Source organism: Peromyscus maniculatus, chromosome 19 (assembly GCF_049852395.1).
Source record: "Peromyscus maniculatus bairdii isolate BWxNUB_F1_BW_parent chromosome 19, HU_Pman_BW_mat_3.1, whole genome shotgun sequence".
Taxonomy (NCBI): domain Eukaryota; kingdom Metazoa; phylum Chordata; class Mammalia; order Rodentia; family Cricetidae; genus Peromyscus; species Peromyscus maniculatus.
The window spans coordinates 75220883-75292971 of NC_134870.1; the positions used below are offsets into that span (position 1 = coordinate 75220883).

At 44.4% G+C, this 72089-nt stretch overlaps 1 long non-coding RNA gene across 1 annotated transcript; it reads left to right on the plus strand.

Annotated features, from left to right (window-relative positions):
- Positions 1–6380: 6380 nt before the first annotated feature.
- Positions 6381–26883, plus strand: LOC143269508 (uncharacterized). The gene is made up of 4 exons (XR_013045936.1): positions 6381–6534; positions 16257–16370; positions 25386–25447; positions 26657–26883. It is a non-coding gene; the product is annotated as an uncharacterized LOC143269508 (long non-coding RNA).
- Positions 26884–72089: the final 45206 nt, after the last annotated feature.

The window sequence follows — 72089 nt, forward strand, 5'->3', positions numbered from 1 at the left end:
TTTCTTATTAGTTTTTTAATATTAGTAAGAGCCCATATATTATTTCTTCTTTTCGTGGCAACCCTTATTAATAAAATGTTTCTCATAATATGCCATGGAAAAATTTAAATTTATGGCATTTCTTTAAAAAAATGATTTATTCTTCTAATAACCAAGGATACCCTGTCAGCCTGTTTAAACAAAATAAAATAATCCATAATAAACTTGAAGCAAAATATCCTCCTTTGAAAACCATATGGAAGATGAGAATGACTGTCCTCAGAGATCTGTGGTAGGACCTGGCGTGGCCAGTCACTTCCGGGAGACACTTGGGTGGTACTTTCATTTCGCTGCCGTGAATGACTGCATCTTGTTTGTCTCAGATGCAATTTCTCTAAAAAGGGACTTTTTTTTCCTTTCGCACAAAAGTAGAATTCAGATGCTAAGCACAGTTCCAGCATTCAACACGCAGCTCACTTTCCCCTCCACTAATTCAAAATGTGATTTCAATGGCTACGTAAAGATGGAGAGAGAAAAAAGAAACAGCTGAAGTCTGTGAAGTGGGAACCAGCTTCAAATGCCTGTGTGTGGCTTGAGAGCTTCGCTGTGAGGCAGGAAGGACTTGAGGAGGGAGCAGGGATGGGGTGTGTGTGTGTGTGTGTGTGTGTGTGCTTGTACGCGCTCACACACTCAAGCCTGTGCACAAGCATGTGAAGGATGATGATGATGATGATGATGATGATGATGATGCTTGGGCATTTTCTTCAGCAGCACCCGTTCACACACTCTAACCAGCAGGACATCCATCTGTGGGACCAGCCTAAGATCTGCTAGTGAGTGTCTCTGTGACCCAAGGATGTACAAACAAGTACAGGACAGATGTGCTGGGTTTACCTGATACGTTGACAGTGTCTGTTTCATGTAGTGAAGAGAAAACTCTGTGAGTGATTTAGACATTCATTTCACATGTGCCTCTTTGGGCTTGGAGTTTTGTTTGGGGAGGGAGCTGATAAAGAGAAAAATAGATGTTATTAAAATCCTCTGCATACTTTGTTCTCTACTCCCCTGCATGGTCTTAAAGCTCAGGAAGGGCTTTGCAGATTCATTAAAAAGTCTTCACTGTTTTCTGGTCAGAGAGAAAAACAACAGCAGAGCAGGTGTTTATGTAGGCCCAGGAACTTCTGGTTCCAAGAGGCTTATTACGGCCCACGTACATAAATAGATGGAAAACGGAAGGAGGGAAGCCTCTTGGCAATTGACCTGTTAAGTGAATAGATACTAGAAAGCGGTAAATAAAAGGGCTGTGGGGTTTTGGTTAACGAGAACTGACTGATCCTTAAAAGCTGTGTTCTTCCTCCCATCCTCCTCTGCGCCGGCTTGTTATCCTTGCAAGCTGGACAATACACCAGCAGGTCTGTCTCCCCCTCCACTCCCCAAATCAGAGATCAAAGTCTGCATTTGTAAAGCAAATAGTTGGAGAGTTACTGCCGGGTCTGATGAAAACCCACTCCAGGCCTCGTGGGAGATATTACCTTCCTCATTATTGCACTGATTGGCCTTATTTCATCCAAGGATTACTGCACATTCTCCTGACGGCTGATGAGGGCCTTCATGAATATACAAAATAATCCGGCGGCACCGGGCCAGCACTGATTGTTATTGTACAACTCGGAGGAGCCGCGTGGAATGAGCTGCTGGAGATGCGACTCTGCCTCCCCGTTTTCCATCTGATTTTACCACAAGGATCCTTATTAGGCTATTTTTCACATGTCTGTAAGAGAAAGAGAAAGAGAGAGAGATTGCATCTAGTTAAAAATGATCGGGGAATTCTGGGTACCAGATGTTTTTTGCTTAATATTGCAAAATGCCTTTTATTAGATTACACTGCGCACTTACTAACTACAGTTAAACTGCTTTGCAGAGAAACCCACTGGGAATGGTGCCCTAAATAGCTTTCCTGGGTTTTGCTTTTATTTTTTCCCCTTCCTTTTTTTTGTGCAAAATCTCTTTGTATAGGCTTCTTCATGACATGTGTACAGATGTATGTGTGTGTGTGTGTGTCCATGTTGTGTATATGCGTGTGACTACATATGTGTGATGTGGTGTATTTGTGCCTGCATGTTTCTGCGAGTGTGTGTGTGTGTGTGTGTGTGTGTGTGTGTGTGTATCTATGTGTCTATGTAGCAGCATTCGTCAATTGGGAGAGAGAGACGGTGGATATGAAATTATCAAGGGCTGTTACACATACCGGCTTGGAATAATTTAGCATCACACTGAAATCCGGTCTCTTTGGCCAAAGAACTTGGCCGAGGTGTTAATGAAACAGTGGGACTGAGAGCAAAGGTGTTTATTTTCAGATTCAGTCAGGCAGAAACAGCTTTGACACAAAGTACTCACGATGGCTCCAGTCTCCTCGGATGCATTCAGACTTGGACAGAAGCTGCTTGATGGTACAGAATCTTTCTCTTATGCTCATGGCAAAAAGCCTGTAGAATGCAATGCAGGGAACCCCAGAGTACTGCTTCTCCAGGGGGGCCAGATTGGAACAGAGCCAGGGGACCCTTCTATCTCACTTCTGAAGATGTATTTCACCCCATTACACTCCATAGGAAGGTGTGCTTTGGTTGGCTTCTACTGCCCTTTAAACCAATCAGATCCCTTGATTTACAGGCCTGCTAATTTAATGTCTGATAAATAGAGCCCCGCATTGTCATTTATAGCTGGACACACTTGTTTTTACTGAACGTGAACTGCTGGACAATAAATGTCTTCTCCTGCACTGCACAATATGTCACAATGAAATAAATGACCCGGACGAGTGGCTCTTGGTCTCTTCCTACACATTAGCCAACAAATTGTTCAGCCAGATGTATTTGGTGAGCAAAAAGGACGAGTCTACCCCACCGTCTTAGATGGTGACGAGCCCTTCACCCTGTGCTCTCGACAAGGGAGCTGCCGTTCACACAGACACCACTTGTTAATGAGAGGAAAGAGAGCCGGCTCTGGTGAGTATGCAGTTGGCACAAACTTATTTCAGGAGGGCTACTTAATCTCTTCACATGGTTGCATCCTTCGTGATGCATCCAACACTGAAGATCCAGCTATTCAGAGGACTCATGTGAAGGCATGTTTAAACACACAGAGCTCCACACACATGCAAAGTTTGCCACTGTTTCATCACTGAGAATAAATACCCATTGTGCCTTTGCTTAAGGAACAAATTCCTGTGCATGCTAGAACAATCTTGTCTCCTCTTGAGTCTATAAGGTGTGCAGGTAACTTCAGAGTCCTGGACACTTCCCAGGCTAGTCATAAGCACATTTGTTCTGTACAGAAGTTCCTTTCAAGCTGGTATTGGGAGGCTCCTGTCAGGCGACGGCCTTGGAAGCATGCGGGTGACAGGGCTGAGCTACGCCTTCAATCACGCTGCTCTGGGAACCACCCAGCACAGTAATTTAATGAATCTACATTTCACGACTGAAGTGATAAGGATGAGACGTTTTTAAATAACCAAAAGGTAGATACACCCAAGAAGCCCGACGAAACATTAAATGAATGTAGTGTAACACATTATCTTTGCTTCCGCACATCCAAAAAGCGCAATGAACTAAGACATTGCATTAGGATGAGAATAAAGCTAAAAATTAAATTGGCTCAGAAAGATCGAGGGTAGTGGTTTATGCACTAAGAATGCAGTAAATTTGGTCATTTAATCTCATCCGCTCTACCTCCAGTCTGCACGTGTTAAAGGAACGAAGAGCACCCAGACGGAAGAGAAGGGGGAAAACCAGCCAGGATTCCGCCTTTTTCTCTTTACCTGATACCTGAAATTGAGGCCTGAGTCTTATTAATGTTGATTTTTTTCTTATCATCAAATTGCTTTCATTTCCCAACATTTAAGTGCAGCAAATGTCAATAAATATAAAATATGAGCAACTTTATAAAAGATGGAAAGCGGGACCGATAAAGAAGACACTCAAAAATGCAGTATTGCTCCTTCCGATCAATCAATAGGGACAAGCATTTCACACACTAATGCATTTATCTATGACCATTATAAATTAGCTGCTTGCCAGAAAATACACTTCTTAGCACAAGTGCCATTATTTAAAGTTGTCTATTTAATGCGCACTTAGTATATCCCTCACCCAGCGCTCCTCCGTATAATTAGACAACATCCATTCTTAAAAACTACAACAGATGCCAGACAAGCCGCAGACAAGGCAGGGTGCTCTACAGATTTATGTCTTCAAAAGTCATGTGTGACTTCAGGTAAAGAACATGCAAACAACAACAAAAACGGTTGTATGATGTCCGCCCTGGTTTCCACGCATGCCACTCCAGAGGGAGCTGTCAGAAATGCGAGCTGGGGTATGTGTTTTTGAGGATCACGTAACAGACCTCACAGAGTGCACCTTGGTAACAACACTGGGTTGTCCTAATCTAGCCGTCCCAGGTTTCAGGGGCACTGATGTCCCAAGGTGGCATGCTGTGCACTCAGGTGTCACCCAGGCCTCCATCACCATCACTACCTTTACCTCACTTGGATGAATCACTCACCCCAATCCTCCTATGTGCAGAGCCAGAGTTGTGCCTAAAGTCTGAGGACCAGTTCCTAAGTCTCCACATGGGGCCACCTCTGTCAGTTTCCTGCCCTATCATCCCCCCATCTTTTTTTCATGTTGTTATCCCTCCTCCTCCTCCAAAGATGATCCATGGCCCAAGCTGCTGTCTGGACCATTAACAAGAGGACTCAGTAATATGTCACTCATTCATAGGATTTTGGAACAGGACCAGAGAGCTATTTGGAGTGAGCTGGACTATTTTAACGTGTGGTCCCAAAACCAGGTCAAGTGGTAGATGTGTGCCTTACGTGGAAGCCAATGTACTTGGTCCTACAGTCATCAAAACTTCAGGCACTCAAGGTCACCTTTGAAGAACAACTCTTCTTGCTTTCACGTGTTCCCCTTGGCCACCTGCATCTCCAAGGGAGACCTTTGGCCTACCCAGAGAGGTAGGTGGGGAAAGCCAGAAGTAGAACTGACATGCATAAATGTGTATGGTTGTGGTTTTATAGTACCATGTACAATAATAACTTACTTAAAAGCTAAGAGATTTGACCAAAAGGATTTTCTTTTTCACTTTTGTTTTTCAATAGCCAAACAAAATGAATTCATAATTGTCCAAGAACTCCCTGATCTTTATTGTAGATGGCATTAGAAGGCTGGGAGCTAGGACAGCTTGTGATATCACTGAATCTTAGGAAGAAGGTGAAGACAGCCTCCTCTATACTCAACAGAATGGTCATGCCTATGTGAGATGGGGGCCCTGGCACATAGAACTAGCCATGCTCAGTTTCTAGCCATTCCTCCCGCTATGGTTTGAGTCTGAAATGCCCCCCACAGGTCATGCATTTGAACACTTGGTCTCCAGCTGCTGGGCATGGCTGGAACCTCTGGGATGTGAGGGCTGGCTGATGGAAACGCATTCTGAGAAAGGACTCTGGAGAGTACATCTGTTGTTGCTTGACTACCTTCTTGAACCCCTGGTCCTCACTGTGTGAGAGCGCTACCACCTTACCCTCCAACCACCACAGCTTCCCCTCCGTGGGGGACTGAAACTGTTCCGAAACAGTGATGCAAAATAAACTGTCCTTCATTATGTTATTCCTGTCATTTGCTTTGTCCCTTACCAATTCAACATAAGCTGATTTAATCAGTTACACGTGATTTATTATATCTATATATTTCATTTCCCTATTCTGTTTCTCTAGAGAACCCTTACTAAAACAGCATGCGAGCCAGCCTAACCACTGCAGGTGTGCTGGGGTGATGGGAAAGATGCATCCTACCGCTACACAAATACCCTCCCTTCTTACTCTTGGGGCAGCTTCTATGCATGTATATTGCCTTTTCTGCAAGAACAATCCTGGAGTCACATTTAGCGCCCAGGAAGCCAGAGCAGGTAAAGGTGAAAAGGCTTGCACACTGAATGAGGTCCTGAAACCATCTTTCCGTGACCTTCTTATGGTGTATATTAGCAGATATTGCTCAGAACAGTTTGTTTTGTAGCCAAAAGTATCCTAGAAGTTGCAGGTTTAGAATAGAAACAGGAAATGTGGGAGGCAGGGGTAGAAACAGAGGGGAGAGACACCAAGTTAGAGAGGACAGTTGACAGGTTTTCATTTACTGCAGCGCCAGAGAGCTACACACCCAGCTCTGACAGAAGGGAGCTCCACAGGGCTTACAGTAATTGATGGGAGGATGAAGATGGATACAGAGGACCCCAGGTCACTAGACCTCCATGTGGCGCACTGAGCATGTCCCCTGGATGTGCTGGAACTCCACGAAGTTCTGAACTCCTACCAGAACTTCCAGGTATTCTATGACTAGCCTCATGTGGGCAATACAAGGACATGCCAGAAGGCCTCTCCTCCTGAGTCTTCTTTTCTGCTTAGTGACCACAACTTGACCCAAACACCGCAGACTTTCTCACCGTGTTCTGCCGATGACCTGCTGCTCCACTACAGGCTGAACAATGAGCAGTAACTTCAGGGTGAGTGTCCAATAGCCTCTGCAGAGCTGTGTGCTGGGATGGGTTTCTTGCACTAAACTATCTTGCTCTAAAACTGGTAGTGTTTAGTGAGGAGGACACTGGGCTTCCCAGGAGGCACAGGCAAGAAGAACTCATCCGAGGCAGAGATGAGGTCCTTCCAGCTCATCTGGAAAGTGTGAAGCAAAAAAGAATTCACAAGTGAAGTTTCACCTGGTGGAAGAAGCCAGTGCAGAAGAAAAGAAGGCTTTAGCAGGCAGGGCATATGAAAGATGGTTTGAACGTCAGATCCACCACTACAGGGAAAGAAACTGCTGCCTTACAGGTCACCTTGAACATTGTCACACACTTTTCCTGTGTGTGTGTGTGTGTGTGTGTGTGTGTGTGTGTGTGTGTGTGTGTGTGTGTTCATATGTGAACTTGGAAGCCATAGGTCAACCTCTGGTATCATTTCTCAGGAGCCACCACCTCATGTTTTGAGACAGGGTCCTCACTGGACCTGGAGCTCACCAAAGAGTCTAGTTTGGCTGACTAGCAAGCCCGAGGTAGAGGCTGACATGATAAACACATGCCCCCATGTCCAGCCTTTTCTATTACATGTGTTGTATGGATCAAGCTCTGCTCCTTAAGTGTGCACAGCAAGCTCCTTATTGGCTGAGCCATCCTTCCAGTCCCAGGAAACCCTTTACTCATAGCTGGGTACCAATACTCTAGTTCATAATTGTGTGCACAGAAATGTAGTGGCGTAGCAGAGGTTTCCAGTCACTGATTTTCCTTTAAAACACAGGAAATTCAACAAAATAAAGGGCATTCTCCTCTTATCCTTGTGACAACCACGTGACAAATGTAAGAGGAACCTGGACAACTGTCCCTGGGACAGAGAGCAGCGACTTAGGGAGGCAGAACTGCAGTTGCATTGTGGAATTGGACAGTCCGAGCCAATACTAAAATTCTATTGCTTCCATATGCTGTTGGAGTTTCCAAAACCCTCTGTGACCCCTAAGATGGTACTGCAGAGACAAATGTGTTGTCCAGGACTGAGCAAATGTTGCTTGTCAAGAACACCTCTGACTTGTCCCAGATGTGTGACCCTTGAACAAGTCTTTAACCTCTCAGTGTCACATGAATTCCCAATCTCAACTCTGTCAGTCTCACAGTTACCGCATGTGAATATTTTATTGTTTTTGTTATTATTGTTTTAAATCAAATCATATTTAGTACAAAAGAAGATACAGGAAGGATGTCCATGCCTGAGCTTTTCCTGGCTACTGGTTGTTGGGAATCCATGAGAATCTGTTAAAGGATCTCAGGAATTTATTAAGACATAAAATGGGGATAATACACTCACAGACACTGAATGAAATAAACACAGCTGATTAACCAGTTGTTTTTAACCTTCATTCCACCCAACAGTGATGGGAACCCACCGTCTGGTCTCTGACCACCTAAGAGACAGAGTGTGCCCTCCTCCCCAATTTTAATTAGTCACATACCCAGGAAGGTCCACGCCCATTGGGCCAGATAGCCATTGGTTGAATGGAATAAGTTCCCACAACACTTTCTCTTTTAGTCTAAATAAAAGGGTTCTAAACCTAATACAAAACTACATACAATAAGAACAATTATTAAGCATTGTTAAGGAGAAAGAAACGGTAATAACATAAACAAAAGTGGAACTACAACCAACAAAAACAGCATCAAGCAAGAAACATACTAAATGTCCAGATCATAGGTAAATGGCAAATTACAGAGATTAATCCAATAGCTGTCCTATCCTGAAAGATCTAAATCTTGTACCTGATATGTTCTTAACTAAGATACAAGAGTATTGTAACTATAACTATCTAGTCTTCAACCTCATCAAAGACCTGAGCAGGAAAATGATATTACCTGAGTAAGCAGGAAGTGCAAGCAATCGATTTCTGAAGTATGCAAGAAATGACAGAAATAGATGGCTGCCTGAACAGTCACCCAATGTTTCTCTGCACTGCTGGGGCATCCATGTTTGGCTACAGGCCTAGAATATCTGACAGACCATTTTCAGAAGCAGAAGAAATTAAAAGACTGTCCCATTCTGTCTTGGCAAGGTTCAGCAGTCTCTTTTCTTTGTGTCCTGCTTGTGCGGATTGGACAGCATGCTTATTGTCAGCAGTCGAGGCAAGGCCAGTTCTTTGCCCAAAAGGCCATTTTTGCCAAAAAGAAGACAAATTCCATATTGAGTGTCTTCGATGCTCAGCATCCTCTCAGGAATAGATTAGTGCTTCCAGGAGCATTCATGACTCACATCAACAGATATTTAAGTTATTAAAACATTTAAATAGCATGTTCTCTAGGTCTATGAAATGTTTGAAGATTACCTATCCATCTGAAATATATCTCTGTTCATCTAGAAAACCTAACTAGCATGAATGTAAGTTTGACAAACAAGGCTAACTATTAACCTGTATCTCTTATCAACGTATATAACTTAAAGACTAAGGCTTCACATTATAAAAATAAACAATCTGGCCCGACGTTGGTGGCGCATGCCTTTAATCCCAGCACTTGGGAGGCAGAGCCAGGCGGATCTCTGTGAGTTCGAGGCCAGCCTGGGCTACCAAGTGAGCTCCAGGGAAGGCGCAAAGCTACACAGAGAAACCCTGTCTCGAAAAACCAAAAAATAAAAATAAATAAATAAATAAATAAATAAACAATCTGTAAACAGAGGTACAATATAAGGACAATGACCTCAAATTTGTGACAATATACAAAAATATCTAAATCAGAGGTAAAAAGGTATAGTGCAATATGACAAAAATATTAATTTGTATTTATACACAAAATATTCTAAACAGAAGTAGAACTTACATACAGTATGCCAAATGTCATTTTACATTTGTATCTGTATACAAAAATGTTTTAAACAGAAGTAGGAGCATATGTACAATATGACAAATATAGTTTTGAATTTATATCAATACACAAATTATCTTAAACAGGAATTGAAAAATAATTTTACATTAGTATCAATATGCAAGAATCCATACCAATGCAAAGTATCTAAAGCTGATAGTTGCTAAATTAGTTTACAAGTAGATACAATAATCTACCTTATAATCCTATCCTATCTATCCCCCTATTTTCTTTTCCAGAAGAGACTCCTGAGTCTAAACTTTATCATTCCACCCCCAACCCTATAACAACTTACAACCAACCCCTTACAGATGACAATTATCTATAACCCTGAAAGGGGGGGGGGAATCTATCAGGAGAGAGAGCATCATTTCCTTCTAACTGCTTCCTGTTGTCTAGGGGGTGACGGTATCTCTGTGGGATCCTCTAAAAAACTAGAACAATGGTTAAGTCTCATGGGGACTGGCTGGAACATTTGTAGCCAGTCTCAGATTAAGGGGTAAAGCTTATCTGAGGATCTTGCTAGAGGTGTAAGATGGTGGACCATCTCAGCTAACCACCTTGGAACTGTCCTGAGCAGTTTTCAGTCCAAGCTGATCTTTGTGTGGTGTTTATTGGCTCAACAGTATCATTGTGAACCAGGTAGAATCATTGTTTGGGGCTCCATCATTTTTCTGGAGACGTCAGAGATCATGGTTAGGAAAATGTATTGTTCATGAGTGTCTGCTGGAGTCAGGCTCCTGGTCTTCTTACGAGGAGAATGCTGATCACCTGACACATTCCTTTAGATACTTTTACTCCATTGCTTTTCAGCACAGCAGGAACACAAGCATGTAAGGAGTTGTGAGGAACCCCATGTCCAGAGTCATGAACCACAACCATCAGGGTTCTTATCAGCTGGCCCAGTGATACCAGAACCTCAAGAGGAGCCAAATCTGAGGATCTGGAGCCATGCCAGGACCTGCCTCCTTGCTGTCAAGACTCTGCTGTCCTCAGGCTTCAAGCAAAGGCTCCCTTGGGAAGGCCACTCTAGTGTTCTCACACACTCTAGCCTCCTATTCTCCTCAGCCTTCTCCACTAGAAAATACCACCAGTGCTGGGATGTTTTCCTCTGGCTAGAATAATGTCTGTCCTATCATAATTTTCAATCAATAGATGCTAAAAAAAAAGTATAACAAATGAACAAAACCTGGGTACCATGCCCAAAGGGGCCCAGGATGCTTATGAGGGAGCAAGGGACTATAGTGATCTTCTCCATGCAGCCCTGCACCAAATCGGATCTCTCGGCACATGCAAATTTACTAGACTTAAGTAACTGTCAAGCCATCTCCCTCTACTAGTATTTGGTCCTAACTAATTACGTGTGAGGCAGGTATCAAAATTCAGTGTTTCAGATGAACTTTGCAAAGTGTGAGGCATTCTTGAGCACATCGTCATGTACTCATAACAATAAAACCTGCAGAAGTCATCTTTATTTTGATGTGTTTTGTTTTCTTTTAAGATGGGGTCTCCAGCATCTTGCTATGTAGCAGAGGTTGGCCTTGAACTCATGCTGTCCTGCCCCAGCCTCCCTTCTCCAGTGTCAGGATTACAGACATGAGCCACTATGCCAGGCTCTGTGAAATGTTATAGATGTGCAAGCCGAGCTCAGCAATGCTTGCTCACTCACCAGTATGGGCTTACCGCACTTGATGTGGTCGGTGCAGAGAGCAAACTGACTCTGGGTTCCTTCTGCTGCTGCACAGCCTATTAGAAAACAAAGAAGCAGCCCGGGAGTCCTCCTTTTTAGAGGAGCTAGAGAATCGTGCCAGACTTTTCAGCTGATCAAGAAGCCAGGAAAGTACGTGAAATACAGTATGGAAAAATTCAAATTTTCTCCAAATCCTGCTCTGACAACAACTACATGGGTAAATATGATGTGCTTAATGGAATTTAAAATGTGTTTCTCCCATTTCAATACCAAGTCCAGGGGAGTTGAGATTATGTATGAACATAAATATTTGTAGCCTCTTTACTCCCCAGATTTCCAAGTATGATTTTCATTGTTTGTTATGTATTAAACTTTTGAATACCCAAGTGGCTTGTAAAAAGCTTTTATTAAAAATCCCAACTTTTGGATGGATAGTCAAATTGGATCTGAACCCTGAAACAGCTGAGCCACACGATGAGTTATCTCTCAAACAATCTCAGTGAATACATAGGAGTTCTGTTTTGTAGAAGGCGATTTTACTGAAATACTCAGGAACCAGCATCTTTTAATTATCATGACACTGCCCTACCAAAGGGAAGCGATTAGGGGAGTGGGGAGGAGAGTGGGAAGTCCAGTAAGAATCCGCCCCTGTTTCCTTTCGGGAATGGGCTATGCAGGAAAAGTCAATGAACGAATGGCCGAATGGCCGAGGAAGAGTGAAAGAGAAAAGAGGTAGAGGGAAAGCCAGGAAAGGAGGTTGGCTGGGGCTCATCAAGGGGGCTGAGAGAAAGGAGCCCGTGGTTGAAAAAGGAGAGCTTAGGCCAAAGCAAAGACAGGACAAATTCCCTTCTTTCCCCCCAGTCCAGGGGACATGTTCTAGGAAACGAAAACAAAGAGAGGATGGAAGAACAGGAGAGATGAGAAGGACAGAGATAAATAAATTAGAAAGATCGAGGGAGGGAGGGAGGGAGGAGGGAGGGAGGGAGGGAGGGAGGGAGGAAATAGGATAATGCTCCAGAGGGAGGGAGGACTATCTGGGGAGTGCCAGAGCCCCCTGTACTTTCCATGTAGATAAAAAGACAAGGCTCCTTGTTGCATTGAGTGTGAACGCATTGAATGAAGTTAGTCTCCAAACTCCAGCACGCTTGGTTTGGGCTAAAATCCAGAGAAGTTTCCCATCACAGACTCACTGCTTCCTGTGGAGAAATGAGTCAAGATGTTAAATGCTTGTGGTTCTCTGGACATGGCTCCAAGAGGTGGCCGTAATTAATTGCCTGGGAATTGAAACACTCTCCCTGCCCCCCTCCCCGCCCCACCCCCGAAGGGATGGGAGAGGCTCATGAGACTCAAGAAGCAAACAAATCTCACATGTTTGGGAGAGGTAAAACGAGCAAGATTCAGGAGCATCCATCTGGAAGGTGATGGGAGCGAAAACAACTCCTAAGCAGGGAGGTTCTGGCCAGCTGAGCTACAGAGAGGAGATGCTTAGGCCTGGTGAGCAGCCTGCAAGTCAAGCAGAGGGGTTCAGGGTTCAGGGGTGCAGCTTCCCTGAGTCATAACCCAGGTTCGGGGGCAGCTTTATGGTGATGCAGTTGCTTTTGAATTATCGCTGATCCTGTAAGTAAAACCTTACCCACACAGTCCTGAAAGTAACCCCTGTGGTGATATTTGTGCTGAAATGTGGTGATATTTTATTTGTATATTAATACATAAAGTCTGCCTGGAGATCAGAGGAAATAGCAAGCCATTAAGTAAACACGAAAGTCAGTCAGTGGTAGCACACACCCTTAATCTGATCACTAGGCAGGCAGGGTCTCTGTGTGTTCAAGCTCACACTAGGGAACAAAGCCAAGAGTGGTGACCTTTAATCCCAGTACCAACCATAGAGACCTGGAGGTCTGTACAGACAGGCAGTGACAAGGATGAGGTAGCTGGGCTAAGAGCCAATGAGAAGGCAGAACAGCAAGGCAATAAAGGCTCAGGTAGACAGGAAGTAGGCACCTTTTGGTAGCTGCAGAACTGTAGAGGTAAGGTTGGTTGGAGGCTATCACTATTTCCTTGATCTCTAAGGCTCTCACCCCTGTATTTGGCTCTGTGTTTTTTATTTAATAAGATGGTTTAGAAATTCGCTACAAATCCCAATAAAAACTCATTGGTCCACCAAGTTGGGCTTTGGGAAAGTCATCACTTCTGTCTGTCATGGGTTCCTGATCTGAGCTGAATAGACAGGTGTGTGATCTGTCTCCACAGAAAAAGGCTTAAAAAATAGAGGTTTCTAGCAGATATCCCTGATCCTCCTCAGACTGGAGCCTTGTTCATCTTCCAGGTATCCCCACTCTGCCTACACACCCACATCCCTAATTAATGGGCAGAACCTAATTCATTTCTTTCTATTCTGTCCTTGTTCTCCTCTTCAGTTGCATGAATACCATGTAACTGAAGCATGTATGTTACTCTTTCTCACATGAAGTTGAAAATTTACAAGATTAAAAATGTGTTTGTCTCATGTGTTACCTTGACAACATGACCAGCACAATGTCTGGCACTGATCAGCCCTCTCTCAAGTATCCGCAACAGTGACATTGAGATCTGTCCACTGATATAAGTGACACGTGTCTAGAAGAATTCTTTCTTCTTTCTGTGTTAATTACTGTCACCATTATTAGTGGGGCACATAATTGAAAGAAGGATGAAGCGTGTCTTCCTTTTTCCTTTCCTATGCCCTTCTCAGAAGGCACTCAATCTTTGTTAGGAAAAAGAAGAAAAAAGGGGAAAAAATTATGAGAATGTTTCAGAAGACAAAGAAGAAGAAAGGATACCAGAGAGGAAGGAAAGAAATATAAAGACAGATCAAGTTTATAGTCATTGGTTGATCATAAAAGCAAATCAAATATATAAAGTATGTTAAGTTGCAGAAGGCATTAGAAGAAGATGGAAAATTTTAAGTGCTAATAAAATACGTCCCCAAACTTGAAATTCTATACCCACCTAAAGTACCATATACACTTAAGGACATTTCACTCCAAAGGCTTCCAAGATACCAGCATTCATCAACTTGCTGAAAGAATAGTTGTGGGATAAGTAGCAAGCAGGATGAAGTTGAACAGAAGCAACAAAGAGCTGCACACACAGGAAGTGAGTTGGGCAGCCTCTAGGAAAATCTAAACAAGTATTGACCATGGGAAATAAGAATACCCAAACTAACCCCAAATCCATACAACTCAATGAGCGGGGTTGGCATTTGGAAAGAAAGTTGTGGAGTTTCATATTACATTTTTTTTTTTTTTTGGTTTTTCGAGACAGGGTTTCTCTGTGTAGCTTTGCGCCTTTCCTGGAGCTCACTTGGTAGCCCAGGCTGGCCTGGAACTCACAGAGATCCGCCTGGCTCTGCCTCCCGAGTGCTGGGATTAAAGGCGTGCACCACCAACGCCCGGCTTTCATATTACATTTTACACCTCAGTACTGAATATGTTTTATGTACACATCCACCACTAAAATCAAAATATCCATGATAGAATTAGAACTAGAAAAACAATTAGTTCTATATTCCCTTTAATAAAAGGGTCTAGCTAATTGTGATATCTGATATTTTTATTTGAATATTTTATGCAATAAAGTCTATAAAATTAAAAAATAAAAATACTAAAGCTGACAAAGTAGCACACAAGATTTGACTGAAACATTGAGATGTGGAAAACAGAAAGATTAGAGACTGAAGGAGGCAGTTAAGAGTTAAAGCTTCCTGAGAGTCCTGATCTGGTTCAGAGGTTGGATAGAGAAGTAATTAACATTAAATTCTGATAACTCAATTTCATTTCTAATGTTTTACTGCTTAAAATAGATCAGACAAACACGACAAAGTTTTAGCATTTGTTAATGCTTATTATATAGCAGGAGTGTTTATTAAAATGCTTGTATACTTTTCTCTATTTTCAATTTCATATAATTAAAAAAAAATCTTTTGCACATGAACTAAAAGGCAAATTAAGTCTTCCAGACACTTATTTCACACCTTCCTCATCCCACAAACTTTCAACACCTCCTCCCCCATTCTCCCCATATCGGAGCTGCTGACCTTGTTTCTCATTCCACTGAGAACACCAAAGCCATGGAAGAACTTTCACAGATGAGCACTCACCCACCAGCACGAGGCCAGACTGTGTGGACACAGACTCCACACCTCAGCCATGTCCTCTGCTGTTGAGCTGGATTCAGTCTCCCTCCCCAGCCCAGAACAAAACTCCAGCAACTGTCTGCTCTTCAAACATCATCCCCCAAACAGGCAAACACACCATTGTTTCACCCACCCAAAGCAAAGACGTGAATGATGTTCACTTATCCACGCACACAGCCTGCTATTGCTCTTCTGCCTTTTACAACAAAACTCATCAAAATAATTGTCCACTCTTGCCTGCCCTGACAACCTTCCCATTCTTAAAACCCGGGAGTCAGCTCTCTGTCTCCACTACCCACTGTCTTAGTCAGGGTTTTTATTGCTCTGAAGAGACACCATGACCACAGCAACTCTAATAAATGAAAACATTTAATTGGGGTGGCACATTTACCATTTCAGAGGTTCAGTCCATTATCATTATGATGGGGAGCATGGCAGCATGAAAGCCACACCTCCTGATAGTGCTATTCCCAGTGAAATTATGGGGTCAACTAGACACCCACCCTCTCAGGACTCAGAGTAGTGTCTTTTTTGTTGTTGTTTTTTGTTGTTGTTGTTTTCGAGACAGGGTTTCTCTGTGTAGTTTTGGTGCCTGTCCTGGATCTCACTCTGTAGACCAGGCTGGCCTCAGACTCACAGAGATCCGCCTGGCTCTGCCTCTCAAGTGCTGGGATCAATGGCGTGTGCCACCACCGCCCAGCCTGGAGCAGTGTCTTTAAACCAAGCATCCATTTGAATCTCTGTCCCTCAGTGCTCCTCTTGACCTTGAGACTAAGTGTGGATATATATCTTGATATTCACTCTTAAATGCTCTATGGGGCATCAAAGCTGCTTTAACAAGTGACCACAAACTGTCTGGCTAAACGGTAAAGCAAACATGACCTTTTAGTGAGGCCACAAAGCAGCTCACAGTGAAGGTATTGGTGGGGTTCTATTGAAAGTTTCTTTTATGCCTCTCTCTCTCTCCAGCTCCTAGAGTCACCAGCAACCCTTGTGTCTACAGACGCCCCATTCGGTCTCTTCATTGATGGTCACGTGGCCTCCCATCTCCACCTCTGTGTATAACAACATCGCTGAGATCAGGTTAGGAAGAACCCTCACTGAGCGTGATCTCAACCTAACTAATTACATCTTCAGGCATCTTCCTGAAGACAAAACATGGTACACATCTACTAGACATGTGGAACTTGTCATGTCCAAATTGAAGTCTGGATCTCCTGATTCAAGCACACTCCACTAGTAGAACCTCTGCTCAATGGATCTCAAGTCCACTTGCCATCTACTTGTGACAAAAGTCTAGGGGTTATTGTAGAGGTAGGTTTCTCCTTTCCCACAACCTGTATTCAACTCCAATCTCTCTCCCTCCCTGCCTCCCTCTCTCTCGTGTGTGTATGTGTGTGCGCACATGTACATTGTGTGTGTGTGTGTGTGTGTGTGTGTGTGTGTGTGTGCATTTGAGTATGTGAGCACATATGTAGAGATCAGAGGACAACATTCAGAACTGGGGTGTTAATAGTACTTTCTCTTTGGGACCTCCAGTCTGCAAATAATGACATGGAGACTCATTATTAATTATGAATACTTAGCCTTAGCTTAGGCTTTTTCCCAACTAGCTCTTATAACCTTACTAATCCATATTTTTTAATCTAGGTTCTGCCACATGGCTTAGTTACCTCTTCTTTGTGTGGCACATCTGACTTGCTCCATGTCTGCTGGTGAAATCTCATGCCTAGATTCCTCCTACCAGTCTCTCTCTGTGTGTCCAGAAGTCCCTCCTACACCTCTTGCCTAGCTATTGGCCATTCAGCTTTTTATTACACCAATCACCACAATACATATTCACACAGTGCACAAATACCCCACGACACTGGGGTCCTTCCTTCCACCTTGTTGAATCTTAGTCTTCCTCATTGTTTTTACCATGATCATACTTCAGACTCACTGGCCTGAGAGCTTCCAGATGGTTCTCCTGCCTCTGTCTCCCATCTTTGCTGGGATCACATATGGGCATCGCTGTACCCAGTGTTTTTAGATGAGTACTAGGAATTGAACTCAGATCACAAGGTTTGTGGGGCAGATACTTCTAACCACTGAACCATCTTGCAGGCCTTGTCAGCACATATTTTAACAGGACCTCTATATTACATATTAATTAAATTATGTAGGGTATAGATGCATGTATGCAGTTTTACTTTTTCCTGGGGACCACCAGCTTACAAATCACAACATGGAGACTTATTATTAATTATGAAAGCTCAGTCTTAGCTTAGGCTTGTCCCACTAGCTCTTATAACTTAAATTAGCCTCCTTCTATTAATCTACGTTTTGCTATGTGGCTTGTTACCTTTATTTCATTCTGTATGTCTGACTCCCTCAGTATCTTGTTGGTGTCTACGCCTTTCTTCTTCCCAGAGTCCTCTCTGTCCCTGGAAGTCCTGTCTAACCTCTTCCTGCCTAGCTATAGGCCATTCACTTTTTTATTAAGCCAATCAGAAGGCACCTTGGCAAAGACTCATCTTCACAGTGTAAACAAATAGTCTGCAACATTTTCCCCTTTTGTCTAAATAAAAAGAAAAGGGTTTAACTCTAATGTAGTAAAACTATATATAATAAGAACAATTATCAGGTAAGAATTGCATTTATAATGCAATTTTTACTTGGCAGTTTTGGAGAAAATACTCTATTATTCATCCTATCTTGAGGGATCCAAAGGTTTTTTTTAATCCAAAGTTTTATACCTAAACCATTTTCTATCATAACTCATATTACCATCCTAAAAATATCTTTTTAGACCTTTTTAAACAATTTAAGTTTTTATGTCTCTCAACCTTTATAAAATTTGCATCTCTTTTTAAAATTTACTTTTTGAATTTTGTAACAAAGAAAACAGTATAACTATGTAGTCTTCAACTTCCATCAGATACCTGAGGATATGCTATTACCTGATTAAACAGGAAGCACAGAGCAAGCAACTTCCAAAACTCAGAAACAACAGAGACATCTGGCTGCCTGGACAGTCACCCAAGGTTCCTCTGCAATGTTGGAACATCCATCTTTGGTCTACAGGCCTAGAATATTTGACAGGCTTTTCTGTGAAGCAGGAATTTTGAAGGACTGTCCTACCTTTTTTGGCAAAGTTTAGCATTCTCTTTCTTTTGTGTCCTGCTTGTCCAGTTTGAACAGCATACTTCAGCTCTCAATGCAAGGGCAGTTTCTTGCCCAAATGGCTAGCTTTGCCACAATGAAAAAAAAACTTCACATAGAGGTTCTTTGATGCCCATCATTCTTTTTTTGAAGTAAATTGGTGCTGCCAAGAGCAAATGTGTCTCACTGTCATGAAAAGCCTTATGTTACTAAAATATTTTAATGCTGTAATTTGTAAGCCTTTATAGTGATTAAAGACCATCTCTCTAAAATATATCTGTTTTTACCTTGAAAACATACCTAACATGACTATAAGTTTGATTATTATAGATGACTAACTACTAACCTGTCTGTCTTTGTTATCCTAAATAGCTTTCAAGGACTAAAACTTTACGTTATATTTTTAAATGAGCTATGTAAATATAATACCTTAAACAAGAGTAGAAACACATATACAGTATAACAAAAGTAACCTTAAATCTGTTTCAGTATACAAAAATCCATACCAATGTAAAATATTCGAGACCAGTGGTTGTTCAGAATTAGATGTAACAATCCACACTTTTATCCCATCATTTCTATTCTATATTCCCCCCTTTCCCCCTGAATCTAATCTCCTTTGTTCAGCTTTTTTCCTGACCTTGATCAATAACAGTAACAATTTGTAACCAACCCCTGTAAACAATGATAAACATGCATAATCCATTGAATGACCAAAAACAACCCACCCCAACTCTTGGGAAACTGGGCATCATGTTCTTTAGACTGCTTCCTTATGTCTGGGGGTGACAGCATCTTTATGGAACCCTGAGGAAAAAATGGGATAATGGTCAAGTCCTGGGAGAGTAAGCTCTATTATTTTTGCTTAGTTTCTGTGTGATGGGAAAATGTAGAACTTATCTGAAGTCCTAGACAGAGAAGTCTGTGAGGCTGAATCATCTCAGCTAGTAGCTTTGAAGTTGTTCTGTAAGCAGAATTTTGAGGAAACTACAACAGAGGCATTCTGAGAGACTGAATCATCCGGGCTTCTTGTCCTTATTGGTGTCTGGTCCTTTTTTCTGAAAACACTTTTAAAGATAATATGTATATCTGCATTAACACAAGTATGGAATGTGCAGTGTGCACAAGTCAGTTAAAGATGATCTTTTGTTTTAGTTTGAGCAGGTAAAGGGCATCTGTTAACTTTATAAGTTTGTGGACTTTTTGCACATTGGCATTTTAAAAATTTTAAGGCAAAAAAAAAAAACACACAATATCCAGATACCCTGTGTATTTCCCATTTTTATGTGGCTTTTTCTTTTTATATTACTTTATTCTTTCTTTAAAGACTGTATTATTTTCAAACTTCATTTTTTCTATGACTATATCTCTTTTCTTTATTTAGCATCTAAGCACATCTTTAAACATACTGTACTTTTTAGAGGTCCTTTTGAGTTCAGACCCTGCTTTACTGAGCATCTGCAGTGTTCTCTGATGGCACACAAATCTTTACCTTCCCTGTTAGCCACAGTGCGGCTCAGCTTAACACATGGCACTGGTGGCTGGCTCTAGCCCACAGGCAGCAGCCAGTGGCCATGCTTCTGTGGCTGCCCTTCTGTATACAGAGGAGCATCTGCCTGCCTGAGAAACTGCAGGACGAGGAAGCCACACCAGACTCCTTGTCCGGAACTTCCTAAAGCTTTCTCAGACCCTATGTTTGGATATTCCAGCCCCATGTTGTGTGCCATGCATAGTTTTACTTTTTCTTCAGGACCTCCAGCTCACAAATAATGACATGGAGACTTATGACTAATTTTGAAAGCTCAGCCTTAGCTTCGGCTTGTTCCACTAGCTCTTATAACTTAAATTAACCTGTTTCTATTAATCTACGTCCTGCCTCCTGGCTTTTTACTTTTCTTTCATTTTGTATGTCTGACTCCCTCAATGTCTCATTGGTGGCTCTGCTTTTCCTCTTCCTAGAGTCCTCTCTGTCCCTGGAAGATCTGCCTAACCTCTTCCTGTGTAGCTATTGGCCATTCAGTTCTTTATTAAACTAATCAGAAGGCACCTTGACAAAGACACATCTTCACAGTGTAAACAAATATTCTGCAACACATGTACTTTCATAGCATGACACATATGGACTGTGTGATGCCACACATTATATTGTAGGTATGACTATGCGAGCACGCCCACAATCTTCTTCTTAATACTTTAACTTGATTCAAGGCACTGTGCCTTTTAGTGAGTAGCTAACATTTCCTTGTGTCCCTAAACAGCAATTCAAACAGTCTCCCAATGGTCAAGCTCTCTCCAATGGTTTCATTGTCATAACCCATGGTGCAACGTTTTTGTCTCTTTGTGCAACTACTAACTCCAAGTTTAATCTTCTTAGTTAAAAACATTTTATATTTATTTTTTCCCTCAAATGTCTTTAGACAAGTTGCATGAACCTATGGCTTTAAATGATCATGGCTAAGATGAACATTCTCGTCTCAACATCTGAGAACCATCAACTCGTGACTAACTTCATTATTTCCTGTGTGCACACCAAGCTTGAGGCAGTCACCCACACGATTCTTGCCCTCGTGGAGCTTATATTTTAGTTAGAAAGATAAACCCTAAACAAATGGTCAGAATAAGCAGGTGATTCTCTCTATATGAATATATACATACACATACATGTAAACACACACACACACACACACACACACACACACACACACACACACACAAATAGAAAGTGGTTCTCCCTTCAGCAAACAGCAAGGCAAACTGGCAGTCCAAGAAGGTGGAGGCTGTGGCTAGGGATGGTGGCCAAGGAGATCTTACTGGGTCGTTGAGAACTGGGACGAGCCTGAAGCAGGAGTGGGATGTGCTCGGTTCCCTGGGAAATGGCACTTGGGCAGCGGAAGCACAGGGCAAGTCCCTGAGTAGAAGCATCTCCAACATTACCAACAAAGAACAGAGAAGCAGGAGGCTGGGGCAGTGGATTCTGGAAGAACATGGGGAGGGGAGTGATGAAGGTCTCAGGTTTCAGTGTTCAGTTCTTGTGAGCTTAGTAAGCCAGAAAAGGACCTTGTTTTCCCCCCTTGGGGACAGATATCAATACAGGGTATGGAGGAAAAGGCTGACATGACCTGTTCTACAATTTAGAACTGTGCAGAGGATAAGCGGGAAGGAAGGGGCAAGGAGAAAGCAATCCCATTGCACCATCCGTTCCTCAGCAAATACCAATCTAATTTCAGCTCCTGGACCTCATGGCACAGTTCCAGCAAGCATATGGCCCCAGCTACATCACTACTAAATACAAAGGAGTGTTCATCTCTGGCCTCCAGCAATGCTCAGAATATCTACCACACCTTCTTTTCAGTATCTCCTACTGGGACCCTCCTAGGATCTCCTCCATCTCAATCTATTCCCATGCACTTCTCCCCCCCCTTTTTTTCTAATTGGCACTAAACACCATCTCTGTGTAGAAGGGTTGCATCTCAACGTGCAGCCCAAGCCAGAACTTAAGATGTTTTTAATGATTTTCAAATGTCTGAGTTTAGCAACAACCAGTTCTTGGAGCTGAATACCTGTTCCCAGACTCCAGCTGTTTGTGGCATTTCCATAGAAAGAGACATTCCTTCTGGTGTTCGAGTCCACTCCACATATTCATTCCTTGCCAGTATCCAACCCAGGAGTTTGTGTTGCACACATACTATCTGTTTTATGTCTTCTCCAAGTCTCTACTAGCTCTGCCTCCTAAGTGGCTATAGTCTATTCCTGCCTTATACCGCCCGACTCCTATCCATTGGCTATCATTTTTTTCTCCCCCCTACCTAAATATTTCCACAGTTTCCTATTGCTCTAAGATTGAAGGTCACAATACTGTAAGTTTCTGCTTGCTCTAACATCAGTTGAATTTCCCAACATCATCAAATACTTATTTTCCTGTCAATCAGTGTCCACTGGCCTCGCAGACCTTTCTCCAGCCTCCCTTGGCAACCTCCCTGCTCTGTGCTCTGTGTGCATTTCTCTTTATCCTTAAAAGCTTGAGTCTCCCCCAGTCAGTTAACTTCCAGTCATCCTTCAGACTTTGAGTCTGGGTTAGATGTTTTCAGTTCTCACTGCCCTGGGGAAGTCTTTCCTTCCTTCATAGATCTTCATCTAGTGTGTAATGATTGCCGTGGTTTAGACTTGTATTGATTTACGCTCTTCTAGAACACAACAACCTTGCAAGCCACCTAGGCTGGCTGCATTTATTCAGCATTATAGTACCATGACCTTGCACTTAGCACTCAGTGGGTGACCACCAAATATTTGCTCACTGAATAAGTAAATCTCCATTTACAGACATACACATGATAGAGATTGATAATGATTCTTTTACTGTTTATTAATAAACAAATCCCATGTACAAATATTAAAGGAAAAGGAAAACCTGAGATAGATCCTGGCTACTGTGAAAACACTCTGCCTCCACCACTTACTTCCTGTCTCCTTCCTTGCTCCTTTCTGATCCACCTCTTCCCCCTTGTCCCATCCATCAATAATGTAATCCCAGCCTCTCAGATTAAAATAGTCTTTATAATTGGATGGTGGACCAGTGACAGAAATCCCATAACATTCCCCCCTTTTTTCTAATTAAGAAGGAAATGTTCTAACTCTAACATAGTAAAATTATAGATAGTAAGAACTATTATCAAGTACTGTCCAAATAGAGAGGCAAGGTAATAACCTTAACAAAAATGAAACTACAAACAAGAACAATTATCAAGGAAGAAATACATTCTCAATGTCCAGTCCATAAGTAATTGGCAAATTTATAGAGATTACTCCACTAACAGTCCTCTCCTGAAGAGTCCAAAGTTTTATACCTGATATACCTTCTGCCAAGATTCGGGAGCTCTGTAACTGTAACTGTCTTAATCTTGTACACTGTGAAAATGTGTTGCTCTCATTGTTAGTAAAAAAAACTGATTGACTGGTACCCAAGAAGGAAGTATAGGTGGGACAACCAAACTAAGGACTGAGAAGAAAGAGGGGTGGAGTCTGAGGAGATGCTAGCAGACCCAGAAGAAGCAGGATGTGTAGAAAATGAGGCAACAAGCCATGAGCCACGTGACAGAGGGTAGAGAAGAAATATGGGCTAATTTAAAATGTAAGATTTAGCTAGTAACATGCCTGAGCTATCAACCGAGCATTTATAATTAATAATAAAACACTCTTGTGGTTATTTGGGAAGCAGCTGCTGAGATGGGAGAACTCTGCCTACAAGAGATGCTTCTCACAAATTCTTCCAAAACGTTGAGTGAGAGTAGCTGGTTTCACTTAGGATACTTTAAAACTTATTTCACTTTTTACATTTCATCATTTGAAAGTTTTACAGTTCCAGATTATCATTTCATGAAAATAATAATGTGATTTTCAAAGAATATTAAATCAAGGAAATGCCACTTATTCAGGTATAATCAGTAGAAGTTGGTGGGAGAGTTAGAATATTGGGTGAAAGAGGAAGCATATGTACTTCAATCTAAATCAAGAAAAGCACCAAATTGATTTAGTGTATGTGGTCATTGAATGACGAATGTTCCCCCACAGGCTCATGAATTTGATTGGTCCCCAGCCAGTGGCTCTGTTTGAGGAGGGTCACGGAACATTCGTGATGTGGATCTTTGGTGGAGGCAGCACATCACTAGATGTGGTCACTGGAAGTTTGTAGCCTTGTCCTGCTTCCAGTGTGTTCTGTGCTTCCTGTATGTGGTTGAGATGTGATCCCTCGGTGTCTCACTCCAGCCACCTGCTTTCCCTGACAAGATGAACTTTCCCTCCAGAACTGTAAGCCAAAGTAAACTCTTCCTTATGTAACTTGGTTTTAGACATGATATTTATCACAGCCACGGGGGGGGGGGGGGGGCGCGGGGGCGGGGAAGTAACACTGTGGGTTATCAGAAAAGAAGATATGAAGTTGTGGGGGAATGGGGGAGGGTCACATATGGGGGTAGCCTGCTGGGAACAATGAGGGGTGTGTATATAGTATTTCATTCTGTGTATGTACGTATGGAATTATGAAATTCTCAAGAATGGAGAACATAGCTTAAAAGTGAACAAGCACCAAAGTCTAGGTGTTTCCCTCAGTTCAAGTCTGTAGCACGGACTCTGTTCAGAGCTGGTCCAAGAGGAAAACAAAGGTGACAGGAGGAGAAACGGCCACACTGTGTGCATCCAGCACCGAGAGTGCCCACTGGTCCCCTTTGCCTTGATCCGCAGTGGCCACACACTCACACCGCTAACAGCTACGAATACAGCTGCACACATAAGGCCCTGAACCAACCTCCTTGTTTCTTTATAAGTCTTATCTTCTCAAGTCCCTCTACAACACGCATAAGCGCACTCACACTCACATGCCTGTAGGGTGTATGATCGAATCCCTTGGACATTTGGTGTGTGACTCTTCCCATATGAGGGGTCTCATGGATGTCACAGCCACAAGCACATCAATCCTTCATGGCCATTTCAAAGGGGCATCAACTGTAGCCCTTACCCTGGGCCCCTGGAGACAGGTCTGTGGCATGCTCCTGGAGATATACTTGTTGGTTTTTAGTTAGAAAATAAATGACAATGTGTCTCCCCTTACCCTTTGCAATGATGCCACAGGGAGACAGGATGCTAAAGCCATGACTAAACCCTAGGAACGAAGATAAAGGAAGAGGATGCTGAGTGGAAGGAGAAGTGAGCTCAGTTCATGACAACAACATCTCTGAGCTCCCATTCAGCAGTCACAACGCTCTGTAAAGATTCTTGCAGAGTGTGGTCTCAGGTCATCTTTGTTCAGTCCTTTAGTTCTGAGGTCTTTCGGTTGTAGTCAGTTTCCCTTGTGAGGCTTGATTTCCCCCAAATTGACCACACTTGACATGCTCTTAAGCATAGTTGTGTGAGTTACTAGATCATGAGTCTTTAGATGGTGACACACCCCATGTTTTGTAGAGTTCCTGTAATGCAGAAGTATTTGACCAATGCAGAAATGGGCAGTTCCCAGGCAGCTACAGGTATGTGGGAGAGAATGTGGTGGTCACTGGGACAGTCCATGTCCCTAAACAGCTAATTATCAACCTGCGTGTTGTGCATTAAGGATGCTTGATGGGGATCTCCAGGAAGCAGAAAAGAGCTGCAAAAGAGGATCACACTGGTCACCATTTGACAGGGAAAGGGAGAAGCCAAAGGAGCTTGGTCTACCAGAAGCTCGACAGAAATGAAAAGATGCAAAGCAAGAGAGCTCCCCCAACAGACTTGTGACCTGGCTTGTGCAGACAGGAGACCTGGAGCCACCCCTCATGTCCGTCACTCTGTCACCATCTTCCCAGAGCATTGTTGAGTGGGTCTAATCTCACTACTTAGTATGCACAAATCTGGAGGAGCACCCACTGCCCTCGGGGCTGAAGCCACAGAGGAAGGAGAAGAAAACTACATCATTCTATCACAGTCACCTGGAAGTACTGTCCAAATCAGAGGCTGAATACAGCCTAAAGAACCAGGATCTCATAGGACCCTCAGAACAGTCAGGAAAGCTCACTACCACAGCCGGGAAGAGATGGGCATGCATCTCAGACCGGTGGCTTTTCTGTGAGTCTCAGCTCAGTGTCAGAGTTAGACTGGCTCTCCTCCAGACAAGTCCAAGGACACATTCCTCAAGCTTTCTATCAAAACTTGGTTAGCCGGATAGAGTAGCGTATGTGTGGAATCTCAGCTCAGGGATAAAGAGGTAGGAGGATCGAAGGTTGGAGGCTTGCATAGGCTACATGCCTAGACCTCCTCTCAAAACCAACCAGCCAGCCAGTCATCCACCAAACGCGGGTTTATGTCTGGTTTACCCACCGCTCCCTATCCAAGAGTTTAGAGCAGGGAATAAATCCCCTACTGGTAGCTATCACGTTAGAATAGAGGGAAAAAAAATGTGAGAGCCTTTACCAGGCCTGCGTTAAGTACCCACAGCTCTACGCACTGGAACCTTTGTTCCAGGGCTCCCCATCAGCGAAGGAAGTTAAGGTGGTGAATTCATGGGCTGCAGATTGCTGGTTGCAGGAATTTTCCTCCCATAAAATACAGCATACAAGGGTTATAAACACACAATACAGATTATCAGACTATAAAAAGGCGTAACAATACAATATGATTCATGGCTGGCATGGGCACAATATTTTGCTGGAAGATTAAAGACTATGTGACTTAAATAACTTTTATTGTAATGCTTTCAACAGATCTCCTAACAGGGAAAACAAACGGATTCTGCCGAGTGATATGACTGGTGAGTAGTAACCAATAAAATTCCCCTGAGCGCCGTTCATCTTCCCAGTCCAGCTAAGATGGCTCCACTTTGAAGATTGTTTCAAAAACCAGACCAGCCATTGCTGGGCTTCCTGATGATATACCATTCTCCTAGGATGTGCTAACATTTGGGTAAATATAACACGTGTCCTTAAAATAATGTCGCTGATTATGCGTGATCGTTATCCCCGTCCCTCCTACCAGCCTCTTACACAGGCTTTCGTAGACTTAGCCCAAGAATTAATTAGCGATAATCTGGTCCCCAAATAAATAACCTTTGTCTTTACACCGTGCCTTGGGCCTCGCTGGGAACAATATGTAGCTCAGACCACAGGAGTGGTCTGTGCGTGACCAAAGGGTGACCCCTCTCATCTCAGTGCATCTACAATTCAAATGTGGCTGTGAGGACTCCAGTCATCGATCTGTTCCTGCCGTCTCGCCAGGACTGAGTAAGGAGATGGGGCTTTCAGCAACTGTCCCCCAAAGAGGCTCTGCAGCAGTGACAAGTGGGAATCCTGATGTCTTTCCTCCTTAGGGCTGCTGCAGAGGCTCTGGCAGAGCACTCCATCAGAATAGAGATGCTCCAGTCTGCAAAGTGGTACCCTGTCTGCTTCAGTCCTCCGATTGGCTGAGCTGCTGTGCAGGGCAACTGCTTGGTTCCTGAGATTTGTTGGCAGCCTCCTGCTCTTTGTTCTTCCGAACGTGAAAATGGTGTAAATAGCGGCATCTGCATCTGTCCCTGCTGCTCTGACCGCCAGCCAGACTCGTGTTCCCCTCACCCTCCCTGTTGAGTTTTCCACATGCTGCATACAGAGCAGACTGCAGGGTGGGGAGCAGCAGGAGACCCCCCAGAAATGCTGGGGAAACTGGTGGACACTTCCCTCACAGCAGTCCTGGGAACTTAACAATTCTGGTGAAATTGAACATTCCCTTTATCGCGTTGTGGATGCTTATGGGACTCATGGAGTGATGTGGACGAGACATAGGTCTGCCTCCCCCAGTTACTGAAAAGGAACTCATGCCTTCTGCCTTAACAGCTGCTGTCCCCTAGACTGAATTCTGAGCCTGGAATTTCTTACAAGAGAATGGTTCCCTGTCGTCCGTCCCCTGACCGCACTGGAAGAACCCTGGCAAATGCATGACTCAAAGAACTATACCCTTGACTACAGCCAGGGGCAGAGCTCTGTTTTGTCCACATCTTTGTGCATTGCTACATGCAATACCTATGCTCCTTGGTTATTATCATGTCCTTGCTGAATCTCTAGATTCCTTGAGCTAACAAAAGAAAAAACCCTTGCTTCTGCTATGTTAAAAACAAAAACAAAAGAAAGCAAACCTTGGGCTTGAGCTGCAGATGTGACTCAGTTGGTGGAGAGCTTACCTAGCATGCCTGAAGCTCTGGGTTCTACCCCCCCCTCCAGCACTGCATAAATGTGTGTCTTTCTAATACATCAACTCAAAGACATGCTTGTTTCTCAGGAACAGCCTGCGATTTTAAAAATACACAGCTGCAATTTTTCAGGGCATTTGGAGATTCTAGACCCTGGGGAGAATGTGCCCAGAATGGCCATCCTATCTCACAGCTGTCAGCAACTGACCCTGACAAAGATCTGACATATTCTAGGACCTGGGTAAGCAAAGTTGTCCCCCAGCCAGCAGTGAGTGATTGATCCCACAGTTTCAATGAGTCAGAACAGGCTGATGGACTTTTTAATCTATAGAATTATGAGAGTTTTGCCATCTAAGCAAATGGATGTCAGTCTTTGTGACCAAGACTTCACAAGGGTAACACATTAGATAGGATAAAAAAAATCGAGTATCATCAGTACCCAAGCAGATAGGGAAATGCTGGTGAATAGGCATGGATAAAAGAGCAGAAAGAAACTCTATAAGGTTCCCAATACAGGTACCTCCACCTTCCCAGAGATCGGCTCTACTCCCTTCTCCCAATGTTTATATAAGAAGTAAAGAAGTTTATATAAGACTGCTGAAGAAACAGAAACCAAGCAATCTGCTTGGAACTGGCCCAGACTAGCTGAGCTGCCTAGAAGAGACACTCTGACCTGCCAAGTGTCTGCAAGTCGTTCAGGGAGCCCTACAGTTCCAGCTTTCATGAGTGTCACCCGTGTTAGCGCGGGCTTTCAGTGATGTAGCTACCATCGATTATTCCCTGCTCCATCACTGGCTCCTTTATCTCCGTGCCAAGGCTGGTTGTTTAAAATGCCTGTGCCACCACCATTGCCACAGTGATTGGAATCATTTCACTTCACCACCTCCATGCTTTAAATCTGCTTTCCTTGAAGAAGGAAGTGGAGGGTGGTGTCCGGTGAACACATCTGGGGTTTGCTTTCATGGGTAAACACACTTAACTAGCAGTTACATTTTGAGTCAATGGATGTTGGGAAACACGAATTTCCAGCATATGCTCTTCTTTCCTCTTATCCTGGTTTGCCACTCATTTCTGTTTCTGTTTCCTTCCTCTTTTTGTATTCCCTGTCACCTATTCCATGGCCTTCTCGGTGTCCACCACACAGGACACAGACACTGAACACACACAGGTCCAGATCCAAGTGTTTCAAAGTGAGAGAAACGTGTGTTCAGCACACAGTGTGACAGTGTTCAGCACACAGTGTGACAGCTCCATGTGGCTTCTATGTCCAGCTGGGGACAACTAGGGCAAACTGATTAGCTCTCTCTGAGTATGGAGTGGGTCATTAGCACTTGATGCTGGTTCTGGGGTCTTGGACATGTGGCAGGGGGTAGGACAGGGTAATGGGATGCCATGAAACCCCTCCTATGAGGTAAGTGGATCCATAACATCACTGTGTCTGAAGACAGGCTGAAAATACAGGGCTGAGAAGCCACAGATGGCAAGGCCAGAGGGTCTTTGAACCTATTGAAAGGTAGACCTCTACAGCAACTTGGAGGATCATGTGCTTGCTCCATACTCTGTTCAGTGGGGTCTCACTAATGTCTGAAGGTATAATGTCTGTTATGGACAGGTTCCTAGACAAGGGCCAATGCAAACCGTTGATAAGACAATGTTGAGTTGACCTTTTGCCACAGTAGGAGGAGACATCATTCTGCAAAGCTTCATGTCTAGAGGAAAAAAACAAGATCTGAATTTTTTGATAACCAGAAATTCAATTAAGGTTAATCTTTCAGCAGAGAAACTTGGAAACAATGAGTAAGGATCCTACACAACAGCCATGAGCTGGTGGGGATGGCAAGGTGAGGAATCAAAGAGACCTCAGATTCTAATTGCTGCATGTATATTGCCAAGTTGTTAGATCTTTAAGAAGGCTACTGAAAGGAAGAAGCATGCAGTTTGCCTGGGTTGAACAGTCTTCTAAAATGAGACAGTGAAATGTACAGTCACATTCCCCGTAAACAGAAGATACAGCTTAGTCAGTGTCGAGAGTGAATGGGGGTGGATGGAGAGTTAATTTCCCCTGTCAACTTAACTAGATTTTGAATCACCTGGGAGACACAGCACAAGGTGAGTCTGAGAAGGTGTTTTCAGAGAGGTGTAAGAGTGAATGGAGAGCCACCCTGATATGTGGCTGACACCACTCCATGGACTAGGAACCCAGACTGAGAGAAAAAGAGAAAATGAAGCACGCATTGACGTTCATCCCTCTGTGCTTCCTGACTGCAGGTGCAGTGTGGCCAGCGACCCTGTACACCACTGCCATGCTTCCCCTGCCACAGTGGACCAAACCCTCAAACTGTGAGCCAAAACACACCCTTCCTTCCTAAACTTGTTTTCGTCAGGTATTTGGTCGTAGTGGCGAGAAAAGTAACCATTATAGAAAGCCTGAGTTCTGTGTCTATGAAAGGTCATGTCTGTATCTATTATCCACCTTTCTGTTGCAGCTGATTTGTCTCTGTCTATCCGCTAACAGTTTCTGAGATTTTCAGCACACAGGACAATTCAGAGGAAACTGCAACTGACCAGTCCTAACTCTTGCGCAGAGGCAGCTGCTCTTTAAAATGCATACGATACCAAAAGCAATTAAGTTATATTATTTATAAAGCTATTAATGGCTTTATTTATGTTTTGAGAGCCAAGGAATGCAAAAAAAAATGTTTCATTTGTGGCTGTGAACTAAATGAAAATCACACCCGGGATGACACTGTGCGGACTGTTTGCGGCAGCAATCATTTGGAAGGAAAATGAAAACATCAGCTTCCCTGGACGTCTCTAAATACACAGCTGGAGGAGGGTCTAGAGAAGAGTCCACATTTTTCACTTTTCATCGTTCTGCTTTATATCTCATAAATACAGTCTTAGGAAGGAAAAAGGAGAGCATTACTACAAATCATTTAAGTCAGAATCCAGTTAGATAGAAAAATCTGCAGAAAGCCAGTCTGCGGTAGACTGATTAATGATATGCTTCCTTATGCATTTGATTTTGTTGAATTTTGTCATACTTTACTCAACCAGGTAGTTATCAAGTGTAGAAAATTAAGCACGGAGACCTCAAAGCCTGACATGGGACCCAAGTAGCTTCAGATACAAGTCGTACAGCACAAATGCTGATATGTTAAACACGTTTTCCGAGTCAGACGGTCGTGCAGAGAAGCCTACATCTGCCTGGTGTGCCTTGAGAGAGGGGGAACAGCCTCAGAGGTTGTCAGCTAATCCTCCTGTCCCCTCAGGGTTGCTTTGTTAAAGGGGCGTGGCAAATTGACAAGTGCATTGCCTTGGTTTTTGTCCCTGAAGAGTCATAGGAGACCAGGTGAAGACAGAGACCTAGAGAAGAGCAGGATCCTCTTAGCCTATAGCTCTGGACTCCAGGGAACAGGGTAAGAGACTGCAAACAGTACAACCTTGAAGGCCAAGGGCTGTTGGCAAACTTAGAGATTCTGTATTCTTATTGCTCCTCTATTGGTTACTTTTCTCGTTGCTATGACTAAGAACTAGCAAAGGCACCTTAAAGAGGGAAGGGTTCATCACAGCTCACAGTTCAAGGGTACAGTCCCTCTTCACAGGAAAGTCTTGGCAACATGAGCATGATGCAGCTGGTCACTTTGCATCTGTAGTCAGGAAGCAGAGAGAGAGATGCTCAGCTCACTTTCTCCTTTTCATGTAGTCTCAGACCCCAGTCCATTGATGATACTGCCCACTTTCAGGGAAGGTCCCCATGTTCTGTTATTGTTTGTGAGAACACCAGCATAGACACACCCAGAGGTGTGTTTCCATGGTGATTCTTAATTTAACCAAGTTGATAACAAATATTAACCATCCAAGTGCCTGGGTGTTTGATCTGGTATTGGGTGACAATTATCCTTCCTCGTCTTTCTGGTATCTCTCTCTCTGGGGAAGGAAAAAGCCAGCCAACCAATGATTTAATACAGTTAAGATTCCTCTAGCTCCATGCTCCAGTATGTGTAAGACATCTCCCTTTTCCCTGCACCATGACTTATGCAGAGCTACTCTCATGGAGCTTCGGCTTGAGATAGTTTCTGTTGTTTTAATGCTGTTCAAGGAGCCATCTCAGACCCAGAGGTGGAGAAAGAGATGGGATGCACCTCAGGGCATCAGTGGAGAGAAGCCTGCCCTAGCGTTCAGGTGAACAGTAAGCTTCCTCCACGTAGAAGCACAGGCTGTGGTTTCTCAGCTCAGGTACAGTAGCCACAGGACAATGATGGCACAGAGGGGGAAAGAACCCAGATTTGCTGGCTGTCACCTTCACAACTTTGAAGGGACTCTCTGCGGATGACATTCCAAGGGCTGCAGGGGTGATTTTTCACATGAAGTAAGCTTTAGGTGGCAGGCAGCTCCTCCAGCTGTTGGGATGACGTTGAAATCCTTTCAGAAGCTCTGAAGGGAGGGAGGTTAGTTCCAGAAGAGAGAAAGAGAGCAGTGGAAGCGCCTGACACATTTAAGACACTGTAGATATTATTAATGCGCCTGACAGTCCAACAAAGAACCACAAAAGAAGACGCTGTTCGCCCATCTCAGCCCAGCCCCAGGGATCCCAACATAACAAACATGCAGGGGCCGAGACTCTCGCTGTGAGAGTGTGTGCTGGGAGCAGAGCTCTGCCTGGTCCTGGGGTGCTTTGCTGCCCTGCTCTTACTCGGTAAGCTGGCTTCTAGGACAAAAGAGCCTGCAGATCAAGCCCCAAACAACATGTCCAGAAGATGTGTGTCCTGCTGGGTTTAGAGTCCTCCCCCCGACACACACACACACACACACACACACACACACACACACACACACACACACTGCCCAGGGAACTAGAGACTTTCTGAGGATACACAAGTGTAAACTGGCTGGCTCCAGCGAGCTCAGCTGTGGCTCCTCACGTCTGCTGTAGACATACAGACGGCTCTAGATTCATCCTACAGATGAGGCTTCCAGCTCAGACTTTCCTGAGTATGTAGTAGGGCTCTAGTGGCCAGAAGGACCCACTCTTCTGTTATTTTTGTATTCTCTTTTTTTCTTTTTTTTTTTTTGTTTTGTTTTTTTGTTTGTTTGTTTTTTGTTTTTTCGAGACAGGGTTTCTCTGTGTAGCTTTGCGCCTTTCCTGGAACTCACTTGGTAGCCCAGGCTGGCCTTGAACTCACAGAGATCCGCCTTCCTCTGCCTCCCGAGTGCTGGGATTAAAGGCGTGCGCCACCACCGCCCGGCCAAATATTTTTGTATTCTCTTCTGTATTCTAGGTTAGATTTAGAGTCAACAGTTGAGGGCTTGCTGGCTCGGAGAAATGGCCCATGTTTTATCACCATCCCTCTTTCTTTTCCTTTTTTTTTTTTTAAGATAGGGAACAAAGAAGCCTACCTAAGGCTGGCTCCAAACGCTGATCCTCCTGCCTTCACCTCCTTAGTACTGAGATGACAAGTGTGTGTCACCAGGCTGGGTTTGTGCAATGTTGGCTATCAAGCCCAGGGCCTGTACATGGTAGGGAAGCACGCTATCCTTTGAGGTAGATCGCTAGCCCATCACCATCACTCTTGCTGGCTATTTTAGACCAACGACCATGTGCCTAGCACCTGTGCAATCTCATCAAATAACCATAGAAGCTGTGTAGAAATCAGTAGTATGATCTCTACTCCCCAGGTCATGTTTCTGAGGCATGAGCACATGAATGAGGGAACACCTCAATGGGACAGAGCTGGGACTTCTCAGGGTGGCCTGGAGCTACAACCTTCCCTTGGGGTTCCATATTTCTGTTTCTCTTCTTTTCACAGCCTTATTCAAGAAAGGAGGGCTGCATTCAACGTCCATGTCGCTGTGAGGTGAAATTATCACTTGAGAAGGGAGCAAGAGGCCCCCAGTGCCATGGGAGTGAAGCTGCTTAGCTCAGTCACCACAAGGCGGTAGGTGTTGCCTCCAAGTCATGCATAAGAAGCCAAGGTGCAGGGAGACTGGGCAACTCTCCTGCCTGCCCATTCCCTTCTAGCGGGATTTAACTAAAGCTTCTGTAGGGATTTATTGTTGGTTTCTCTGTTTTTGCCATGTTCACAATCCTTCTTCTTGAGTCCCAGGTCCCCTGTACACCCTGTGGTCTTCAGTGTGACTTCTCCGGCTGTACCTCCAGGACTGGCCAGCAGGAAGACACACCTAGACAGGCACAGCTGAGACCTGGCTCCACAGTCCAGCTGCACAGTCCAGGTTCAGCCAGCTCCATGCTGAGAGCCTTGAAAGGGGTGAACCTTGAAAGCTGGGCCAGTCCTCCAGCATCCTGTTTTTCCCGACTTGGATGGGTAGAGTCAAGACCTTCAAGGCACAGTTTGTAAGTCAGGTTCTCCGACTAGAATGGGGGTTCCCAGCTCTCCACTTGTGGGCTCCCAGGGCCACACACAGGCTGCAGTGAGGACAGCCATACCTAAGGGCATGACCATACTAATGATGAGTGTTCACTGGGTCAGGGCCCAAGTGTTGCCTGAAGGGTCCAAAACTTACAGGCATGTGATGGTCTGGACCTCCGACTGACTTCTCTGCTCAAGCTATGTGTGGTTGGATTGGAGTGCTTGTCCATCCCGACATCCAGGCCAGCTCGTTCCATGTGGAGCCAGTTCACTCTGGACCTGCTTATAGGAGGCACCTGGGCTCTGACTGGAGTGTTTGGCCAGAAGAAGAGCTTGGAGCAGAGCAGACCAAGAAACTGGGTCATGTGTAACCCAGGTGTGTTGACTGTTACTCTCGGCCAAACACTTGTCTATCTCCTGTCAGAAGTCTCTTCCTGCTGCCACCAAGTGTGACCTACTCTTGTCAACAAGGAGACAGTCCCCTCCTCCTCTTCTTCCTTCACAATTTCACACACGTACACAATGTATTGTGATGACATTCACCACCACCCCCATTACCTTGCATTCTCCCAGTTCACGGTGACCCCCTTCTACCTTATTAATGCCCTTCTTACTTCCATGGTGTTTTTCCTTTGGAGGTAGGCAGACTGAGATAAATTAGGAATTGTAGCATGAATCTTAAAAGGTCTTATTAATAAATCAAACCCAGGGCCAGGTATTAGGTTAAATGCTGAATGATCAGAGAAACAGAACAAGCTTCCTCACCTCACCAATTCCTCAGCTGATCCTGTTTCCTCAAAGTGAAAGCCTCTGAGTCCTCATCCAAATGAATCTCAGTTGAACTGCTGCTCCAAAGCCTAAAAGCTTAACCTGCCTAGTTCCTGGTTTTCATGCCTTATATACCTTTCTGCTTCCTGCCATCACTTCCTGGGATTAAAGGAATGAGTCACCATGCCTAGCTGTTTCCAGTGTGGCCTTGAACTCACAGAGATCCAGACAGATCTCTGCCTTTGGAATGCTAAGATTAAAGGAGTCTGTGCCACCATTTTCTGGCCTCTGTATCTAGTGAGTGTTCTGTTCTCTGATCCCAGATAAGTTTATTAGGGTGCACAATATGTTGGATAACAAAATATCACCATAAGGGATGCTAGTGTGAGCATTAGTAGCATATTATTTACCAGAACATAGGCAAGTTACCAGTGCTACATCCCTGAAGAATATGATTTTCACTTCCCCAGTGACCATAAATGACTAGCAGCCCCTTAGGGAGGTGTCAGTCCTTGAGGGTCCTTTTCCATCCAAAATAGAATGTTGAAAGACCCAATCTTGTAGGGAGATGACTACCTTTCAACCTTGATTGCTAAAGACATCCAGGAACTCACAGAGCTTCACTGGTTCCTCCTGGTCTGTCTCAGGATTTTCTGGGGTAAAGCAAACATTTCCCCGAGCAGTTATTGTATGACAGACATTCTTCTGAACATCCCACATGCTTGTTGATTTCATCCCAACAACTCTGTGAAGTCTGAATAGCTCTTCTCCATCTTCTTTTACAACTTGGCAAACAGAAGCACAGCAGATAAGGAACCCAAGCAGTAGAAATACAAATGTCAGAAGTGAGAGCAGAGCCTGGGCCTGCACCTGTCTCTACTGAAAATAATAGAAGCCGAGTGCTGCAGGCCTAGACCGTGTTTCTGGGGAAGGAAACGGCAGTAGGGACAGCCATGCACCACTGGTGTCATTTCTGTATTGGATATGTGGGAGGCAGAAGGCTATGTCCTGTCCCTGTACAAACTGTTTCTTTCTCGTCACTCACTATCTAGACCCATAGAACTCAAGTCCCTGGTCAAGGACAGTTGTCAGCCAGCTAGGCTATGAGGAGAGGTCACAGAGATGAGCTGCCGGAAGCAGAATGTGGAAGGGTACCAGAGTTTTCATCCATCACTGTCCTGGAGGAGACAGGCTTGACATAACAAAGCTCTGTGTTTGGGGCCATGTCTACGATGCTAACCAAGCACTCACTGCTGCCAAACACACAGGAAACCATACACATCTCATCCATCAGTTGCCTGGGGCTGACATAAGGAATGGCCATGTCTGATAGCTTACACACATGCCCAAACTTCTGATATCAAGATATGATGCTGTCATCTACAAAGGTTACACTGGAGAACAGCTCATTGGAGTTACGAAGCATTCAAACAAATAAATAAATACACCCATGATTTAAGTAAGTTTAAAATTTTGTGACAAACCATAATCATTGTTTTCCTTGGCCATACACAAATGTAGTCAGCCTGTGGGCTGCAGGTTGAACATGTGTGAGCCAAAATAGATCCTTGTACAGTTCTGGAAGCCTCGCCATAACTCAAGATTGGACGTGTCTGTAAGATGTTTACTGAGACTCAACTTATAAATCAGATCACAGCTGAGGCTCTTGGGGCATGGGAAGTTTCAGAGATACTGTTCAATTTAGCATAGCCTTCCTGGCTTCTTGAGCTCTATACCAGAGGATACAAGAGAGAAAAACAATGTAGCTCACGGTTAGACATATGGACAATGGGAGAGAAGAGCTTGCAGAAGGTTGGATTCCCTTCTATTAGTGACCTCAAAGCCTTTCTCCTAGGAGACACTCCAAGGGCAGGGAGGCAGTAAGTTCCACTGACCCTCCTCTCCTCCTTTCTGGGACAATATTCCTGGGCCACCCAGGTGTGATCTTGCTGCAGTAAGGCTGCCTCCAGCCTCCAGGGTAGGAGCCCCAGCAACTATGTTGAGGATGAAGCCTGCATCAAGAGTCACATTTGTCAATCATAAACTTGAACAGTAAGAAAGAAAAGGTAATAACGTGCATGTAAGCAGCCATATTCTCACAGATCCTATTCCATGCCTAAATATACACTGTATTTCTTAAAAAAAAAAACTCAATTTATTTCAATTAACTCATGAATAAAAAAACATCACACAGCTAGTTTAAGGAAGCCATGCCAATACTTGCCTACTCCCAAACTTTGTGCACCCCAGTGAACTTCTATACAGTTAGGGGGTTAGGATTTTACACTTATCCTATCACTTACATTTTTATTTACTTTTTCACCATACAGGGAAAAAAATAAAAACTATGAGAAGGCTAAAACTAGAAAAAAGTAGCTTTATGTCTTCCTGTATGACACATGTATCCATTTGTCCAAATTCAGTTGAAAAACCTGTCCGTTTGTCTCCTGCCCCCTCCAATGCATCCATGAGGGGGACTTTGGCAGCCCTTTAGTGTCATTTCCACTGTCTACACACCAGAGACCCATGCAAAGATAAGTGAGACAGTCAAAGGGCACAGAGAGCCTGAGGGAAACGGTGCCCACTGACTGTGAGCTTGTTAGTCATGGAAACTCTAGAAGGCACTGCCTTCCTTCACCCCAAAGAGTCTTCAGGCACAAGTAACAATATTGTAATTTTATGAGGAGAAACATAAATGCTTCACTAAAACTCCAAGTTTTGTAAAGAGAAATTTATTTTTAATTCCAGTTTTGTGGAAATTAATATTTTTCCCTAAGTATACATCTACGAATAACATTATTTGTTTTAATATTCTTTCTGTCCTAAATTCATCCAAAAGTTACAAGAAATAAATTTGGGTCCAGTGTTGTTAACTAACAGAAGTGAAAATGTAACAGAAATTGTCCATTACTGTGTGTCTTCACACCTGGAAGCCAGCCTCTGGGACGCCAGGGTGTTCACCCTTTTGGGCTACGCCCCTGTGCTCAGGTGGTCTCAGGACGTGCCCCTTTCCAGTACTCACCTCTTTTCTTCGTTGCTATCATCCCTGCTCTCTTGATCTCTCCATTCATTCCCCCTCCCCCTGGAAGACCTCAGCATCTACCTATACAGATCGTGTAGACTACCATTAAAGTAGAATCTTCCACATTACAGGCTGAGTGTCTCTTTTCCAAATTGCTTAGAAGCAGACATATTTTGGATTGGAGGTGTGTTTTTGAAGGTTGGGCCAAGATCCAAACCATGGAATTCCTCTGTGCTTCACGTCCATCTTGCACCCATGGTCTGAAGGCGTCATTGGTCCAACCCCTTTACTACCTCTGCCTCTTAGCTGCGCCTGGCCACACATGGTCAGACAGGGACATCGCCTCTTGGGTTTTGCCGCTGCTCACAAAGTTCATTTTGGAGCATTTTTGATGTGGGACTTGAGGATTTCGATGTGGGATTAAGGATGCCCTCCTGTACTCCTCTGAAGTCTCACAGCACTTTGAAGCTCAGAATTCCAACATCCATGTATTTTTGCAAGTTGAAGGACTTCTTGAAGCCTGTTCTTTCAGAATTCCTGTCTCCAGCCAAACACTTGGTGAGTGTTCCATTACGATCACTGTATGTTACAGGCGTCTCACTCACCGTATTCCCAAAATGATCCCTTCAAGTGCCCTGAGGGTCTATTTTTCCACCCACATGTGCCGCTCTCCACTCAAAGCCCTGCCTTGCCTTCAAAATCCCTGCTGCGTGTTGTGTTCTTTCCAAAGGTATATCTCATGTTGCCTCATGATTCTGTTGACCAGAATCCTGAAATCAAGGTGTTGGTCAGTCTCCATCCTTCCCTGAAGACAACCTTCTTTTCACTCTGTCTCTAAATCGTGTTCCCCTTGGGTGTGATTGACTCCCAGTTTTCATCTGCTGTGAGGACACCAGTCATTGACCTTACCTCCGCCCCATGTCTTCATCTTAGCAACGCCTCTTTAAAGGTCGTCTCCAAATACAGACACACTGAGTGCACAGAGCCACACTGACATGCTGAAGCACGGCGGGATGCCCTCACCTGCAGTCTTACAGACACATCAGGGACATCAGCTGAAAAATGTGGTGTTCTGATTTGCCCTCTTTTTCGATTCCTCCTTCCAAGACCCGGTATCATAGCCCAGAGGAGGCACACCTTGGCTTTAGTTAGTAACCAGCCCAGCAGTTCTTCCCCTCTTTTTCACATTCTCATTTCTCCCTTCCCTTTCCTTTTTTCCTCTCCCCCTTCTTTCTTTTCTTCATTCCTTTCTGCATTCCCATCTTTCTTCTTTCCTGTGACCCAAGGGGTTTCACTAGGGCGGCTTCTAGGAACATCAGCGATGGATGATTTACAGGAACCTGGGTAAGTTACTGGTGACTGAAACACTGAAGAAAACACCACCGCCTCCACCACTGACCACCAAGGGGTGGGGCCTCAGGGTTCCCCTCCGGTTACACTGGGATTTTGGTGGGGCCAGTCTTGAGCAGGTGTGGCGCAGGTCCTCAGAGCAGCTTAGATTGCTTCCTTAACATTTGTTGCCAGCCCCAGACCTGTGAACCTGTGTACCATGGTCTGCCCACGAGGAAGGCTCGCCCCATCTGGCACCCAACACGTAAAGGCCAAGATCTGTAATAACAAATGACAGTCATCCGTGGAAAGGTCTGAAGAGGGATCATTTCAGCCTCCTTTTTAATTTTCTTTTTCCCTTCCTGGGAAGGATCATACAGAATCAACCCACTAAAAAAAGAACTGTCGTAAAAATCTCACACCATTGACTTGTAAATGGAATTGAATCTGTAGCGTCTACGTAATGATACCATCAGAAAGGGAAGAGCTACCCCATTCATATAACAGATGAGATCTGAAATGACTGCCATGGCAGATGAACACCCCAGAGGTATTTTGCTTTATAATACTCACTGCGTTTATGTCTCCAGTTTCTCTAATTTTAGTTATTTTTTTTCCCCAGGTCTCAAGACAAGAGCAGAAAGACTCTTTTTTTCTACCCTAACAAATCACCCCATACAGAAGTCAATAATATAAATACTTACGTTTCTGGGGTCAGCGCTGGGGCTTTATTAAAACTGATTTTTCAAAGTGTGTTTTCTGCTCTTCCTGCAGCTACAGGGGAGCCCAGCCATGCACAGCTCCCCGACTCTGAGTGTGCACCGTGTTTGGCATGGCTCTCGGGCAGGAAAGCTGACACTGGATGCTGTCAGCTGGCTTCCTAGGATCAATCTCATCTCAGGTCACAGGCAAATGCTCCTTCCATTCCTTCCAGAAGCTTCCCCTATTGGCCCCTCCATGGCTGCTACCTCTTTTCTGCCTCCGCGGGGTCTAATGATTAGTGACTGCTTAATAAACGGTGGATTCTCTGTGAAGGACTCACACTCCTGCCTGAAGCCAGAACGACATGTTAGGAAAGCGGAAGGCAGACAGCAGCGTGAATAACCCATGCTGCCCCCAGCTGCCAGGACAGTCACCCATGGGGACGAGCAGGGTTTGTCCCGACACCTTTCCCCAGGCCTCCTGAAACTCGCAGTGGCTGTCCCTAAGGCTCCTGGCTTTCCTTCAGAAGTGCTCTGAGGCCTCCAGTCCAGGACCTGATCGTGCGACCTGGGCCTGTGTCACACAAAGGCCTAGCGCTCACCCTCCCTGCCTCCCCCACTCCTCCTCATCAATTATTGGTGTTAGCACGATTTACAAGCTGGAGGGTCCTGGTTAAACTGTGTGCTTTGGACTTATTAAATATGGCTGGCCTCGGGGCCAGGCCTCCTTCCCGTACAAAGAGGCAGCACTCTAATTGAAGGGAACACAAGCCACTGCAGTGAATGAAGATCTACACAGGACACCAGGATTTCCCTTTTGGAACCAGGGCCAGAGGGCGATCAATTCTCACCTTACCCAATGACCAATCCATAAAAAAAAAAAAAAGGAAAGATGTCTGTGGGTACAAGAGAAGTGTGCTCACAGAGACAGAAACCCAGAGCGCAGCACAGCCAGAAGGTCTTGGTCTTCAGGAGAAAGCATGACTATGGGGAAGGAGATGAAGACAAGTGGATGACAGACTGCAAGACAGCCTGGCCACAGAACATAATTACAAACACCCCCACACAGGCATGCACACACACAAACACACATGGACACATGTGCACATGCACACAAAGGCTCATGTGTGCACTCACATATGCATACATGCATGCATATTCTCTCAAATGCACATAAACACATGTGCACACTCATTTACATATGTACACAATACCTTCAAGTATTTTGCTCATTTGTATAATTTTAAAAGATTTTAGAGGAAAATGTGTATGTGTGTATTGTGTGTGTGTGTGTATATCCATACATCTGTAAGTATATGCATATGTACACACATATGGATATGTATGCATACACACACATAGATGATAGATAGGTAGATAGATAGATAGATAGATAGATAGATAGATAGATAGATAGATAGATAGATAGATAGATAGACAGACACACATATGGACCACTCCATCCTGCAAACTTTGCCTTTTTAAATATATAGCAATATATAAAGCAACACATGTACATGTTTTCCTGTGTAACATTTGAAAACACAAAAAAATATAAAACTATAAAAAATACTGAATGCTATCCACAATTCCTCCTCCCAGAAAGAATTATTGTCTTATTCTTGAAATCTTACCACTGGAGGCAGACATGAGGGATTTTTGGGATGCCGGATTGTTCTCCACTCACTGCTGTGTGCTTAGGTCTTCAATACAGCATCGGCTGTCTTTGAAAGCATGATTTCCAGCAGCGACAAAATAGTTTTAATGACTCTGCCATAATTTATTTTTCCATTCCTCTAGTTTAAGATATTCATATGGTTTCTAGTTTTCTGTCATAAGTCATGCGATGATGACTACCCCATACATAAACCTTTGAGCAAATGTCTGGTCACTTTTCTCAGATGCATTCCTAGGTATGGAATTATTGAGTTAAGAGGAATGGACCTTCTTAAAGCCAAATTCCTTTGTTGTAAATATGCCCTCCCTGTTCCCACAGGCAAAGTCATCTCCTGGCTCCCTCCATAGCATGGAGTCTCATCCTCACAGAATAGAGTGTGTGTGTGTGTGTGTGTGTGTGTGTGTGTGTGTGTGCCTGTGTGTCCAAATTGTGAAGGTATATATGTTAGTGTGGTTGGGTATACTTGTGCATGAAGGTGTGTGAGCACGTGTGTGTGTGTGGGGGGAGAGCAAAGGTCAGTGTTGGATGTCTTCTTTCTTTGCTTTTCACCCTTAATTTTTCTGAGACAAGATCTCTCAAGGAACCCAAAGCTCCCACACTCAGCTAGGCTGGACAGTGGTCTCCAGGGATCTGCCTGTGTCAGCGCCCCCTCCCTGACCCTCAGTTCTGGGGTTGCAGATGCACACTGCAGCAGCTGGGAAGCTGGAGGTCTGGAACCAGATCCTCATGCTATGCAGCATGCACGTTACTGACTGAACCATTTTTCTAGGCCCCCAAATACTATTTTTAAATTTAATTTGGCACAAAAGGAGTTGAATGCCTTTGTGTTCAACTTTAGTTTCTCATACAAACTGTATGCCACTATCTTTAAAAGCAGGGCATTAGTATTCTTTATGGATTTTGAGGGAGTTTGCATCAAGGTGAAGGAATATCTCACTGTCCTGAAATTTGCATTTCATGTAGTTTTAAAGTTGTCTTACAATATTGTATGTGGCATTTGTGGATGTTTTAAGTATTAATATCATTCTTTTTTTTTTTTTTTTTTTTTTTTTTTTTTTTTTTTTTTTTTTTTTTTTTTTTTTTTTGGTTTTTCGAGACAGGGTTTCTCTGTGTAGCTTTGCGCCTTTCCTGGAACTCACTTGGTAGACCAGGCTGGCCTCGAACTCACAGAGATCCGCCTGGCTCTGCCTCCCGAGTGCTGGGATTAAAGGCGTGCGCCACCACCGCCCGGCTTAATATCATTCTTATAGCATTAAATCTATTATTCAATTCATTTTTATTTTCTCTATCTCATTTATTGTTTGGAATAACCTTACTAGTTAGAGGTAATTTTATATATAAACAACAAAGAATCTTCTAATTTTATTCTTAGTGTATCAAATTTTTTTAAATTAATTTTAGCTTGTGAGAGTTATCTTGCCTTTTACTTCTCTCTCAAAATACCACCTTAAAGTGAGTCAAGCAACCCACTCTTTCTACCGTGGCTTAGTGCTTCCTACACTGCATTCAGAAAATCTCCGGAGTCCCAGACCCAGAATTGTTTTCTGGGCAAAAAACCCGTTCAGACATTCTTGTGTAAGTAAAAACATTTTAGATATTTGTCTTATGAAATTTACAATATTTATATAATATATATAGTCTCCATAGTATGTAACAGAATAGCCTTATAACATCTGAGAGGTCACTTCCCATCATGATTTACTCATGTTTTTAAATCCCTTTTGTAAGAAGGTGCTGACATTGCAAAACTTCGTCAGTTTCTTACTATGGAAAGCACAAACTGATCATTTAGACAGCTATTAGTTACTTTTCTGTTGGGGTGGTTAAACATCGCGATAAAAAGTGACTGAGGGATGAGGTTTGTTTTGGCTTATAGGTCCAACCTGAGTGTCCACAGCGGGAGGCAGGCCTAGCAGCAGGCGGCTGGTGCAGGAATCTGAGAGACCACATCTTCAGCCACAAACAGGAAGCAGAGAGAGTCAACCGGAAGTGAGGCAGGACTCCTAAGGCTCACCCCCAATGGCATACATCCTCCATCAAGGCTCCACCTCTTAAAGGTCGCATAACCTCCCCAAACACTGATTCTAACTAAGGACTAAGAGTTCAAATACGTTAGCCTGTGGGGGACAGTTCTCATCTAAACCACCGTATTCCACTTCATGGAACCCACAGGTTCATGACCATATCCTGGATGTGCTTAGGCCAACTTTAAAAGTCCCCATAGTCTTCCTCAGTCTCAGCACTGTTTAAAAGTTCAGAGTCTCTTCTGAGACTCAAGTCAACCTCTTAACTATGACACTGCCCTCCCATAAAATAAGTTAAAAAAGAAAAACAAATTATATAATTCCAATAAATAATGGGATGGACTATGCATCTCTCTTCTAAAATGACAGAATGGGTACATGGTAAAGAAATACTAGACCAAGATAACATCGAAAACAGCCAGGGCAAAAACCAAGTCCTGAAACTCCATGTCTGGTGTCTGGAACTTCAGTTTCAAAGAGACAGTTCATCCCCTCCCATTTTGCTGCCTATAACCTCCCTGTCCTGCCCCCTCAGGCTGATTCCACTCCTTGTATGCAGCTTTTTTGGCAGATGTCTCATGGACCAAGTTCAATGTCTTGGGATGCCAGGTCTGAAAGCCGGGTTCTACTTCCACAACTCCACCCAGGGACCTCTCCGGGCCTTTTTCTCATGGTGGCTTCTGCACTGTCACATATTGCCTGGCCTCGGTAGCTCCCTGGAAACATGGATAGGGAATGCACCACTTCCTCATTCTCTCATTTTTGATGCCTCCAATGTCAAGACCATGTGGGTGACACTGACAGCCATGTCTGCCAGCGTGAGGTGGGCCCTGGTCTCCTTTGACCACAGCATCAGCAGTTCTTACATGTTGAAGTAATTGCTTTCTGAGAGCAACCAAGCCTTTGGGCTTTCTCCTTTCACAAGCTAGAGGCTCAGCTGGGTGAGGTATTGTCCTGAGGTCATCCTTTCTATTTGTCACACAGAACAGGAGACCTCTCCTTAATGTCGCTCAACTCCTTAATAATTATAACCTCTCTTTCAGCCCTTTCCTGGGTTGTAACATTAAGGCATTTTTCACTAGACAGATGTATGGATTCAACATTGTGCTGTCTTGACATTCCCTCCACCAAAGAAATTAGCTCATTACTTTTTAACCTACCCTCAGGTAAGTTCTCAGGACAAGTACAGAAAGCAACCAGATTCTTTGCCAAAGTATCACATGAATGGCATTTAGCCCAGCTGATGTTAAAGTCCTTGCTTCTGCCTGGAACCTCATGAGCTGGGTCTGCTGACTCCACTGATCTCAGCATCACTGTTTTCTAGGCTCCTCTTCCAACAGCTCCTTAAGCTCTGCTTATAGCAGTCAACCAACTTTTTAGTCCAAAGTTCCAAAGTCTTCCACAATCTTCCAACGGTCTGGCTTGTCACACTCTAGATACCAGCTTCTTTATCCATTAATCGTCTGTTGTTATAATTAAATACCATGATCAAATATGGCCGATGGCGGAGAAAGTCTATTTTGGCTTTCAGCTCCAAAGGCTGAGCCCATAACGTTGGAGGAAGCATGGACGAAAGCAGGCAGATGCAGTAGGATGTCGACAGGTCAGTCGCATTTTCAAATGCAAGCATGAAGCAGAGGGAGCAAACTGGAAGTGGGGTGAGGTCATACACTCCCAATGCTCGTGCCCAGAGACGCATTTTCTCCAGGAAGGCTGAGCCACCTCCCCAGACAGCACTACAAACTGGGGGCCAAATGTTGAGATACCCGAGCCTCTGGGGGATCGTTCTCATTCAAACCACAACACTCCACAAGTCTATCCCCGGATATCTGCCCAAGAGAAATACAGTTATCCACTGACATACATTTACGTAGGAGACATATTTGCAGGAGCATGACTCATAATTACAGCAATTGGAAACAACTCAAACGTCTTTCGAACCCTGGCAGATGAACAAGATGCAGAGTCCCAAGCAATGGAAAATTACTCAGCAATGTAAAGTAATGATTCCTGAAACATGCTACACGGTGAGTGTGCCCTGAAGGTGTAACACCAAGCCACAAAAGGTCACATGTCCTGTTACTCCATTTGTATGAAATGATCACGCTAAGGAGACCTGTTGAAATAGGAAGTAGATTATGGTTGCCAGGTGACGACATCATGACAGGGACAGAAAAGCGGAGTGCTGTTCCTTTTTGCTTTGATGAAATATTCCAGAGCTAGATTCTGATGTCCATTGCACAGTTTTGTAGATAAGCTAAAATAAATCATTGAAGTGCACACTTAAAATGAGAGGATTTTATGGAATATAAATCATCCTAAATGAAGCAATTGAAGGTCAGTTTCATAGCTTAATCTTTATGATTATTATAGGATCTTTGTTTTTGGGTTTTGGGTTTTTTTTGTAGTTTCTCAGAAAATTCAGTCACTAACTTACCAGAATTTAAGAAAAATAGTTAAACTTACCATGATGACTTCGTATCTAGAAATATAACGTACATTTTACTTCGTTAAACATGAAATATAGGTGTTTGTGTGTGTGTGTGTGTGTGTGTGTGTGTGTGTGTGTGTGTGTGTGTGTGTGTACACCTACATGTATGTTCAGGTGCACCTAAATGTGTGTGCATGTGTGTGTGTATAAATGTGGAGGTCAGAGGCTCACATCAAATACCTACTTCAATGGCTCGCCACCTCCTTTTTGGAGACAACGTCGCTTATAAACCTGGAGCTGGTTGATTTGGTTAGACCGGCTGGCCCATGAGCTCTAGGAAGCGCCTGCCCACCTGTCCCTCAGTCCTGAGATTAAAGATGTATGCTGTGCCCAGCTTCTCAGTGGGAATCTAAACTCACATCCACATTTTTGCGTGGCGCACATGTTACCATCTCCCCAGCACGCTTTCATGTCATAAAACTTCTTAGTATTGCTAGGTAAAGTCATAGTCACTGTTTTTCCACTTAAAGTTTTAAGAAGAGAGTTACTTGCTTCTTTTGACGGGTGCCATAGATCATTGCCAAAAAATGTTTCAAGTTATTACTTTTATCACGAGAGAGAACACTATTTTGTATTTAACCTTTGACTTTATAAAAATTTATGTGGCCACTTAAGTTTTTAATGTTAAGAAAATTTAAAGATTCTTTTAAGACTGTACACAAAACCTGTAGAGACTTCAAAAAAACACTGGGTATATGTTCAAGACTTTTTTCCTTCCTCGTCACTGGCTAGAACTTAGAACTTTCAGCATAAATTAGAAGAACACTTGTACTAACAAATACACTTGTTTTATTCCTGATTTTAATGAGGGTTTTCCTTGTGTTTCTTATTTTCATCAGAGTGTTCTTATGTTAAATATGATATTAGTGTTGCCTTTTATTAATTTTTAAAAGACTAACTCTTGATTTGAAATAACTATGGATTCACAAGAAGTTGTGAAACTGCAGATAAATACCTTAGGTGCTGCACAATATGAAAACCAGGAAACTAACATTGGTTCGAGGTGTGCCTAGCATCTCTCATAAGTGTAAATACCTAGTAACTTATACTTAACTTAGTGTAGGTTAGTTTAACCACCATTGTTAATGGCTGAGCTACAATGACCACCTGTTCCCAAACACATTGACCCAGCCCTCATCAGATATGACCCCGATACCCGTTGAACAGTTTGTCTGCCCCTATCATTAATTTCAAGAGTGTTGTATAAATGGTATGATCTTTCAAGATTGTCCTTGTGGTATGTGTGTGTGTGTGTGTGTGTGTGTGTGTGTGTGTGTGTGTGTATCTGTGTGTATCTGTGTGTGTGTATGTATGTCTATGTCTGTGTGTCTGTGTTCCTACGTGTGTGTTTCTGTGTGTGTCTATGTGTATCTGTGTGTTTATGTGTCTATGTGTTTGTGTTCCTATGTATGTGTGTGTGTCTGTGTGTCTGTATATCTGTGTATGTGTCTGTGCTCCTATGTGTGTGTGTTTCTGTGTGTCTGTGTTCCTATGTGTGTGTGTGTGTGTGTTTCTGTGTGTGGATCTGTGTATAGTGTAAGTTTCCGTTCCTTGGGACAAATGCTCAGAAGTGTGACTGCCAGGGCACGTGGTAATTCTGAGATCAGTGTTTCTCAGAAGCAGCCAAGCCCCTGAAGAGCAGGTCTTGCATTTCCACAGCAGCGCTTCAGGAAGCTGGTGCGTCTGCCCCCTTGCAGTATCTGTATTGTGGGGCCACCCCATTTCAGCTGTTTTAGGAAGTGTTTAGCGACTCCTCACTCAGGTCTTCCCTTTCATTCTCTCATTGGTTGTGATGCTGGAGATCTTCCCGTGTGTTCCCCCGCCATCCGACGCTTTTCCCAGCCGCCGTCTGCGCCTGTCTCCGCTCACTTTCTGGTTCTATTATTTGGTATTTTGTATTGAAGTATGAAATGTCTTCTAGATGTGAATATGAATGTCAGATATGACTGGCAAATATTTCCCCCACGTCTGTAGTTGCCTTTGACTCTTCACAGGATCTTTTCGAGAGAAGACATGGTTGATGTCGATGAAGTCCAGGATTGTTTTCTCCTGTTATAAGTCTGTTTTCCTCGTCTCATCTAAGAACACTCCATCAGATTCTTATTCTGGAGGTTTAGAACTCGGTTTGTGAATGTTTTATAGTCTCCCGCTTTTTCCTTAAGAGAGTTGGGCTTGACATGGGGAGGTGCTCCGCCTGTGGTCTTTCTGTTGACTGACAGCCGCTTGCACCATGATCTCTGCTGAGATCTTCCTCCACTGAATTGTGTTAAATCCTCATCTTTGTCATAAGCCAACTGCATGGCATACACGGAATTTGTGTGGAGTGATGCATTCTTGTTAATTAACCTCATTGTTGCTATTCTCGTTACTTTGCCTTTCGGTTTACACCGCAGAACCATCTTGTCTTTATCTACAAGGCATTCAAGACCGATTTGTGCTGTGCAGATATTATCGGACTTGTTGGCTCTTCTCTTTATAACTCATTGGCTACAAAGATAGCAAGGCCAGGGAAGACAGAGGAGGGAAAAGGAAGTGGACAGACGTGTGTGTGTGTGTGTGTGTGTGTGTGTGTGTGTGTGTGTGTGTGTGTGAGAGAGAGAGAGAGAGACAGAGAGAGACAGAGAGAGAGAGAGAGAGAGAGAGAGAGCTTCAGGAAAGGAGAGACAGTGGCGGGGAAAGGGTAGGAGGGAGATCCTCACAGCTTGTCTTGGAAGCACATTTTCCCACCATGGGGAGCTTGTCCTTCTCGTCCTGGTCAATGTCCAGGCATGTGCTGGCTGAGGAAGGATAAAGTCTCAGTCTTTAGACATTAACCCAGCTTACCTCCCCACTTCCCATTATATTAATGGGCATCAAAGAGGTGTGTTCTTTGTTTTCTTTTTTGTTGCCAAGGTCAATCCAGAAAGACAAAGAATGAGCAGTGCTTCAGGATGAGGTGGACTTAAATAAGATCTCACAGACAGACAGTAGATTTCCTGCTCTGAAGACCACCACAGACACCAAGAGGGAAGTTCAAAACCAAACTTCACTGAAATGAGGAGGACACAAAACCTCATAGACAAGATCCTTCCTATTCAGAAGACCATCCCAGACACTTGCGGTGGAATGTTGAGGCCAATGCTTGGGGATTAGGGGGGGGAGGGGTTTAAAACCCCTGATTATCACAGGAACAGACACTGGAAGACCTTCCACAAATATAATTCAATCCGAAAGTCTCTTTCAAGGTTAATGAATACCAGCAAAAGTTATAAATTAGATGTTTTCAAAATGTAAACTTGACCGCTTCTAATCAGGCTAAAAGAGCTGTTTCCCTTTCTTATGAAAATGCATGCTGAGGTGATCTGAAGCTCTGGATAATTTGGGCATCTCAGATTGCACAATGTGCTCATCCTACTTGGCTAAATATTCAGAAAGACACCCCCCCCCACACACACACACACTAATCTCCTGGTACTCTGTTAATAATCTCTACACTGGTGTAAGATGACCTAACTCACAGAACAATGGCCTTCGTTCATGTCAAAACTGACCGTGTTGACGTCCTGTTTGGACAGACAGTGAACGGCTAGTAAGCACAGAGTCTGTGTGAGAGCCATGCTGTCCTCGATGACTTCAATCCCCCACCCTCTGGATTCCCCTTGGCGCTTCCCTTTGCTGATGACTTTGACCCAGCCTTTGCCGTACACCCTGTTCTGAAGGTAGACACAACTTCAGGGGTCAGGGCACTATCCCTGGAGGTCGGAATGAAGAGCCTCACACAGGACAGGGAGCCTGTTCCTGCCTTTGGCATACTGGATGGATGACTTCATTTCCTGCAACTGAGAACTGAAAAAATATTCCAATGCGTTAGCTGGGCACGCCAGCTCTTAGTTCCGGGAAAAGTGAAGTCCGCAGCCATTAGCAGAGGTTTCAGCACACAATGTCTTTGTGACTCCCTACAAAACAGCAGACTCCTGCCTGGCATATACCAAGTATTTAAGAAAAGTTTGTTGCTCATTTATTTATTCTACAGTCCTTACAAGAAGGATATTACAGCCTAGTTATGAAAACACTACTATATACATGGAACCCTAGTACTCCTGGGTAGTGTGTAACAGTGTAACAAAAGAAGGTGCTGGAAGATCTGCTCTAGACCGGAAATCAGAAAGGGTTTCAATCAGATCTCCGCTGATCAGTTCCACCACACTGAACACACAGCCCTGAGCCCCACGTGGAGATGGAAAAAATATCCACCATCATACCACATCATTCAAGGAAGACAGAGAGCATGAAGGGGTAGAACTGCCGCCCCCAAGTTCGTAGCATTTAAAATCTGATTCTAGAATGGGTGGCTCAGGCCGGGGTGGGGGCTCGCTCAGCAAGGTGCTTACCTTGCAGGCAGGAGGACCTGAGATTTGTGCTCAGAACCCATGTTTTAAAAAGAGGCAGGCGTGGTGGGAGCATCCTTAACCACAGCCTTGAGGAGGTGGAAACAGACAAGTTCTGGGGCTTAGTGGACAGACAACCTAGCCTACTGGGTAAGTTCCAGGTCAATGAGAGAACTTGGTTCTATAGAAAAAAGAGAAGGGTGGGAGGAGGGAGGAGGAGAAGGAGGAGGGAGAGGAGGAGGAGGAGCAAGAGGAGGAAGAGGAGGAGGAGGAGGAGGAGGAGGAGGAGGATGGCAATGACACAGATGATGGTATCTGACAAATGACACCTGAGGTTGTCCTCCAGAGTCCCACTCACACATAAACATTCACATGGACACACATATAAAGATGCATCACTAATTCACTGTTAATTTGTCTTTTCTCCACCAAACATTAAGACAACTTGAGGATTAATAATTTTAAAAAGTGCAATTGGAAAGACCAATACTTCCTTTATAGAAATGGAAAGGAGCGTTTGCACTCAAAACCATTCCCCATGGTTTTCAGCTTGCTAACCTAGGCCACCAAAACACCATCCGAGGTAATTTCGCTTCTGAATTTCATCTAAGTGATTTGATCCCAGGCTGAGATCTCATATTGAGAGGAACAGTATCGGCTCAGGACCCCCAAGACCAAGTTCTCAGCACAAGGTAGATTTATTTACCCCGAAGGGACGGGAGGCAGGGATAAGGAACAAAGAAGGAGACAGAGGACAAGGGGGAAGGGGAAGGGAGCCAGGAAAAGGGGGCAGGGGCATTTGACCTGGAGGACAAAGGGCGGCCTCTGGGTAGAGAGAAGCAGACGGAGGTTTATAAAGGTACAAGGAGAAACTCCATGTTAGGATAGGGTGTTTAATTTTAATTGGGCATGTTAATTAGGTGAGGCAAAGTGGGCTTCTGATTGCTGGACTTCAATTTTTTGATAGCTGGACCTTGGTGGTCAGCCTCGGGAGGAGCAAGTGGCCAAATAAGGGAATGGACCTTGGGGGCTGGCTTTAGGAATGTAACCTAATGGTTCTTAACAATGTGGGAGGAATGGGGGAGAAGGGCAAGGCCTGGCAGAGCCATGTCTGCCATGCTTGGGCTGGTCCGAGTGCCTTCACATACACCCAGCGTTGATACATGCAGGACATCCCACCAGCCTGGTTTTGAACTCATGGAAACAGTAGCTTTTAATAGAAATGCTGACAGACCCTTAAGCAGAGCAGCACGGATGGCACCAGTGAAAATAAATATGAGGAGTGATTCCCAAGCTGAAGACAGGCAAATAGTTACCCAGCTGCTGCAGAAACAGGAAGACAGAATTCAGGGGGAAAAAAGTGGGGAGAAAAGAAATTAAATGAAATGGATATTAGCTGAAAACATCTGTGTTCACCACAGAGCAAAATGCATATTCAGCAGCCAGCTTATCGGCTCTTTAGAGGATGTGGATGGTGCCATGTAAATAATGACCTGCCTGCAATAAATCCCAGTAAAGAAGAGAGGGGGCCGTGTGCTCCGCCCACGGTCACATTGCTGGGCCCCGCTGTGAGTGATGATTCACAGCCGGCACAGATTTCTGTTTTCCAAATGCTCTTGTGTACATCGGGGTTTTCATTAAGTTTTATACTAACTGAGGACGTTTAAGACAAGAAGAGAGAGAGTGTGTGTGTTTAAGAGTGAGAGAGAGCATGGTCTTAGTCTGGGCGGTGCTGAGGGGGGGGTGGGCACCCACCCTCCTTCTGTCTGGACATGTAGGACCAAAGGAGTCCAAGGGCCAGTGGCCTTGCATGCGACGTGGCATGTGGGAAAAGCCAAGTGTCATCTTTTAGCCGAGTTCTGAGTAGTGACTGGGACATCACACGAGGTTCCAGACATTGGGCTCAGTGATCCAAGAGGGACCCACACCTCTCCTGACATTGTGCACTGCCATGTTCTCTACCTGATCCACAGAGGTCTAAAGGTTAAAACCAGGAAAGATTTGGGATTTTCCTAGTCACAAGCTCAAAATCTCTCTTGTGATCACTCACAAGAAGCCCTCGGCATAATGCTGAAAGCAGAAGTGAGTGCTAGAAGAGGCACCCAGGTGCAGACTGGATTATCCCCTCTCAAACAAGGCTACCGGGCTAGAGAAATGGCTTTCTTTTCACGCATGAGAACTCGCGTTCAAACCCGAGAAACAGCCATAGTAGAGTGTGCTTGGAATCCAGTGTCGAGAAGGCCGAGACAAGTGGATCCCCAGAGCTCAGTGTCAGTGGCCAACTAGGCTGCCTATTTGGTGAATTCCTAGCCAGTGAGAGACTCTGTCAAAAGAAAGAAAGGAGGGAGAGAGAGAGAGAGAGAGAGAGAGAGAGAGAGAGAGAGAGAGAGAGAGAGAGAGAGAGAGAGAAGTGTGAATCATGGATGGTTCATGAGGAATGAAACTCAAAACTGTTCTCTGGTCTCCACACACACTTGCAAATCAATGTACACAAACATATACAGATATACATATACATGTGCAAACATAAAATCTGGCTGTTTCTTCTCACCCTGAGGATCAGTAAAAGATATGAACAACTGTCTTTTGGTTCTGAGACTTTCCTCTGTAGAGATAATTCCCAGAGTCCTGATTGTTTTCAGGACATGAATATTCTTGTTCAGCAAGGGAATCTTCCCAGGGGCAGCCAGGCAGTGCGGCACAGAGGAAGACCCTGTGAAATGAGTGAATCCCTAGAGATCAATAGCCAACTAGCCTGCCTATTCGAAGAACCAAAGCACTGGAAACAGGAGGTTCTTCATATTAGTTTCTGAACGTGTCAATCAACCAGTCCATTGAAATGAGCAAGCCTTTAGTCATGCGCCTACTGTTTGCCGACTGTGTGTGGTTTATAGAGCATTGTAGACAACAGTGACCACCGGCTTCTCTGAGCACGGGGTTCGGGGTACAGAAGAGTCACGGTGCCGCAAAGCAAAGATGAAGGCTGAAAGAGAGAAACTGTGTGACACCTTTAAAAGTTAAAGAAAATACAGAAGTTCAAACTGCTGTCTAAATCCAGAGACACTGGAACATCAGCCTACATTTGAGACATCAAAGGATGCTTGGTGCCGTACTGCAGACTCAGAAAATAGACATGCATGTTGAAGATTTGGATCCCAGTGCAGCAATGATTGGAAGTGCAGTTTTGAGGATGGGATCGGCTCAGGGGAGTTTTGACCTTATCTCTGGGTTAACCAGTGATGGACTCATGAGTGGACTATGGGGGAAACTGTAGGATGTGGGGCACAGATGGAGGGTGCCAGTTACTGGGGATGCCATTTGCCTGCCAGGGGGCAAGCAGCCTTCTCCACCACATGATCCTTCCTCCAGGACCAAGAAGTCCAGCGTTGAGTGATAAAGGTAATCCAGCATGGTGGACATTAAAACCCCTGAGCTGTGCATGTGCACACCTGTTGCACTTATAACACAGATGTGTGCATTCATTGTGATTCACGCAGAGAGAAGCAAGAGAACCATAGCATGAGCCAAGGGGACTTAGCCAACAGCTCCTGGAAAACCAGAGGAGAGAATGAGACCCCACCACAAACCCCCTGAGAACTGACTTTGCGGTTGTGTCTTTCCCAAGACCCCACCAGGTGTCTGCTGCACTGTTGAGGTCTCTGTTCAGATCCCTCTGTGGCTGGGTAACCACACACTTTGGGGTCACAGTGGATCATCTCGGTGATTTGGAGTCATTCATAATGAGTCTAGCAGCTTCCTAAGGTAAACTGGAGTTCAAGAGGACAGAGTCTGTTTGTAAGTAAAGCAGAAGGTTCATCACCTATCACATTGCCAAAAATAGAAAGTACAGGTGTCACCAGCCAGAGCGTGTGGAGTAAGTCCAATTTTACCCCCAGGATACTATGTTGAAATACTCGTTAAAATATAATTGAACCCTGATATGTTGCCAGCCTCTTCCTCTGGGGTAAGTTGTGAGGAATACCTGCTTCTGCACTTTCTACTTTTCTTTGTTCTGTGTGTTTTCTGCTCTACGAGGTAAAAAGCATCCACACTGTCTTTGTGAGAAGGCAATTTTCAAAAAGTAAGATCGTACGGATACAAAATAAACAAGTGGTGCGTTTGCACTGAGCTCAATGGAGAGGGATATTAGAGTTAAGCAGATCAAAATGGAAACACAACAGGGAAGGACGCACACACTGTTGTGATCCTAGGACAATGGAAGACTAAATGTGCAAGTCACATGAAGCTGGAGCTTACACTAGGCATCCCCTCTGCCCTGGACAAACACAACTGCATGTCTAGAGATGAGAATGATTGTGTCTCTATCAGCAGTCCACGATCTGTAAGGCTGTTACAGAACCCTACAAAGCCAGAATTTCACAAAGCGCAGCATCTAGATGCAGACTTCCAGGTCATCTAAAGGCAGGCTTTTGAAGCATCTAGAGGCAGACCTTCTTTCAGAGCAGCTAGATGGCAGAATTCTTGAGTATCTAGAGGCAGACTTCCCTAGCATCAGGCATCAGACCTCCCAAGTGTCCAGAAAGCAGACTGCTCAAACATCAACACAGCATCTAGACGTCCAGAGCATCTAGACTTTCCCAGCATCCGGGCATCTAATCTTCATTGAAACCTGACCCCTTGTGTTATTAATTCATTTCTCTCTTTCCAGAGTTTAACACTTCCCAGGCTCAAAGAAGTTCCACTTGATAGGTATTTATTTAAAATAAGTAACTGTGAATCTTTATAGAGTCAAAATAATCTAATTTTTGTTCTCAAGGAAGGTTCTAGCACTGCACAATGAATGGGTAGACTTAACAGATTCCTAAACGCTCTGGCCAGGATGATGGTGCCAGCTGTTTGCTGACTGACCCTGGGAAGCTTATCCTAAAACACATGCAAACATGGCTAATTGTTCAGCACTTTGGGGTCTGGAGCGAGAACGTGAATGGCAGAGGAAGGGTGGCCGTAAGATGTGAGCGCCAACTCTGAACCAGAGAACAGGTTCCTTCCTCCCCCTCCCTCTGGGCTGGGAGGCAGCTGCTTCACTTCGCCAGTACTTTGTCCTCCACCTCAGCCGAGGAGGGGCATGATAGAGCTCCAAACAGGAGGCTAGAAACCTTCTAAGAAAACCTCCGAAGAAGGGAATCTTGTTTGGAGAACAGAACACAGAGGACAGCTTTTTAAAGACTGTGTAAATAACGCGCCTCTGACCTGAAGAGAGTGTCTCTTCCTCAGTCCCCCAGAAGTGTCACCATGGCAGGAGCAGAGCTTATGTCACTTGGGTGAGCACCCTGCTGCCTTGTGACATGGCCACCCTCCAGCACACTTTCTTCCATGACTCTATTTCATGCCCTGTAAACCAGCCAAAGTTTGTTCTCCTTGGGCACCTTTGGGCCCAATTACTTCCCCGCAGAGAGTGAGCTGTGGGAGTCCCACTCTGTACAGCTTGCTGTGACCTGTGTGTGAACCTCAGCTGTGCAGGAACTCCCAGGACACGGTGCCGCTTCCCGAGATCCCCTTCGCGACGTGAAGCTCTTGTCTCTTCCCTCAGCTGTTCCAAGAGCCCTGTCACCTGACTGTCCCAGGCCGTGCTGCAGAAGGCGGGTTGGACAAGACAGAACAGGACTCCACCTTCGTGCAGAGTTTCGGCGTTCTTGGTGTCTCTCTGGATCCCAGGCAGTGGCTTCTTTTCTCCTCTGCCACTTCCGCGCATCCTCACGAGCAGATTCTCTCCCGGAAAGATCAACCCACACTTGGGAAAGGTGAATGGGTGGATTTTACGCAGGCTCACTTCCGCACCAGACCACTCTAAAGAAACATGACTGGCAGCCAGGAGGTGGTGGCACACACCTTTTAATCCAGCACTCAGGAGGTAGAGGCAGGCAGATCTCTGTGAGTTCAAGACCAGTCTGGTCTACAGAGAGTGTTCCAGGACAGCCAGGGCTACACAAAGAAATCTTGTCTCAAAAAAAACAAAAAATGAAAAAGAAGGAAAGAAAGGAAGGAAGGAAGGAAGGAAGGAAGGAAGGAAGGAAGGAAGGAAGGAAGGAAGGAAGGAAGGAAGGAGAGAAAAAGAGGGAGGGAGGGAGGGAAGGAGGGAGGGAGGGAGGAAGGAAGGAAGGAAGGAAGGAAGGAAGGAAGGAAGGAAGGAAGGAAGGAAGGAAGGAAGGAAGGAGAGAAAAAGAGGGAGGGAGGGAGGGAGGGAGGGAAGGAGGGAGGGAGGGAGGAAGGAAGGAAGGAAGGAAGGAAGGAAGGAAGGAAGGAAGGAAGGAAGGAAGGAAGGAAGGAAGGAAGGAAGGAAGGAAGGAAGGAAGATGACTGACAAGATCAGGACTTGCTTTAGGAGACTTGATGCCCGGTTCCCAGAGTGATTCCTATAGACAGTCTCTGCAAGGGAAAGACTCCAAGCAAAAGAAGAGAACCTGGGACTCATGGTGCCACAGTTTTGATCCTGTGCTGTGCAGTCTGCTGACCCAACAGACAGCCGGTCGCTCTTCCACCAGGAGGGGACAGGCAGGTGGCATCCTTGCAGTTCTATGAGAGTGAGTTGAAATCATCAGAATATTTCCCACAAGGCAGTCTTTTAGGACTGTACGTATAACTTTCCTAAGATGAGACAGTTTTATCAGTCCAAAGATTGAAACAGGATTGGCACAGATGCCTGGCATCATAAAGACAAACCAGTGCTGGCCTGGTGACCCCAGAGGAAGAATGATGAGGAGTGACATTAGTGGTGCTTTGTGTTGTGTAGTGTCTGTTCCCTTGCTGACTTCAAATCACTCTTTTAAGAAACAGCTCAATAGGGGCTGGGGAGACAGTTCAAAGGTTAAGAGTGCTGGCTACTCTTCCAGAGGTCCTGAGTTCAATTCCCAGCACTGACATTCGACTGCTTACAATCACCTACAACTCCAGCTCCCAGAGAATCCAACACCCTCATCTGCTCATCTGGCCTCTGAAGGCCACATAAGCTCTCTCCCTCCCTCCCTCCCTCCCTCCCTCCCTCCCTCCCTCCCTCCTTCCTTTCCTCACTCCTTCCCTCTCCCTCCCTCTTACACACACACACAATTTTTAAATACATTTAAAAAAATCTCCTTTATGAAAATAAATGTGAGTTAGTTTGTTCACAAAAGTTCTTTGATCATTAAGGAGACTTTTGTCACACTACAGCTGACCTGTTCTTGTGGAAAGGGGCTTATTATCTGCTTTGCAAGCATCAAAAACAGCTGTTTAAGATTTCAGAAGCAAGTAGGCCATCCTTTAGTGGTAATGCTATAGCTTGGGGTGCCCATGGAACTTGGAGTGTGAAAGCAAATTTTTAGCATTCAAGAACCATTCTCAAATGAAGATTTTAGCCAAAGGCCACCTCGCCTCCCTCTGTGGACTATTCTCTGTGCGCTTGTTGCTTTCCACTGCTGGCGTTACATGGGCTGGCCACAGAAGTCTTGTCTTGGGGTGGGAATTACTAGAGTGATAGACCCAAACCACAGTGCTCTTGCTGCTTGGTGCTATGATAGAGTCAGCTTCCATGACTTGAGCTAGCAGGGAGGAAGTCTGCAGACAGAACGTGCATTTCAGTCTTTAAGTCTGAGCTCACAGTACCTCAGCTCAAGGCCAGGTCCTCCATGCAAAGGTTGTACCACACTGCCAGGCTGGCCTTGCTATATCTACCCTTCTGAGGTCTTGGTCTGAATCTGTTAGTTACAGAACATTTCAGCTCAAGGACAAGGTTTCCAGGCAAAGGCTCCACCACACTGCCAGGGCGAGCTTGTCCTGTGTGTTCTTCTGCATCCACACTCCTCGTTACCCGGACTAGTAACTTCCTTCATTCTTTTGACAGCATGCATGACGGAGTAACTTAAGGAAGTAGGGTTTTATTTTGTCTCACAGTTTGATGGGACAGTCCCTCACGGTGGGAAATCCTGATAGGAGGGGTGTGAAGTGGCTGGTCACATTGCATCCTCAGCTGAAAAGCAGAGAAAAGATGAGCGCTGGTACTCAGCTTGCTGTCTTCCTTGTATTCAGACCGGTACGCTGGCCCTTGGGATGGTGCTGCCCACATTTAGAGTAGTTTTTACCATCTCCATGAACATAATCTACAGAAGCCCTCAAAGGCATGCCCAAGGCCTCTCTCCTTGGTGACTCTAAATCCTGTCAAGTCTGCAATCAATAGTCACCATCAAATCACCTGGACCTATTCCTTCTCTGAAGTCCTGAGTTATCAGTGTTCTGCCATGAACATACTTTTCTTGTAGACCACATTCTAAATGCCTGCCTTTCTGTCCCTTACTTCTCGGAAACTTCTGCCTCCTCATTGGTGGGAGCTGTTTCTACTTTCAACCTCCATTTCACTAGCCAGCAACAATCCCTGGTCTCTCTGCCCTTTCATTTCAACTTTCAGGGAAACTAACAAAAAGAAGACAAAGACCTAAATTCAGAAGAGCGCAGCCATCTAGTCTGTTTTTTCCTGTAACATTAAGACGAATCTAACAGTATAACAGAGACCATTTCAAGCACAGCTTTTCAAACCAGAAGAGCCTTCACGTGGCCTGTCAGCTAGGCTCTCAGCCCAGACTAGGGTGCAGCTCTCAGGGACGGGGGAGACATGGTAACAGCTGTTTGTGTTTAACTCTTAGAAGGAACTGATAACAGAGCTAATGGGCTACAAAATTCTCACCCAAAATTAGTGCATGATCAGCATATGCGCCATCGGTACTCTGTAGGCGATAGTAGATTCTGTTCTTTGTCTCCTTATATATTTTCTCCCAATAACTGAGACCTTCTCTCAACTTCAGAGTTCCTATACATCTTAAAGTGAAAGAGTACACACATGTACCTACACATGCACACGTGTACAAATGCACTTCCGCACATCCACATCTGTGCCTATGCTTGCCCGCCCACATGTGTACATGCACACAAACACACGTACATGCGCATGCTGTCGCACATGCGGGGGAAGGAACCGCCATTTTGTCTTGCTCACACTACTCCTCTTGCTCTTCTGTGTGAATTCAGAGCACACGGCACCAACCCAGAGCTTTTCCTCACACTTCTTGTGAACATTCATTCAAGACACGGTTGGAAGGGAGAGGAGAGCACAAGAAAAGGTGCTCGTGAGCATGTCCCTAACACCTCATCACATCTCGGAGAGGGCCAGGTGGGCTTGAGTCCAGCTTCATGGTCCGCAGTGTACAGGCGGGCACACCTGATTCTGCGTCCACAAGGGAATGAAAATCTCCTGCTTGGCTTGGGAGTGTTATTCTACCCACTAGAGTATGTCTTTATTTTTAAATAAAATTCTTACTCTAAGATTCATCAATGCTGAAAATGGAACTGTCTTGTGTGGCTTGATGTTGTGTTCTGTTAAAAGACCTGAAAATTCTCAGACCGTTCAGGCCGGTGTTCTCCAAGTGACTTCACAGCTTCACAACTGTTAGTAAGATATTTACTATGCAGCCCTGTTGGTCCTTTCTGCCATTTTTGTTTTAAGGGTGGTACTCTCATAAGCCAGTGAACATAAAAAGTCATCAGATATTGGAAGTCCTTATAGGGACAGAACGACCGCTATCTGTCCGTACCAGCTTGTCCTGTACAGCTGTCACATCAGGTGCTGGCTCTGACTTGCTCCAGTGTTTCAGATATTTATTTGACATTGTTACTCATCTCGTACTTAATAATTTAAAGACATTCAGAAAGGAGTGAATATGCAATCACAAGTCATTAAATCTCTGCAAGAAGAGGGCATAGAAGTATTACATCTACAGACGTTCTCAGTTACAGCTTGTGGGGATCTAAGGAGAGGGTGACACAGTGTCCATAGAAAATTATGCCATGTGTATTTCCATAGTTCATACAATCTAAAACCTTGAAAAAACAAAGTAGAAAAATGAGCTGTACAGTTATAGCTGCTAAAACAATAACAACCCGAGGTGGAAACTGCTACGCTCTTTCTGATCAAAACACTGAAAACAGAACTGAGTGTCTGAGGCACAGCCATGAAGACTCGAGTTCAGATCCCCAACACCCACATCAAAGCTGAGCATGGTGATTCACATCTACAACTCCAAGCCTAGGGGTGTGGGGCAGAGATGAGAAGACCCCAGGGACCAGCTGGCCATCTATCCCAGCAGAATAGACAAGCTTCAGGTTTACTGAAAGACTTTCTCTTGAAAACTGTGCCAGAGAACAATACAGGAAGACACCCAATGTCAACCTTTGGAAAAAACGGTGACTAGACTAATTATGCTACCCAAGGGGTAGATGAGTGTTCACATGTGAAATGTAACCTTGTGGCTCTAGACCCTCTATATAGAATGCTAGTGTATTCAAGTGTGTGTGCATGTGTAAGTGGTGTGTGACTCCTATGTACACATATATTTGCTGCACAAAGAATGTTGACCTGGGTGTGCTTGATGGCTTACTTTTTTTTTTCTGAGACAGGGTTTTTCTGTGTAGCTTTACACCTTTCCTAGATCTTGCTCTGTAGACCAGGCTGGCCTTGAACTCACAGAGATCTGCCTGGCTCTGCCTCGAAAGTGCTGGGATTAAAGGTGTGCGCCACCACCACCCAGCACTTGATGGCCATTTGATAGGACACAGACCAGCCCATGGTGCTGCTCTGCAGCCTGTCCAGCCAGGATGGAAGAAGTGGGGCAGAAGAAGCAGGCCTTTGAAGACTAACTGCACAGTTGTTAATGTGGGCACTCTGTTTCCTGACCACCACTGTCCACCACACAGGCATGCCACCTTGCTTTCCCACAATGACAGACTGAAATCCCCCTGAAGCCATGAGCTAAAATAAACCTTTCCTCAATTCAAAATTGCTTCTCTCAGGTATTTTAGTCACAATGAAATGAAAATATCTAATACAGGAAAAACTGGTCCCAGACAAGCGGGTTAGCTGCTGTGATGATCATGACATTGTGTTTCTTAGACCTTTGGAAATGGCTTGTAAAAGGGCACTGGAAAACTCTGAAGCTTTTGAGTAGAAAAGGCCTTAAACACAATTAGTAGAGTTCACCAGGGGATTCTGGTGGTACCTGAGAAACCGGCATGTCTGTGGGCAGCGGTGCAGACATCAAAGACTGTGCCTAGGAGGTTTCAGAAGAGGATAAAGGCTGTCAGGAGTTTGGTGAGCCAGCCATCTTACATGCGGGCAGTGAATCTGGTGTGTGACACCCACATCCTAAACGTTTGAGAGAGGCTGGATTTGAAAGCAACGGACTGATGAACTTGGCGGAGGAAACTGAAAAGCGGTGTGACATTCGGGCTGTGGCGTGGATATAGCCGGTTCCTTCTAGCCAGATTTATAGAAAGAACTAGAATCCAGAAGCGGAAGAGAAACAGCAGAAGTGTTTGCAGCGTGACAAGGAAAGGGACGGAAGCCCAGCTGTGCCGTTGTCGTCCTGGGTGTGGTGCCTGAAACTGTCAGAGGCTGGTGACACTAAAGCTGCCTGCTGGCCACCGGGGCAACAAAAGGGTGAACTCAACCTACGAAGACCCATAGCTCTGAGAGTAAGTCCCAGGAGCCGGCCCCTGGGACGGGAGTGATGGCCGGGAGAATAACAGGAAATGACACAGCAACAAGTCCATTTCTACCTAAGGATGTGGGCAGAGGAATCCTGATTTCTGAAAATAGAGAATCATGTCCATGGGGATGACTCTACAGGCCTAAGGACCTCCGCGCAGATGGTGGCACTAACACGGGAAGTCCCCGTGGCTTTGCCTATCCCCCGGTGTTGTGTGGCCAGCGATAGGAGGATCAATAGAGCTTCCTGGCCGACAGCTTAGCTCCAGGATGAGTGAGAGACCTTTGTCTCAAGGGGGTAAGCAGAGAGAGACTGAGCAGCTCACCTGACAACACTCTCTGGCCTCCGAGTGCTCACATGTGCATGTCTTCACACATGTATATGCATACACGCACACAAATAAGAACCTGGAAATTTCCCAAAGACTGCCATTTTAACAAGAATAATGATTGAGAAGCATTTTTAAAACGTTCATCATCCTTAGCCATCAGGGAAATGCAACTTAAAACTACTTTCAGCATTCATCTTACCCAGCAGGAAGAAAGGCCAAAACCAAAGAGGCAAGTGACAACAAGTGTGGCATGGATGTGGGGAAGGAAGAAACGTTATTTGCAGCTGGCGGAAGCACAAACTGGTCCAGCTGCTGTGGAAATCAGCATGGAGGTTCCTCAAAAAGCTAGAATCCAATCTACCCTCTGATACAGCTTGCTGGCATATGCCCAAAGGACTTTAATGATGTTATAGAGATAACCTGTTCATCCATGTTCATTGCTGCTCTAGTCCCAATAACCAGGAAATGGAAACAGCCTAGGTGTCAATCAACTGATGAGTGGAAGAAGAAGCTCTAGAAGGCTCAGTCCTACTGGAAAGCTGTATCCCACCCTCTCCCTCCAAGGCTCAGGGATCATCACAGAGGCAGTGGTGAAGAGAGCACAGAATCCGGAAGCAGTGGATGACTATAGGAAACAGTGTTTTTACGACACAGTTGGGTATTTGCACACGCAAACTCACAGAAGCTGTGATGTCATGCACTAAATCTGTATGACTGCACAAGATCAAGCCAGTTCAAATTCCAGCCGGTCCCATCTCTAGCAGAGGAGCTATTGGCAATCGATAACTTTGAAAGTCAGCTTTCTTTAAGATTTGGCTCCAGGTAAGCCTGCTCCAAAGGAAGGCCACACATCCAAGAATAAATAGGTAGCACAAACTCAAACTGGATTTGGGGTGTGTGTGTGAGAGAGAGAGAGAGAGAGAGAGAGAGAGAGAGAGAGGAGGAGGGAGGAAAGAGAGGGAGAGGGAGAGGGAGAGGGAGAGGGAGAGGGAGAGAGAGAGAGAGAGAGAGAGAGAGAGAGAGAGAGAGAGAGAGAGAGAGGAGTTGAGTGGGTAGGGAAGGGGGAATGAGCCTAGGAGGGGTTGGGGGAGGGGATTATCAGAACACAGTGTACAAAATTCTCAAATAACTAATAATAAAATAAATATAAAGAGTCTTTAAGAAAAAATAATGGTACTTACTACCTAATGCTAAAAATATGTGTGTACAAATTACAGTAAATTCTGTGTATATTAATCAAAATAGTATGAGTAAAAAATATTATGTAAATACCTTGTGGGAATTTTTAGTGGGGGAAAAGCACTAAGGTGTTATGTGTTTTTAAGTTTCTGAAGGGGCTCAAGAAGTTACCACACACAGTGATAATAATCATTTCTGAACAATACAAAATGTCATGTGAGAGAAAAATACTCTAAAATGTCTTTAAGCATAAAGAGTGTTCTCTTCTCCTGTTCTTCTCCAAATAACAGAAAAAGGCTGTGTGTTTTTGTGTACATATTTAAAAATAACACTTAGCAATATTTTAGTGAGATCTCACCACAAAAGTAATGTAAGTAGCCTGTTCAACAAAACTTAATGAAATTTAGCTTGGTGGCAGAAAATTTCACTTAGAATAATTTGTCAAACAAATTTCCAAGAACATTAAAACACAGGCAAGAAAGAATTCGTATCACACATCTTGGCATCAGTGTAGAGCCGTGTATCTAAGGTTTGAACAGACTATGAAGAGTATGAACCCGGCAGTGGATGCATGAACAGTCGCTGAAGAGATGCCATCAGATGAGGGAGGACACGCACTTCAGAGCAAAGCATCCCCAGCTTGGGCCGGTCCCACATAGCTTCACAGGTACTTTGCAGACAGGACATGATTCCTTTTTTCAAGGTTTCCAAAGACAGTTTTGCTCTTCTCTTTTTTTCCTATACCGTAAATAAAATGTCCATAGCTTTAAATGGACAGCAACCCAATCCCCAGTTTATCAGCTCTGGCAACGAATGCATCTTTGTGTTGTTTCACGGAAGCATCACTTGGACATTTAACTCTTCGTGTACTGAAAATGGCATGACCTTTACTCCACTTACATGCAGTTCCAGCCACACCTTAAAGATGTCCCTGTGCATTCTCAAAAACAAATGAGAAGCTAAAGCATAAAAGACAGACAGGTGTGTATCTTATCAGAAAAGGGTACAAACTAAATAAGAATTCAAGATCCATTCTGCTTCAGGAAAGGCTCAGACCAATGAAATAGAACTGAGAATTCAGAAATAATCCCCGCAACTCCCATGTCTTGGGTTTCTGAATTGTTGAGGTGGCCATACCAAAGGAAAAGAAGAGTGTTTTCAAAGAATACAGGACACCTAGCTATCTGAACACCGAAATGTGAGTTCAGATCCATGCATTAGAACACATGCAAAAACTTAAAATGAACCAAAGACCCAGCTGCCAAAGTTAGCAGTAAAACTCTTAGAAGCAAACAGGCAAAAACTCTTTTCTTAGCATTAAATGTCAACTTGACACAGCCTAGAATTGTCCAGAAACAGAGTCCCAAATGGGTAATTAATTGTCTTTATCAGGTAGGTGTAGCAGAAATCTTAGAAGGTCTTATTAATAAAATCAAACCTGTAGCCAGGTATTGTCGTGAAGCTGGAAGATCAGAGAACCAGAACAAGCCACAGCCACCTCACCTTGCCAGATCCTCAGCTAGTCTTGTTTCCTCAGACTGGATGCCTCTGAGTCCTCATCTAGAATGAATCTCAGCTGAACTGCTGCTCCAAAGCCTGAAAGCTTAACCAGCCAAATGCTTCTAGTTTCTGGTCTTCATGCCTTATATATCTTTCTGCCTTCTGCCATCACTCCCTGAGATTAAAGGCTCACTTCTTGGGATTGAAGGTGTGGGTCACCATGCCTGCCTGTATCCTTGAACACGTGGATTTCTGCCTCTGGAATGCTAGGATTAAAGGTGTGAGTGCCACCATTTTCTAGCCTTTGTATCTAATGGCTGTTCTGTCTCTGACCCCAGGTAAGTTTATTAGGGTGCACAATATTTTGGGGAACACAATACCACCACAGGTAGGTCTGTCGGCATGTCTGTGAAGCATAGGCCCTCCCCTTGTGCAGGGTGCCCTTTACTGGTAAGGTGGTCCTTGGCAGTCAAAGAAAGTTAGCTAAACATGAACCAGAGAGGAGTCCCACAAGCAGAGTTCATCTGCGGTTTCTGCTCCAGGTTCTGGCTCTCCGGGTCTTCCTGAGTTCTTGCCTTCCTTGCCTTGCCTGGTCTCAGTGATGGACTGTCACCCAGAGGTGTAAGATGAAATAAACCTCTTTTACCCTAAGTTGCCTTTGGTTGGAGTGTTTATCACCACAGAAAGAGAACTTGAACAACCTTGTACTTGGCAATTATTTCTTAGATTTCACAGCAGAAAAATGGGTAAAGTGTACCATATCAAAAGCCTAATCTTCGCACCAAGGAAGTAAAAGGATCATCACCATAATGAGAAAACTATTTGCAAAGCTTGTATCTGAAGGCCAACTGTTCTGCGTACGTAAGCAACCCGTTCGTGCAGCCTGTGAAAGAACAGCCCAATTTTTAGATGACCATAGGAGCGAAACGGGAAATTCCCCAAAGATACACAGAGGGCCAACAATGGCAAAAACAAATGAGCAAACAAAGCCTTGGAACCATTAGCCAGCCAGAAATGTACATCAAAACCACAATGAGGTAGAAGCCTCCTCACAACCTCAGGATGGATAGAGCAGTAACAAGTAATTCAGAGTCCACGTTAGGGAGGATGTGGTGTAATCAGAACCTTTGTGTGTTGCTCACAGGAATGGAAACTGGTGTCGCAACTTTGGCAAGCCGTCCAGCTGCCTCTCAGCAGTACGCCATGGTAATATCATATGACTCAATGATTTCACTCTTGGGCACAGGGTATCCCCCTCTTCCTGTAGGGGATAAATTCCAAGGCTGCAATGGATGCCTGAAACCATGACAACACCAAACTCTATACCCTAATGCCTTTTCCAGCTCCACGGCGCTCTTCCATACTGTAACCAGAATGCTCGAAGTCTGAGAGATGAAATTTAGCGCGCATTTCTTCTTTGAAAATTCACAGACAGAAGCTGAGTTGTGTTTACTGACTTGCTTACTTTTGGGTGTGTTCATGTATGTGTGCTTGCATGCAGTGGTCACAGAACAGCTTACACATGTCAGTTCTCTCCTCCTGCCCTGAGGGCCCCGAGTATCATGTGTATCTCGGCCCAGAGCAGAGAATGGAGAACAGTAGGGGGTGAGTGATATGGTTCTTCACCAGTGTTCACTCCGCTGGGGCTGGGAAGACAGTGTGCAGGAAACGCGATGAGCCACAAGTCAGTGACTGGTAGAGATGGGAGAAACTTGAAGATTCTTTAAACTGTGCTTTGTGTTTTGAGTCAGTTCAAAGGACTCCACAATCAAAGCAAAATGTACAAGAAGTTCACATTGTGCCAGGGAATCAATCAGCGTTGCGGACTCTAGCTGGAAGGGTCGTTGTAGACACTACACTCCTGGCATCATTTCATGTGGCTTTAACACACAGCTCAGTGTTATTTGTCCATAGGTCAGAATTCAGTTTAGAAACACAAAGCGGCAGGTAAATATTAGCCTTAAAAGAGGAGAAATAAGCATAGATGCCTTCGAATTCTCCAGGCCTTTCTTTGTGCCTCAGACTACAAATTCTCAATGAACATTGCTTGCTGGACAAATGCATGCCCTACGTAGGCATGTGTGTGGTCCTATGTCTTGCACGTTGTTGAGAATCCCTGGGTGCTGTTGATGGGGCAAGAAGAGATCACATGTTTCTTCATGAAGAAGATAACATCACCTCTAAGTGCCTCAAACCAATTAATTTTACTCTAAAAGCAAAAGATTGTGCTTTTGAAAAATGAATGACAAACTAATTAGAAGTTAAACTATTTTATTCATAGCAAATTTATTGGAAGGTGTGGGATTGACCAATTGCTTAAGTAGTGTACCATACTGATATAACTTGAAAAATCTAATTTATGACATCAGTGTTGATCAATTTATCTCCTTTGGGGGTAAAATGTGCTGTGTATCTTAAATTATCATTCTCATTTAGATGTATGCCTTTCTGTACCTACCCAACAAACCACCCTGAGATGGGCCTTTCCACCTTCCCCTCTCCAGCCATGGTCCTCTTGGACCAGAACCATGGTCCAGAGAGCAGCAGTTGAGCCCCCCAGAGCCTAGACAAGCCTGAGAAAGCAAGGGCACAGCACCAGAGAGAAGCCCACTCCCACCCTCACCCAGCACTGCCAGCTCCAGGAAGCTGCCTTTTCATCCCACAGCATTCCCTAGGAGGTTCTGATGGTGATACAGCTAAGCTGATCCATGGAAGCAAGAGCATCTTCATCCTCTCCTCTGCATCCTTGTCCCATTTCTGTGACCTGGACGATTACTTAGGATTCCATTTTCTTCCTCAGGGCCCAAATCCTTCATCTTTAAATGGTGTCTGAATCTTAAAACTGCAGTATACTTTGTACTTTCCCAGGCAGGTGGATGGGAAAGCCTGCACACATTAAGGACCTAGACCTAGGACCCCGGTGTTAACAGTACTGGATATTTCCACATTCTTGGCCTCTCATTTAAGAATGAAACAAAAGCCCACAGCGATTGCAAAACAGCAAGGAACCTTCATTCAAAGTGAACCCACAGAACAGATGAGAGGACACTGCACTTCTTACCAAGAGATGATGAGCAATGAATATGAAATGTTTAACTAATCTAGTTATAGCCGTACGAACCATTTGAGAAAGATAGTCAGAGTGGCCTGACTGAGCACACTGTGTGGGCCAGAGACATGACTCATTGATAAGATATTAACTAATTTTTAGTTTATTTATTTTTATTTTACTTTTTAATTTTAATTTATTTTTTATTTTATTTTATGTAGATCAAGGCATGGGCAGTGTATGGAAACCCCAACAAAATGTCCAGAAAGTCCACAGCCTGGTCCTAGCGAAGCAGGAAAACATAGTCCCCACTCTAAGCAATGAGATAAGTTTCAGTTTCCCCTGACGCCATCAAGAACTCTCTCACTTTTTGTTGTTGTTGTTGTTGTTTTTTGCAGAGTTTCTATTCAAATACATTCCAGAATGAGTCTGGGTAAAGGCAGGGGATCCATCCGGTCCAGACTGGTTTTGGGTACATGCACAATATGAAGAAACTGTCTTCAAGTAAACTTTGGTAGAGAATCCTCTATTTGCTATTTTATGCCTATTCATAATTGGGCACACATACAATTAAAATCAGATACATGGGAAGGGAAATGCACAGTAGAAAATTGATTGTGTGCCCTAATCTGTCAATGAAAACAAAGAACTACCCTCACCACACCCATTAGTAAACCAACTTCCTTCTTCCACAGAGGAAGCCCTAAGTAGGCGCATCTTTGCTCTTCCGGCCTGCTAATCTCTAGAGTCTATCCTGACTTCTTCTGTGGCTTTGCTTTGAACATTATACTGAGCAACGAATCTTCGATGCATTGCAATCAGTGGGGGCTTTTATCTCATTCTCAAACAAGAAGCTAAGAACCTGCAAACACCCAGCCCAGGCCTTGACCACTAAGTAACACTGGGACCCTAGGTCTGGACCCGCTGGTTCAGACTGTCCCTAGACCAGGACACACGTGGCAGCTGTTATCAGTCACACTCTGAAGACTCCACAAGAGGGACAGCACACTTGGGCAGCTCCTTCCAGACAGGAAAAGCCATGGAACTGGTTGGAGAACAAAGGCTGGAGTTCTGTTAGATCAAGAAATGTTGAGGGTGAGTCTGCCTTTGGGGCCAACTTGGCCGGGCCTTTTTCCGAGGCACACATATGTATATGTACACGTATGAAGACATGTTTGAGTGCCAGTGCAACCCTGTAACATAGTTTGGCTAACACTAAAAATAAAATCCTCTTCTCTATATTTCACTGTAGTACAATTTCCTGTCTTGAAGAAAGATGGAAACTTCTGCTTGGAAGATCTATAGGCAGAATTTCCGGTAATGCTGAATTAGCTCCAGTCAAAGCGAACTATTTTACACTGCCGTTATTACTCATTTACCAAAAATACTTTGTTCTGGGTTTAATATTTTCTTAATACTTTCAGCTTTTTAAAGTATTCTCTCATCAAATACCAGTTAATTTCTCAACAAGACCTCTGGAAAGGCCCCCAATGTCAAACCCTGGGACAGGTTACCAGATGTCTAACCGGAGATAGGCTACCCAAATATTTAATTTTTAGTTTGTTTGTTTTTTATAATTTTTAGTGATGGAGGCAAATGTCATTTATCTATGATGACTATGTTTGCCTTGACATTTAAAAAAGTTTTGGTAAAAAAATTATGTTAAAACATTACATAAAAGTCTCTTTTAATACCTGCCTTGACGGTAGACGTGACCATGCACAGCTATGAGGCTCCATTACAGTTTTATTATGATACGATTATGATGTCAATGTGAGTTTCTAAAAAGCTCTATCTGACTCTGATTTCAAGACAGCTTCACTGCATTAAGAAACAAAACAGTCAACAGAACATTGCATTAATTTGAGGGCTTTGACAGAAAGCCATAAAAAAAAAAAAAAGGAATGTGCCAAATCGAGTCAACCGAAAACTTGGCTCGTCCTGGAGCCGTGGTGCTCCTGGGGCTAGGGGTTCTAAAAATAGAGACCAGTAGGCGACGCCACCGGGGTCTGGAGGACTGGGCACGACTGGGCTGAATTAATTAATGTGGTGTACAGGAGCTCTCTCTCTCTTGCTGGATCTGGTGCTCACAATGACATGCAGCCCTTTTGTATTACCCCAGCGCTGAAGGCAGGGGAGTGGGGCTGGCAGGCCTTCCATTCTCCGCTTTACAGGATTTTTTCCCCAACCCTGTGTATTTATGGGGTTTTTAAATACTATCTTTTCCTGTTTACCATATGTCAAATTCTACATGAACTGATAAAAACACGCAAAGGCCTTATCACTCCAATCTCCTAAAATAGACTTTCTTCCCTCCTCCCTCCCACACTTCATCAAAGCCCTAGCTACTAATTACTAAAATCCAAAGTGTTCATCTGACCGAACTGCATTATGTGTCCATATTTAAAGACCTCAATTCAATTACCCACTCTGATGTGGGTACCCAGATTTAAAAAAAAAAAAAATCCTGTTGGTATTTTTCCATTCTGAAGCTACTGAGCTCTGGGATGCTTCCATCTGAGGATACCCACCCCCCTCAAACATAGCATGCCCTTTTCGTGAGAGCATGCACCTTCTTTGCAGCCAGGCTACTGCCTGCCCCGACATGGCAGCAGCCACCCTCATCAGTGCCTGCTGTGATGTGCCTAACTCCTCACTCCGGGGAGTGCTTCCCTGCTTGATGCTGGTGGCAGATGAAAGCTCTTCTCATTTTCCATCCAAGCCAAATAGATGCATAAGCAAGCTGTTAGATTGTCTCAGGATCGGCACAGTGGGCCATCCTCCTGCTCTTCCAGTTAACACAACAGGGACATTTGCTAGTGCTCCCCTGTGGGAGGAGGAGGAGGAGATGGAAGACAAGGCGGTGAGCGTGCTGCGGCTCTGAATTAATGCCGACCGGTGAAGAAGTGGCACAGTCCTCTCAATGCACCTTCATGGAATCCAGTGCGGAAAGCATGAAAGCAGAGAAAACTTGGGCGGCTGAGAATGGGAAGAGAAACGCTGGTGGGTTTTCTTCCTCCAGAGCGAGGATCAGTTTGTCTTGTGTGTTTTCAGCACGGGCCTCTGCCCAAAGCACAAGGGAGAAAAAAAATCATGTGAGGCCGCTGGATGGCCACAGGCTGAATGATCAGTGGCCTCGGATCAGGCCCCGGGATCCTACAGATGTACTTTGGATTCAGAGTTCAAAATCCAATTTCCAATTCTCTCCCAAGCCCTCGTCCAGCAGTGTATGGCAGTCATCTGTGAAGAGCAGAGAGGTGTTCGGGACAGTGAGTTTGGGGGTGACACCCTGACAGGTGGGGTGATACTCAGCAGGAGACAACACCAAAAGCCCAGGACGTTGAAATTGACAGAAACATGCGAAACATGCCTGCGACTCATGGTACCGAATGAGGGAGAAAGAACTACATGCTCTGATGGAACTAGTTTTTATCATCACTGTGTTAGAAGTTTGCAATAAAAGCCTGGGTGCTTGAGCATTCCACCGAGTGTGGCTGAGAATAAGCTACACAGACACCTGTCGTTCCTAAGCACAGAGATGGACAGAGAAAAGACGCCATTTGTGACAAGACTGGTCCTCTCGCTGACTCTGGTCCTCTAATAGAGAGACTTTCCTTGTGTATATACAATAAGAACGT